The 60,948-nt window shown below is 40.8% G+C and overlaps 3 protein-coding genes across 16 annotated transcripts; 2 read left to right on the forward strand and 1 right to left on the reverse strand.

Annotated features, from left to right (window-relative positions):
• Positions 1-20,411: 20,411 nt before the first annotated feature.
• RMI1 (RecQ mediated genome instability 1) lies at positions 20,412-25,911 on the reverse strand. 2 transcript variants are annotated; one of them, XM_030968078.1, is made up of 2 exons: positions 25,594-25,911; positions 20,412-23,147 (listed from the first exon to the last, which is right to left on the reverse strand). In XM_030968078.1, exon 2 carries the CDS (start codon positions 23,117-23,119, stop codon positions 21,236-21,238), a length of 1,884 nt encoding a protein of 627 aa, XP_030823938.1. In that variant the 5' UTR covers positions 23,120-23,147; positions 25,594-25,911; the 3' UTR covers positions 20,412-21,235. The 2 variants fall into 2 exon arrangements, with proteins under 2 accessions (XP_030823938.1, XP_030823937.1); XM_030968077.1 differs by having other exon boundaries at positions 25,487-25,909.
• Positions 25,626-46,312, forward strand: HNRNPK (heterogeneous nuclear ribonucleoprotein K). 13 transcript variants are annotated; one of them, XM_030968084.1, is made up of 16 exons: positions 25,626-25,776; positions 28,258-28,336; positions 28,433-28,512; positions 29,376-29,485; positions 30,781-30,837; positions 32,347-32,390; positions 33,273-33,345; positions 33,832-33,960; positions 34,924-35,052; positions 35,481-35,788; positions 36,134-36,188; positions 39,811-39,861; positions 43,657-43,678; positions 43,756-43,838; positions 44,296-44,465; positions 45,284-46,312. In XM_030968084.1, the coding sequence occupies exons 3-16, from the start codon at positions 28,464-28,466 to the stop codon at positions 45,312-45,314; spliced, it is 1,311 nt and encodes a 436-aa protein (XP_030823944.1). In that variant the 5' UTR covers positions 25,626-25,776; positions 28,258-28,336; positions 28,433-28,463; the 3' UTR covers positions 45,315-46,312. The 13 variants fall into 13 exon arrangements, with proteins under 13 accessions (XP_030823944.1, XP_030823953.1, XP_030823940.1 ...); XM_030968093.1 differs by having other exon boundaries at positions 29,388-29,485; positions 33,847-33,960; XM_030968080.1 differs by having other exon boundaries at positions 45,223-45,742.
• Positions 46,313-46,428: 116 nt separating this feature from the next.
• On the forward strand, positions 46,429-60,051 carry CZH9orf64 (chromosome Z C9orf64 homolog). The gene is made up of 4 exons (XM_030968094.1): positions 46,429-47,566; positions 48,554-48,813; positions 57,937-58,132; positions 59,345-60,051. The coding sequence occupies exons 1-4, from the start codon at positions 47,230-47,232 to the stop codon at positions 59,575-59,577; spliced, it is 1,026 nt and encodes a 341-aa protein (XP_030823954.1). The 5' UTR covers positions 46,429-47,229; the 3' UTR covers positions 59,578-60,051.
• Positions 60,052-60,948: the final 897 nt, after the last annotated feature.

Raw genomic sequence — 60,948 nt, forward strand, 5'->3', positions numbered from 1 at the left:
TAGGTCCAGAAGACTCCTGAACACCTGAATGATTTTTATGGATTGTGTGAGAGGTTTAGACAAGCCCTGCCTTAGTATCAGCTTTTTGGCAGCAACTCTAAATCCCTCTACCTAAATCGCTCTGTTTTGCAAGTTTTTAAGGATGCCCAATCAGGTCTATTATAAAATAAGTTATTTACTGAATAGAAAGGAGATTAGCAGACAAAAGGCCTAATTTACAGAGTTACTTACTAGACAGGATAAAGCAAAAAGAACTACTAGTGGATTACATAAAACAGCACATGACATAAAGGTACCTATATTATAGCTAGCAAAAAAAATAACAAAGATTAGGAGTCAATGTCACTTACCACTGAATTGACGATAGGATACAATAGTGATGATAGTCCTTTCTCTCAGCCCCCAGGAGAATAATCACGAAGTAGGCATCCTGACTTCGGGAGAAAGCTCCACACATTTCAGGGAATGTGTGGACTTCTGCTTTGTGAAAGTATGGTGTAGCTTTTATAGTTTTTGAAGTGAAGTGTCTGTCAGTCAGAAATTCCAGCTCATCTTTCCACATCTGCTTCCACAGCAAGATGTTTACTGTCAGCTGAAAGCGTCAATCATGTGGCACTGAAATAACTCACTACAAGGCAAACTGTCCTGATTGAGTTGTTTCATCAAGGCTCATCTTAGGCTTATGTGAGAGAAAGATGTCCTGAGTTATTGCACCAGCTAATAAACAACAGATAAGCTCTCCTGTGGCGGAGGGAGAAGCCCTGCTACAATGATTACCTCATGGTACATGTACTAAAGGAGCTGATCAAAGCTCCTTGATGTGTTACTTGTTAACAGAGAAGGTCTCATGAGTGAAGCACTGATTGGTGCTGTCTTGGCTGCAGTGATCATAAAGCAATCAAGTTTAAAATCTCTGTTGTCAATTGTAGCAAAACTTCAGCTCTGGACAGGGGCGGAGCAGACGTCAGGCTGCTTAGAATAATAGTAAGAAAGGTCTTGTGGGGAAAACATTTTTGAAGGTGCAGGGGTCACCTTTTAAGCATCTCCTCTGAAGGGCACAGGAGATGACCAAAGAAAGCCAGTTGTTGTGATGTTTCTGGATGTCAGTAAAGCCTTCAATATTGTCTCTTACAAGATCCTTCTGAAAAAAAATGGGCAGCCCACAGCTGGATAAACACATCATGGGATGTGTGAGCAACTGGGTCACAGGTCACACAGGTCAGGCACAAAGAGTTACAGTGAATGGGGTGACATCAGACTGGGGACCTGTCACTAGTGGGGTTCCACAGGGCCCCATCCTTGGCCCTCTGCTCTTCAACTTCTTCATAAATGACTTGGATGTGGGACTGGAAGAGATACTGAGCAAGTCCACAGACCATACAAAACTGGGAGGAGCTGTTGACTCCCTCCAGGCAGGGAGAGGCCCTGCAGAGAGACCTCCACAAACTGGGGGTCTGGGCAATCACTAGCCACACAAAGTTCAACAGGGGAAAGTGCTGGATTCTGCATCTGGGATGGGGCAACCCGGGATGTATGGACACACTGGGAATGAGATGCTGTAAGCAGTGCCATGGAAAGGGACCTGGGGGTCCTGGCAAGTTGAACATGGGTCAGCAGTGCCCTGGCAGCCAGGAGGGCCAGCCCTGCCCTGGGGGGGTATCAGGCACAGCATCACCAGCTGGGCAAGGGAGGGGATTGTCCTGCTCTGCTCTGAGCTGGGGCAGCCTTACCTTGAGTGCTGGGGAGGGTTTTGAGTGCCATAATACGAGAAGGATCTAAACCTATTAGACTGTGTCCAAAGGAATCTGCAAAGATGGTGGAGGACCTTGAGGGGAAGCTGTATGAGGAGCAGCTGAAGCCACTTGATCTGTTCAGCCCAGAGGAGACTGAGGACAGACCTCACTGCAGTTACGACTTCTTTGAGAGGGAAAGAGGAGGGCCAGGTACTGATCTCTCCTCTGTGGCAATCAGTGGGAGGACCCAAGGGAATGGCCTGAAGTTGTGTCAGGACATTAGGAAAGGTTTTTCACCCCAATAGTAGCTGGGCACTGGAACAGGCTCCCCAGGGAGCCTGCATCAGGATCATAGCATCAGCCTGACAGAGTTCAGAAAGCATTTGGACAATGCTTTCAGGCACATGGTGTGACTCTTGGGAATCGTGCTGTGCAGGGCCAGGAGTTGAATTTAATGAACCTTCTGGGTCCCTTCCAACTCAGGGTGTTTTGTGATTCTATTCTGTGAGTCTATTATTGCCATCAAGAGATGCATCTTTTATTTATTAAATAAGAGACCACTATTACATCTGAAATGTGGACTAATTATTCTAAATGCATTGATCAATTTGTTAAGAGCTTTTAGGTAAAAATGTAGAGTCTCTGTTGCTGCCACAGTAAGATCTACCTCACGTAGCCATATTCTGCTCACTGATACAAATACCACCTCCTTTTGCTTAATTTCAGGAAAACATCTCAGAAGTACTCTAGGCCAAAAAGGGATGATAAACGATTTGAGATAGAAAATTGAAGTGCATTGATTAGAAGCAATTTTTTATGTTTTACACAATAAAAAGATTAACTACATGATTCATGGAGACAATTTGCAGAGCAACTTCTTCTCTCTAATTGCTGCTGGTCTAATGTAGGAGCACACTACTAGAAAGTAGAGAAATCCATTTACCTAATCATATAATTTAAGCAGTAAATAGAAATAGTGGATTTTTCCATTACCTTTTATATTAGCTTTGCTACATTCCACCTGTGACCCTTATTTTGAGAGTGCTATGCTCCTTTAAACAATTCTGTAAGCATAATAAAGTTCCACTTCAAAATTTTTCGAAGTAGACTAAGGACATTTCAAAAAAACCCCATAATTAGGGACATAACCAATCTTACTAATTCCTGATAATCTACTGTAAAACTAAATTATCTGCTAAGAGATCTAATAAATTCTCATCTTCAGGAGCAGGAAAAAACATTTTCTGTATTTCCTTTGGAACAAAAACTAGATGCTATTCTCTTCTGACTACTTACTCTGTGGTTGTCTCAGGATCTGCAAATTTTGTTTTTAGTATTGTTTGAGGCTTTGGGGTTTTGTAACAGGAAATAGAGAATCCTATTTAGATCAAGATAGGATCTCTTTTCTTTTAGTACTGTTCATGGGATAATAGATCGCTTTTTACTGCTGGAGAGATAGAAAGCATATCCTTAACTCCATTGTATCAAGTCACAGTACACAAAATAATTATCTTTGTATTCCAGATGTCTCCACTCAGAACAATTTCTATTAATTGCTGGAACTGCATTAAAACAAATAATATCAGTAAAAACAACCCTGGGAGCAGAAGTTGATTCTGTGCAATGCTTTTAAGTTTTTTTTGTTGAAATAAGAACTTGTTTTGAAAGATATTTCCAAAAATACCCAGAAGGAAAATGCAAACATATTTGAAGTAAGTATTCTTCATTATTTCATATTGAAAACAAACAACATCAGTAACAGTGTCAGGTTCCATAGGAAGCTGAAATATTTTTATACATTGTTTTCTGATTGTCCCAATGAATGTATGCAGTAAATGCAACATGTTGTGACACTTTAAAATATTTTCTGTGTTATAGCAATACCAAATTAAAGAATTTATGCAGGAATAACAGCTTGAATTCTGCATTACACATAGAAAGGCCCCAAAAATGTGAAAAAATGTTGCAGCTTTTATGGTGGGATAATTAAGATCTGTACAGAGAAAATAGAAGAACTGAAAATGCCAGCTTATTTCTTTTCATTACAGCAGCTCTACTTATAAACATTAATATAACTGTTTTAAAACATCAGAGAAACCTGCAACTTCCTGAAATCTGTATTAATGCTAACTGCAGTAATTCAAAACCAGTGTTAAATATCAGCTACTTTTCTAAATACTGATTTGAATGCATTATTTAGCTACTGTAAGAGCACAGCTAGCATAGATACATCAGTGTTATAGTATTTGCTGATATTTCAGCAGTACCTAGGGTTTTAAAACAGGTCTCACAATTACCTGATTGTGATGTTAGGGAAAAAGAAAGGAGTTAGTAAATATAAATATTTCAAAGACACATTTTAATTAATATATTACACATACCTAAACACGGGAAGTAATTTTTTAAAAGTAATAAGTATCTCAAAAAGGGGTCAGTAGTTTTGATCTGCCTGCTGCATATGCTGGTAATCCCACTACATATAAAGGATTTACTGATGATTTAGATAAAATGAGCTAAGTAAATCGCTCTTGAAAGGACTTTTCCAAACCAAACAGAGCTCCTTACCTGCTCCAGGAGAACCAAGGAAAAAGTGAAAAATAGGCTATGATGTCCATTTTGAACAGCAGGAACTGGATTACCAAAAACTGTCAAGCAAGAATGAACTTGAATTTTAATGTCAAAAGACATTTTGATAAGCAATTTTCAGATTTGGACAATGTAGACATATACATAGATAGAGCTAGATATAGATCAATATATACTGATACTTGAAGCAAATTTACTAAAGAAGCGACTTTTGCAAGCTAAGACATACTGTATTTTAAAATTAGATGGTGACTTTGAAAACTGCAAACCCCACATTTTTTTAGTGCTGGAGGTAGTTGTCAGCACTTAATGTCTTTGTGGATTCAGCTGTGGATTTCATAAAGGTTTCCCTTTCTGCTATTGTGATCATATCTTCTTTTCCATTTCTTGCTAAAGAATTGCACAGGTTGCAGACCTAAAATTAGAACCATGCAAAGAAGCCCATTTTTTTAGCAGAGATGCCTTAAGATATGATTGCTAAGGGACGGAAGATGGACCACAAGTTCCCAGCATAAGTAGGACTCCACTGGCAAAAAGTGCTTTGGTGATTCTACATGATAGATACAGAAATTATACAGCTGTGGATAAGCAAAATTGGCACATGTATAGGTCATTATCCACTTTTGTTAAGGTAAAAAAAGCCTTTCAAATAAACCTACTTTTTGTAGGTCTAACTGCATCCACCCTGGGATGGCTTTAGGAATATCTCAAGTGTTGTTATTCTTCAAAAGGAAAACATTCTGTATTTTGACCCTAAAAAAACTTCATAGCTGCTTCTAATTTTACAGTCATGAGAAAATGCATTTGAAGTGATCTACCTTTTTTATCTTTCTTCTCTCTTATCTCTATGCTCATAGGCACTGCAGGTCCAGCCTGGGTGCCTGTCCTTTTCTGCTATACCATCAAACTGCCGTTTATTTTCAGCCCTGCCAGTTTCTAGAGTTCCAACTTCTGGCATCTGCCCATTTATCACCATCTTACAGTTCATGCTCAGACCCTTCCTCATAGCTGTTCAAGTTTCTCACATTTGTTGTTCTTCCCTTTTTCTTCTGCAGGCCTCCACATAACCAAATTTCCTTTGTCTGTCTGGGCCTTGCCCATCTCTTACATCTCCAGCTTTTACTTCCTGGTGTTCTGTCCAGGTACTCAGAAATTCAGGACTGTCCTCTGCATCTGGACAACTCTTTACCAAAAAAAAAAAAATGTTGTAGCATTCATACTTTCTTTTCTCTAGCCTCTGCCTTTTCCTTACTTTTTGTCTTCTGAAGAGTCAGTCTTCTCCACTTCATTTGCCCGTTTCCCTCTTTCAGAAGTTGAGGTCTGCAGTGCAGGAAAAACTCCTCTCCTCTTAACTATGGTGCTAAGCACCAGGGTGCCACTGGTGCCAGTGACAGCGGGTACAGGGAATGTCCTCAGCAGACATTTCAGTTTAGGAGGCAGCACACATCATGCAGTCTACTTAAAGCAGAGTGCCTTTAAGGGAGGGGCTATGTATGTAAAGTGGTTACCAACACAGACCCTGCTTTCAGTAGAGTATCTATAACATAGTGTATACCAGAGTAATATGGTAGTGCTGCCTCTCTTCGAGCTGTTATGTGGTTACCTGAAATCAAATAAAACCCAAAATCCTTGACTTATGTAGCAAAGTGAGCATGGAGAAAAATTTTGAGAGTATGCATCCTCAGGCTTGCACATCAGGAACAAAAACTTAATATTTTTGAGTTGCAGTATAAAAAAGTAGTTACACAAGTAGTTACTTCTGCTTCTTGGGACAGAAATACCTACTCCTGCTATTGTTTTCCTATTGACTTATTCATCACTGAAAATATTAGAACAAGAAGGAAACATAACAGAAAACTGCTGCATTCTGATAATTTTCATCTTGTAAAATAATCACCCAAAATTTTCTTCAGGATTGTGAACCAAAAAGTAGAAAACCAGATTTTTCTGGACAAAGAATTTATTCTACTTGATTTCCTGTATCCTGAAAGGGCAATAAGTTGGAGACAGCAATAAGTTACTGGGGTACCCAGCCCCCTGAGGTGGAAGACAGGGATAGGGAGCAGAATGAACCTCCCACAGTCCAAGGAGATATTTCCCTTGTCAAATGGGGGATCTTAGATGACTGAAGGCTGGCCAATGTGATGTTCATCTACAGAAGGGTCAGAAGAAGGATCCAGACAACTGTAGGCCTGTCAGTCTGACCTGGGTACCAAGGAAAGGCATAGAGCAGATCATCCTGAACGTCATTGCATGGCATTTGCAGGACAATCCAGTCAGGAGGCAGGTCCTGCTTGAGCAACCTGATCTCACCCTATGATCACCCTATGAAGTGGCTGATCCACTTAACAAATGAGGGAAAGGCTCTGAACATTGTCTGCTTTTTCAACATTTTCACAGCATTCTCCTGGAGAATCTGGGTGTTCGTGTCTTGGATGGGTCCACTGCTCACTGGGTTAAAAATTGCCTGGATGACTGGGCTGAGAGCGTTGTTGAATGGAGTTAAATCCAGTTGGTGGCCAGTAACTACAGGTGTTCCCCAGGGATCAGTATTGGGACCATGCTCTTAATATCTTGATCAAGGATCTGGATGAGGAGGTTGGGCACATTTAGTAAGTCTGCAGATGAATTAAGTTGGGTGGGAGTGTTCATCTGCTGTAGTGTAGGAAGGCCCTGCAGAGGGATCTGGACTGAGGCTGAGAACAACAGTATGAGGTTCAACAAGTATGACACTGGTGTGGTCAGCAGGATGAGGAAAGAGATTGTTTCCCTGTATTTTGCCCTGATGAAGCTGCACCTTGTTTTGGGCACCTCACAACAAGAAGAACATTGAGGGGCTGGAGTGTGTCCAGAGAAGGAAAACAGAGCTGGTGAAGGGTCTGGTACATAAGTCTAGAACTTGAGGAGTGGCTGAGAGAGCTGGGGGTGTTTAGCCTGGAGAAAAGGAGACTCAGGGGAAACCTGCTCACTCTCTACAGCTCCCCAACAGGAAGGTGCAGCCAGGTGGGTGTCAGCCTCTTCTCCCAGGCAACCAGTGACAGGACGAAAGGTAATGGCCTCAAATTGCTCCAGGGGAAGTTTAGATTGGATGTCAGTAAAAATTCCTTCACTGAACAGGCTGTCAATTGGAACAAGTTACCCAAAGAAGTGGTTGAGTCATCATCCTTGGATGCATTTAAAGAATGTGTAGGTGTGGAACTTAGGGACATGGTTTAGTGGTAGATTTGGCAATGCTGGATGAATGGTTGAATCCAATGATCTTAAGGATCTTTTCCAACTGGAATGAGTCTATTATATTAAGTAAAGCATTATTTCATATCTTAGGGTTAGAATTAAGGGTTAGGGATTATGGAGTTTGGTTTAGGGTGTTACAGTTTTGTATTGGGGTTTATTAGGTTTGGTTTATGTTTCCTTGAATTATATTTTATGTTTTTACTATTACCTACTTAAAAGTTCCAAGTGAGTGTAGAGAAACAGTATAAGACACTTCAGTTGAAAAAATGCAATTACAAAAATAGTAAAAATGATAATGAATGTACAATACAAGAACAAAAACTGGAAAGAATATGAGAAAAAGTAATATAAGCAGTGCACACAATGGTAAAGTCAGAAACTGGAGGATAGGATTACATTATTGGTAAGGTTTCTGTGTGGTTGAGATACTTGTTCTTAGCAATACAACTACTTCTGTGTATTTATTTCTCTAATCTAATGAAGATTTTCCTTAGACTAGCTCTATCCTCACTGAATTTATCAGTTATCAAAAAGATATTTCAAGCAATACTATAATAGCCACTTCATGAAGCTTTGCTATGAATTCCAAATTATTATTAATTGATATTGTGATGATTAATGTTACTTATAAATGTTCAATTAGTGTTTTAAATCAGTTTTCATACTTTGATTGACTTGTGTAGAGATTTTTGTTTGCTGGGTGTTTGGTGTTGTTTTTACAGTTTAAGTAATACTAATGATATGTGGTTTATGGCATAAACTGTACTTGTATTAGACTGTGCACATACCAGATTTTTTAAAAACAAATTAACCTGACTAAGGTTTGTGTGGTAACAGAAAGAACATGAGAATTTAAGAAAACTAGGAATAGATCTTATATCCAAGAAATAGTTTTTCTTTGCACATAAGTGTTGCAGTACCTGAATCAGAGATGATAGACAAGAAGTACATTTTAACAACATTTTATATTCACTGAAACCTCTGATTATCTGGCTTGGTCTGATTGTCTCATTTTCTTTATTTCCAGCTATTAAGTGCAAAGATACAACCTCTGGTTGAGGATGCCCACAAGCCTAAGATTGCTGAAAGAATCCAGGAGATAATGCTTTCCTCTTGCCATGCTACCCTCCACACCTAGTACTAGACATTTTCAGACAAAATACTGGACTATATGGGTTATTGATATCAATCTTTACAGGGTTTCTTTATTGTTGGTTATTTATTTAAAAAGTGTTAAAAATTTCATGTGGCTGCTCTACTATTCCACCATAAGTTAATATTTGAATTCTTGTGTATGAGTATATGTTGTTTACAAATGGTTTTCTATACACTGGAAGTGTGGAAAATCACATTTTATGTTTACTGTATCATTTATATACTTTAGTAATGTATTCTCAGAACTCATTAGGATACATGGATTGAAAATTCTCATTTAGAGTTGAATAGTTGTTTAGCAACTTTAAAATTTAATTAGAAGTCTTTTCTGCATTTCATTATGAGGTTATTTCATAATTAGTCAGTAAATACGTCCTACCTGTTTACTAATGTAGAAATGACAACTCGTAACACTGCTGAATTACAACTGCAGAGCTGGAGAAGATACTTAGAGAAATAAAGAACAGATAAATGCATTATTTAAAAAAACATCAGGGGAAAAGTCAGCATCAAGAATCCTTCCTCAACCTTCACCCATTTTCCCCTTCACTGTTGTAAATAGTGCTACAAAATTCAGCACGGTTGTCTATATTCTAATTAGAACCAGATCATTATTTACTTATGCAGCTTAGAGGAATTGGGATATTGGTACCTAGAAGAAAGCTATGCTTCTAACCAATGGAAGGATGGGCGAAATGCTGCAACAGACCCTGTACTCACTGCATTGAGTTTAGTCCAGTGAGGGAACAGGATGGTGTAGAATTGGGTTCAAAATATACCAAGACACACCACATTTTGTTTTTCTTTGGGAGTAAAGTCCTAAACATACAGTTTCCTTTGCTTATGTGATACCTGCATTGCATGGCCCTCTGAGTTCTGACAGGAAAAAAGAAGTTAGCACCATGATTCAAGACTGTTTAAAGGTTTATTAAAGGTAATGTTTTATTACATTAACAGTTGGGCTGATGATCTTAGAGGTATTTTTCCAACCTAAACAATTCAATGATTCTGTGTTACCACCTCTCAAAAAGACAAAAACATTATTATTTTATGTAACCTTATTTTTGTACTCATTCACAAAACTACGGTATATACTTTAACACTTCTAAGAAATTAGAGTTCAGTGGAATACTTATGAGAAAATAATGATTCACTGTGCCTTCCTTTCTCTTTCGGTAGGAAAATTTCAACAAGAAGCATACTGTAGATACTAAGCCCCCTCAAATTAAGCAATTTATTCCAATTATTTTCTATACCTTCACTGGAAGCTTTAATCATTGTTACTATGTATGTTTTTCATTCTTACCTGCTTCGCAGTTGAATTGGGCTTTCTACAATTACATATAGATCACATCACAGAAAGCTTTGATTTTCCCTTTTCCCCTTCTTTGTTAGTCTTTTCTGCTCCTAATAAAGACATTCCTTGTTTCATGAAAGAAAGCAAAGGATACAGTAAGCTCTGTTTCATTTTGATATTCGTAGCTCTACCTCTTAGCTTCTTTCCCTTCAGTTCTTGACTTCCTTCTTCATATATTTTCATCCTATTTTCTTCCTGCTGACTCCAAAGGATGCCTGTTGCTATCCTTCAGCAGAACCGTGGCAATGGCTCCACACACAAAAAACTGGCATATGCATTCTCCATGTCCCTCCCCCAGCTTCTTTCCACCCCTGCAGCATTTCCTCCTTTTTACCTCAGGGAACTAATTCAAACTAAAATCCAGCCCGACAACTACAGGGAATTGCAGACATAGAAGATGGCATGCAAGCAAGAAAACTGGGCCAGGAAGGATTTAATACCTTGGTTAGTGGCCAGTATGGTTTATACAGGTCTAAAGCAAGTGCAGAACTAAGCTATGAGGTGATCAGGTCCTTTTTTCAGTCAGCCAAATTCTACCTAAAATTTTAGGTGCAACATGGGCGTTATTTTATTAACTAGGGCTATTACACAACTTTCTCTACAAATGTCACAAATTATATCAGCTTACACATCTTCATACCAATACCACAATGTCCAGCAGTTCTCAATCTGTGTCAATTGTACCACAAATAATTAATTGCACTAAACCTGTTCCCCATAAAACTGAAACAAGTTCACTTCCTGTGCCTGAAAAGCATGAGGTTACCCAAAGCATCTGAGAGGTTCACAGGCTTCTTCTGTAGAATTAATATACAAATTTTTGATTTCAACAACATTCCAAATGGGTTAAAAGACCCATAAAGCAGTGTGAAGGTTTTGGCAGGTAAGTTCTGCCACGAGAGTATCCAATAAAATTTTGGTACTTAATGGTCTGTGCATACCACTAGAGCAGCATCAAGCACACCATATGTGTAAAGCACATTGTTTCCTTGCCTAGGACAGCAACCTTAGTTTATTTAAACGGACTTTTCTACAGAAATCAAATTAAATTAAAACCAGTATATGATGCTTAGGCTTTTTTAAAGTTGTTTTATTTAAGCTTTTGTTTTTCTTCCCTCCAATCAAGTACAGAAGCATCTTGCTAAAATACACTTTCTTTAAGATACCTGACTTTCTTTCCAACCACTCTTTCCTTTTCCAATAAAAAATTCTCCTCCTCTAACAATCTCTTTCACTCCCAAAATGAAGTCAGAAACAGACACACCATTTCCCAATATCAGAATATACTTCTGTAATGATAAAAATTTGTTTTGCTTACTTCATAACAAAACATCTTTCTTAAACATTTAAATGCTTGGTATAATACAATATTAAAGTATTTCTCAGGAAGATGTAAATTACTGACATATGAAGACATACTACTGGATTCTTAGATTCTAAACTATTCACGAAATAATGAGTCTTCATAAATAACATAAGCTGTGGATTTAAATCAGTTTGTTAAGATTATCAGAAGATTAATATTTTTTCTTAGCACATATTTTCATGTATGTGCTATTCAAATTTTCATGTAGATGAGAAAAAAACTTCTATAAAGAAAGCTTCCTGCTACAAAGAAGCAGCAACAGAGGCCTTAATATTTAATTTCTATCTACAAGCTAATGGTTTTGTAAAACTTCCATCAATACAAAGCATATGGTTGAAACATGTCAGATTCTATGTCATATGTCTATGGATAAATTACCAGTAAAAAATATGGAAAATGTATAAATATGTAGACATACTGTGTTTTGTATACTTGTTTCTGACTTTGCAGTGTGATTAACAATCACTACTCATGTATGGACAAATAGCACCGAGCTGTCAATATTCACAATTATGCTACCTCTTTATTTTTGTACATGTACACAGGGCCTAATTTACTGATTATTATAAAGCCCATTGTGAAGATATTATTAGATCAAATGAACTCCCAATTCTATTTTTCAAATAATAGAAATGGAAGAATGGTCACTGAATCAGGAATTTTAAATGCATTTGGGAAAATTACAGTCACCTAACCTTCTATCAAGTGTCACTTGATAGAAGAAAACCAGACTTTTATGGCTTTTTGGTCTCTTGATTAGTCATTGACCATCGAAAGTTGATATTAGACAGTAGATAAAGTACTTGGCTGGAGATTGAGGATTATTTCACACTGTCCTTTCTTATTTTACATTAAAAGATTATAATTCATATTTTACAACACTGGTATTAGAAAATGAAGTCATAGATAAAACATAATGTTGATTTTAAAAATATCATGAGCATTAGCCTCATGTTCTTTCATGAATAGCAACGGGCCCTGTAAGACACCTATTTTTCTCCTATTTTGTCTTTGCCTACCCTACCCAATGTGATCCCATAGCACTGAACGGTTGGTGCTTGTCTTTGTATCTGACCACCACTAAAACAAAAAGTAAAATCTATGTGGAAGTGCTCTTCCATACACTAACATTTATTTTAAAGTAATCTATTATTTATACAGGCCCTTACTGCACATAAGCTTGGCAGAATATTCTCAGCAGCTCAAACAAATTTTTCAGTATTTGCATTTGAGTCACCCATTTGTAAATAAAAGGTTTAAGACAAAAGACGTGTTTTCATAAAAAGGTATCTAATGAAAGATAATTTGAATGTTTTAAGTTGCAAGTAGATCCTTATTTACACCTTCTACTTAATGGCACTTTCTAGTTTGGAGACACTGTATGAGGGAATTACACTAACAGTTGATACAAGGGAGTAAATTACCTAAACATACGCTTAAGCAGTCAGCAGCATTAGAGGCTACTGTATTTCTTTACGATAAGTGATAGATTTTTGTTTAATAGCAATAATACTTGCCCAAATTTTATATCTAGTACACATCTGTTAAATTATGATTGTACTGTAATTATAAATATAACAAGAGATTGTCCTAGGAGCAGGAAAGTCAGTTGTGAATATTTAGGTTGAAATTACATTTATTTCCTAAATCCTGTTAGTGGAGTACAACCACTTTCTTTTAATTATCACAAATCACAATCTTTTCCATCACAGATTCTTTCAATATAGGTATATTTTCACCTTAGTATTTATATGTTTATTTTATTTTGAAAAAATGCTTTGTGGAGGTTGTTATTCTGTCAATACTTTAAAAGTGAGAAAATACTTTAATCCTCTGCAGATAGTGCTACTATTGCATCATTCTTGGACTGTGATTATCAACATAATAAATCCTTGACACTTTAAGCAGAAATAATAATCTGCTTTTCATAGAATAATCACAGAATTGCCAAGGTTGCAAGAAACTTTTAAGATCATCCAGTCCTACCATCCAGCATTACCCCTGCAATAACCCCATAATCACTAAACACTACTCAGCAACAGATCCAGACTCCTCTTGAGCACCTCCAGGGAAACCTATTTCCTGACCACCCTAACAGTGAAAAAGAATTCTTCTAATATCTGATCTGAATCTCTCCTGTCTCATCTTAAGACCATTCCTCTGGTCCTCTCCTTGCTGGCACAGTAGATGAAACCAGCCCCCACCTCACTACACCCTCCTTTCAGGGGATGAGGTTCCCCCTGAGCCTCCTCTCCTCCAGACTAAATGAACCCAGATCCCCCAGCCATTCCTCATAAGACAGGTTTTCTAGTCCTTTCACAAGCCTTGTTGCCCTTCTCTGGACACTCTCCAGCACCTCAAAGTCCTTTTTAAAGTGAGGGCCCCAGAACTGAACACAGGATTCAAGATGTGGCCACACCAGTGCCGAGTGCAGGGGGACAATCACTGCCCTGGTCCTGCAGGTCACACTCTTGATAGAGGCCAGGGTGCCATAGGGCTTCTTGGCCACCTGGGCCTACTGTTGGCTTATATTGAGCTGGCTTCAACCAGCACCCCCAAGCCCCCTGCTGCTGAACAGCTCTCCAGCCACCAGCCACTCCCTCCCCAGCCTGTAACACTACATGGGGTGGTTGTGACCCAAGTGCAGGACACAGCACTTTGGTCGCAAGTGATCTAAAGCAAATGCTTTATTGTCACTTGAGCCTTATTAAGCCTCATGAAGCTGTCCTTAGCCCATTGATTGAGTCTCTCCAGGTCTCTCTGTAGAGCTTTTTTTTCCCCCCTATAGAAAAGACTATGCTCATCCTAGACGAAAATTCCAACCCACCAAGTATGCAAACAAAAAGTTGTTTAACATGTCAAGGTGGACTATACCAGCTAAATTAACTGTATTGGATATCTCTCAAGTTTATACAAGGAATTAAGCTAAATAATCTAAGTCAGTGTGCAGGGAGATGCTCATTCCACTATTAAGAAGCATTAGGTATGGAATGCTCCAATCTCCATCTACCATAAAGGTGCTCAGTGGGACTGAGGACTAGATGCTCTCTCTCAGTCAATTGGTTTGGAATTCCTACTGCTTTTTGAATAGCCACAGAATTGAGGCAAGTTTTCTTTACCACAATGACTCTGTGAGAGCTCCCGTGGTACACAGGGAAATGCTCTTATCCTGAAGGGTCTCTAATCTGTTATTCCTTCTATGAATATCTCTCTCAGTTCACCCAACTCAGCTCATCTCTCTGGTTTATGTTGTATTACCAATTGAGATGATATTTTTGGAGCCTGCATTTTGCCTTTTTTACATTAACTGAACTTTCCTGAAATCAATGTTTGTTTTGTCCATGAAAATAATGTAAAAGATGTTTTGGTATTCACTTGCCACAGAGCAGTAAGTTATCTATTACCATGGCTTTTTAAGTAGTATCATCTAGCCAAAAATATTCTTCCAGCATCTGCAGTGCCACTACAGTAAAACTATTTTAAAGTTACAGTACGAAACCTGTAATACAGCCTAAATAACTTACAGCTTACGGAGGCAACACAGATACTGGAAGAAGTAGGTGATCCATGAGCAGATGACAAGAAGCCTACTAACCTTCCCAAGCCTACTAACAGTATCTGTAGAAAGGTATTACAACCTCCTGTGAGTAATGGGACAGGGAATGTGGTGATGCTGACCAGATGTTGAGGGCTGAGTGACCCAAATCATGTCATGGCTAACCTAAGTAGGCAAGGTCTGCGCTCTGCACAGCCAGTGTGGCCTTCAGGCTGTGTTGGGCTGTGCAAATCTCTTGGTGGTGGGACAGGCTTAGCACAGTGGTGGAGGAGCCAGTAGGCAGCTCTTGTCTTGACAAAGCTCTTGTACCAGAGCTTATGCCACCTGCATGGCCTTGCCTTCATCTGAAAATATTAGTTCTAATAACTAGTTATTGGGATATTAGGACACAAGACAGATGATGGACTTTGGACCTGGTTAGCATAAGAAATTTGATAACAGGATGCCTTGGCAAGAGCAAACAGAACTTTGAGAATTAAATCAAGATTGCAAGAAGATCAAATCAGACAGATTTACTGAAAAAAAGAAAATTACATCAGACTTCTGCAAGCAAGAGATGTTTAAAATGCATAAGTTTGTTTATGTGATTTTTAGCCCCATCATTGTAGTAAAACATTACTTGTCTTCCAAAAATACTATGAGTGGTTGTACTCCACAATAAATTTGGACTCTTTGACCACCTCAGAGTTTTCCCTGTCTGTCCTTATCACTGATAACTTTTGTTTTAAATGGTATTTTAGAGTCAGAGCGTCTTTCTTACTGAAATAATATGTATCAGCACCTCCTTGTAGCAACAGACAACTTTACCCTGCAAACACATACAAGTCCCCATGGGACCAGAGAGGGTGCTGGCCTGTGTCCCACAAGGACATTCTCGATGACACTGGAAAGATTACAGCAGTACCTGATGAGTGGTAAAAGGCAAGTGCCACACCCACGTTCCAGGAGGAGGATCCAGAGAATCACTAACTTGACAGTCTGACCTCAGTCCCAGCAGTTAGAGCAAATCCTCTCTGAATCTGTCGGGATCTCTAGCTGGTCAGAGTCACCCCGAGAAAAGTTCGAAAGTCTCTTTTCCCAGCCCGGCGCTTGAAGAAGGAGTCAGGGCTCTTAATTTCTCGGTCTCAAGGTTGTTTATTTTATATTATCTATAAAAAATTTTCTCCTGCCCTGCCGAGGTCAGCTCAGCAAGACAGTTCCAGGCACTCTCCGCCCGCTCCCAAGGCTGCGTTGTCTTTTATACTACAAATCACGTATATCATATTTACTTTTACTTTCCAATACCTATCACCCATGTTAGACAGTGCACTTCTATTCTAAACCAATCCCCAAGTGCCAACATCACAGCAGAAGATGGAGGCCAAGAAGAAGAAGGAGAAAGGCTGGACACACCCAGATTCCTCCATCTTGCCTCCTGAACCCCCATACCAAAAAACCCAAAATCTTCTTTTCCAGCCCGTGATAATTTCACTATTATTCTACCTAAACTGTTGTGGCTTGCTGATCTTCATATAAGGTTGGTAATTTGCTCCATGGGTCATAATCAAAACCACAGGTGTCTTGGGCTCTGTGACAGGGTCTCTGAGACCCCTAGCAGGGGTCCTGGTGTCCTGGACAGCCAGAGGTGTGTCCTGGGTCCTGACATGAATCCATACCTAGGCACATGAAGGTGATGGTATTTTGAAACAGTCAGCACATGTCAAGCCTACAATGTCAAGTCATGTCTGCCCAAACTAATTCCCTCTAGAAAGAGGTGTCTGACTGTGTAAATAATGGGAAAGTGGTAGAGAAGCTTCCACACATGGCAGGAAGGCAAGAAAAGAAAGCATGAGAGATAGAGAACCAGTACAGCACAGGTTGGACACATGGACTTGTAGGAATATAAGTTCAACAAAAACAAATACAAATTACTTCATTCTTGCAGAAATAACTCCATGCAACAGTATGGGCTGGGAAACAGCCGCTTAGGGAGCTTTAGAGTAAGAGCTGTGTGCACCTGTGTGCAGCTTAACAGAAGTCAGCTGTGTGACCTTGTGGTGGCAATGACCATCAGAGCCAGCAAGCAGGTCCCAGAGACCAAGCTGCCTTCTGCTTTCAGCACTTGTGAGGCTGCATGTGGAGTGTTGTGTCCTATTTAGCATTCCCCAGCGCAAGAACACTGCTGACAGTGAAGCAGGTGACCAGCAGACACTGCCAAGGTGGTCAGGGAGATGGAGGACATGCCATTTCCTGGAAAGGATGAGAGAGCCAAGTTTTTTTAGCCTTAAGAAAAGAATCAGAGGCTGAACAAATTCTAACAGCCACACACTGCAATTTCACCCTGTTAGAAAACCCAGCACAATAACGAAAGAAATCCTTAAGGAAAAGATAAAAGTGAGACTGTACAATTTACATTTAGATGAGCTGCTGATTTGTAAGAAACTTACAAACTCTTCTGTGGAATTCACCAGCTGCAATGTCAGTTTACCTTCATCCTCTCATTTGCTGTTATTACTATTGGTATTCTGTTCCTTCTAGGAGCATAACACCAGAGAATTGGATCTGAAATGAGAGGTGTTACCTACATTTTAAAGTCCTTTCTGCCTTTCCCGCTCAGATAAATACCATTTAATTTCTCTTGCCACCAGATAATTCAGAAACATTGTACTATAAATCATTCTTTCCTCCCTATAGCAAAATCTTAAAGTTATTACCTTTTTATTCAAAACAGGAATGCCTGAGCTTATTACAGCGAGACATCAAGAAGTAGATCTTTATATTAAGAACCAAGTGTTATGTTTACGGTTCCATATAATCATGTTCCATTACCATGAAAATTTCTGCTTTTGATATGACCTGAGATACTGTGAACTTGCATTACTGATCAGTCCAGAATATCTGTTAGGAAACCTCTTAACACTCTTCACTCATACTTTGAAATTACATTATCTCAACTAGCTGTTGCTTCCTGGAGAGCACTGCCTGCGTTCAACAAGGAGGTTGCTGGGTTATAATGACATGCATATTTGTGGCCAAACTAATATCCAGTAGGATTAGACTAGTTCTCAAGCTGTTTTTTCCAGCCTACTCTATTTGAAAACCTGCCATATTTCTTGGGCCAGCCATGGCCTTGTTCTACAGTCTGAACGAATACCTTGAAAAGAACTAGGGCACAGCAAAGTTTCTGAGAGCCTTCTGTGTTCTACTAGCTTCCCTTAGTGACAGAGCTTTTAAAGGACATGCTGATGGAGGTACCTGGCACTGGAATAGCACATCCATTGGTTTCATTTTCTTGAATAACGATAAGGCAAGAACTGACTTTCATTGTTAACAGGTTAACATCCATGTACCTGTGTGAGAATATATATTGACACTGAATTAATTGGAAGTTTTCACTGTGACCTGTGACTGGTGTTTTTCAACAAGAAAAAGAGCTTATTTTCACCATAAAAAGGAAAACATTCTTGAAGAACACAGACCCTGAAAATGCAGTCAGATACGCTGCAAGTGCAGAAGTCTACTTAGCCCCTGAAAAAAAAAATAATAAGGTCGTTGGTGACATACTGTAGACAAGAGATGATGGAAAGTGCAAAGGCTGCCTTCTGCCAGAAAGCTACATGTAACTTGTGAGAGCAGCTGCCATGACAAATGCCTTCAGCAGCTGCTACAGGAGCGCTGTTGCACTCTACAGAAATGTGGTCATACCTCTGCTGGGGTGGCAACCTGCGTTGTGAATTCAGCCTGTAAGAACAGTGGTTACCTGAAGGGCTCTGACACACACCACTGCCAGGTACAGTGAGGCAATATATGCACACCATGCATACACACAGCACCAAATCATTATGAATGTTAAGAGAAAAGTTGATTTTGAGAGCAGACAAAGTCGATAAGGCAAGAACCAATGACTGCTACGCAGAGCCACACAAACCATTTTCTGTTTGACATCAGCTCTTAAATAAGCATGCTCTCTCAATATAACTAATTGAATTCCTTTTCTTGTTGGAAAACCTATGCAATTTTTCTCATTAATTCTAAAAGCTTGAACACAGATCTGGAAACCTTATACATCAGAAAATTGTACTGAAATATCTGCAAAGCAGTCATGCTGTAAACAGCTTTATTGAGATCTTCTTGCTTGCACTGGACCACAGGCATGACAGTGACTTTCCAGAGAGCACATGTTGAAAATGAAGACAAGGACAATGGGGGTGGGGGAGAAGAAAATGTCAGACAAGTAACATTGCCTTTAAGGTGGGAACATAGGGGAGGGAGGAAGAGAACAGAAGGTACATGCAATTATTGTAGTAGAGATGGCTAAATATTAACACAAATGCAAAAAAAGAGGGACAGGTGTGACTTCACCATCTAAACCAAACACAACACTTAATTTGATTTTGCAGTTTGAATAACATGACTCTTGCTTTGCACAACCAGAATAAAATCTGTGGATTATTTGTGCCATTTGAAGTCTGAAGACTCCTATCTCTTACATGCTAAAGCAAACTTCAAAGGAAGTTTCCTAACTCATTATAGGAGAAATATTTCCATAAAACAGCACTGAAGGTTTACAGTCAGCTCTATTAACTTCTGCAAGGTTTACATGAAATGAAACTTGGTCAGTTTCCTACTAACAAGCAATTTTTTCTGAAACTGTAACTCAAGATCCAGTAATGTAGGTTCCAGACAGGCAAAAGCTTTTGCTGTTACAGTTTTAAACAATGTACTGCTCCCAAAATCCTCAGAAAATAAACCCAGAGGTGGCTCACGAGGTGTAATTTCCTCAAGTTCTCTTCCAAGTGCGAGGGGCAAGGAAAGAAAGGGACACAGGGATGGCTGTGTCTATAAAAAAAAAGCCTAAACCCCCTTACACCTCAAATATAAAAACCCCCAAGATGTCCCATGCTCCACCTTACTCCATTGTTACCTTACTTGGCAAATCACCTCTAGTTTTCCTTGGAGTCTTCAAGCATGGTTCTGAATTTGGGATTGAGCAGTAAGGCTATACTGACAACTCGTCACAGCAAATCTCAATGGCCTAACAGATATTGTTCAGAGAAAGAAAAGGCTTTGAAAAAATATAATGACAGGTCAACACAGCCACCAATTTTACATTCTTTGCAAACACTGCCAATGCTGGGCAGACTGCTCCCGTCACTGGTTCCCCTATTCCTGCCAGAATATGAATTCTTCTGAATCTACAGGGAAAGAACCCAACTCAAACCAATCACCCAAAGGAAAAAACAAACAAACAAAAAACCCCAAAACAAACCAAAAAACAAGCAAACGGGAAAGGATGGGAAGAAGCAAATAGAAGAACGAAAAACTTAATAAAATAATTTCTTATACTCTACACACTCAATAAAGTATTTATTGTTCTTTCAAAGTGACTAAGCAGCATCCACCAAAATTTAAATGAAAACTTCAATATATTATTTTAGAAGCAGAAATTTAAAAAAATCAATCAAAATGAAGACCAGCAATAAGTATACTACACAACATGTGTGGAGAAAAAATATTTGACTACAATGTAAAGGTTAGTCAAGTAACTATAAGAGTTAATGAATGAGTTGCCTCTGGTTTCAAAACTACTAGCAATGATTAACATTAACATGACAAAAAATAAAATCTCCATATGTTATGATAATTTTCTGCTAGTAAACACCTTAAAACACTTGGTTTTCTTTTAAGTTATTTGTAAAAATATAGAGGGTTTTTAAATCTCCTTTTTGCATAGGATTGGATTTTTTTCCTTCACACCTGAATATTTAGAAGACAATCTTTAATTTCTCTACACATTAGGTTCTTGCACAGTGAATATAGATTTGAGTCTTCAGATTGGCACAGACAGAAGGGACTGTATTTGATTTAAATCTATTAAACTGATTTTCTCCAAGAAAAAACTGAGAGTCTCCGGCACCTTTCTTTTAAAAATCGGGTAAGTGCCTGAAAAAGTAAAATAATAAGATGGTTTGTTCATTGTTATACATTTATTGACAAATTCGGTTACTCAAGATTACCAGTCTAGAACATGCAGGATTTTGCAGAATGAAAAAGTCAAGGCACAAATATTCGAAATCTTATTCCAATACTGTCACCATAAGAAACAATCTGCCCAGTTTTGCTCCAGTGAGTCATCTCCTTGTCTCACTTATACATTATAATTCCTGATAAAAGACACACCACTTAACTTGAAGTTTAACTTTCAAGAGTTCTTCAAGGGAAATCTGACTTAAACATTTCTTAATCTATAGTCTGGAAGTTTGCATATATTATTTATTCAAACGTTTCTTCAATTGTTCTAGATGCCTAGCATCAGCATCCTGAAGAATTAATACAGTAGCTTTAGACTGAAATGGATTAAACTCAATAGTCATCAAACAACAAAGATCTATCAGCTGTTTTTGACATTTCTCTAAACCATCCTTAAGTTTTAGACGTAAAGTAGGATCCTTTTTCAGCTTATTAATTTCAGGCACTGAAAAGCCAATGAAACTTGTTAGAATATCATCAGCAAAATCTACTTCAAGATAAGCAGAGCCATCAGAAATTTTTGCCTTTATACCCCAGGACCCATTGCTTTTTGTGAGGTTTCCAGTGAGAGTGACAATAAAACATTTAACTTTCAGAATTGTAACAGTTTCTGGTTTTTTTGCAAGGAGAAGGGAAATATATGTGAAAGGTGGAGAATCTAAATCTAAATGTGCCTCTACTGCCTTGCAAGGAAAGATCTGTGAATCATGTCTTTGCTGATCTCCTTCTGGATCCATTTTTAAAGAAAATACAGGATCATCAATTAATACCCTGCTGTCAGAAGTGTGTTGGTGTTTACATCTGCCCTCATCTAGGTCTGTATAATTCTGCCTGTCTTCAGGAGGAGTTTCCAAAGAGAAAGCTGATGAACTGCAGGTCCGATGTAAGCCCTTGTGCGGCAAAAAGTTACTAATGCTATTTCCATCTTCATCAAATATTGTTCTTCTCATGTTGTTTCCATTGCTGATAGCTTCTCTGGGCTTATCTCTTTCATTCACATTGTCTTCTTCACCAGTGCCATTTAAAGATGAATTGCAGGAGCTTCTAGATGTATGTGGAAGTCTGCCAGTAATTAAACCCATGTTTCTGTTCATCTCCACTGGTGGCACTTCTTCCATCTCTCTTTGCATCTCTTCTTCCAGAAGAAAGTCATCTTCTAAAGGAAAGTCATTTAAAAAGTCATCAGCATATTCTGTGGGAGGTGAAACTTGCTCATCTGAGTGAGGCAAACAACTTCCAGATTTTTGCAGCAAAACATTTCCATTGTGTGCAGTCAGTGAACCTGAGGCTGTATTAAAATTGTTGCTTTTACTACAGTATCCACTTTCTAAAGATGTTCTGTTGTTCAAAGTAAATTCATTATTTTCATCAAGGCTGGCTAAAAGCTCTTCATCTGAAGGGCCAAGAGTTTGTTCTAACTCATCCACAGGCCTTGAAAAAATCTGTTCATGTCCAGCTTGTCCAACAGAATTAGGGTTTTCAGCTTCTCCAATTAATCTAGCAAGGACTCCTTCCTGACAATAATCCTCAAGAAGAGCATCCACTTCACCACCCAACAGTTTCACGTTTTCTGGTTTAAGCAGAAGAACTCCAAGACGATATGCAATATTGCCCTGTACAGTGATTTTTGTTCCAGGAGGAAGATTACTGCAGAGAATGGGCACTGGTTGATACTCCATGCCCTGAATTTGATGTACGCCATCTGTTAATTGTAGCATCAGCATTCGAGTCGGCTTTGCTTCCCAGGGCTTCTGAAATGTCTGAGTATTGGCTGTCACTTCTTCATTTACAGTGCTTTTCCCTCTTAGCTTCTGCAACTGAGAATATGCTGGCTGGCTAACATCCACCAGTGAATCAATCTGTATGGAGAAGCAGCCTGATAACTCTCCCTTGGGAGTATCTAAGATGCAGTTAGGCAAAATGGGATATTCCAAGTCTCTCAGATCAGTAAGAAGCCATTGCTCAAATACCTGCTTGTTAATCTGAGCCTGACTTAAATTACTACCACTGTTTTCTTCCTGGATCCAATTAATACATGCTTCCAGCCATGTTAAAGGAACTTTCACATGCCATGTGGATGAAAGCCAGGTTTCCACTCTTGCTACAATGCTAGATGTAGACATTTTCTTTTATGGTCAGATACTGAATTCCCTAAAATTGAATCCAAAAAGACATATTTAATCTTCTGACAAAAACTGAAATTATTACAAGTTTCATGCTTATATTGCATAAAAAATTTAAATTAAAAACACTTCTAGAGACAAGGAAATTCACAGGCATTTGCAACATTTAACATTTCAATCAGCATAAAACGTATGTGCAATTATCAGCATAAAAGTCATGTGCAAAACATAAGAAGAGTATGGAGACTTATACAAGCAACCACACTTCTTTTCTGTTTATTAAACTAGAAACATGTAACTGAAACTCTTTTCTTATAGACTGAAAATGAATGGACAAAAAAAACCCCAAACCATAAGAGCAGTAGGTTTTAAAATAGATTTCCTCTTTTTTATGGTTTTCTTTCTGTTAACACACAGCTTACTTTAGAAATTGACCTGAGATGTTACTGTCCCACTTCACCAGCACTGTTAGGAACAGAAGAGGATCTACAGAACCAAGCTGAGGTCTATCAACACCTATATCAGAGGAGTGACTTTCAGTCCGTGACTGAAAGCTTTGACTTTCAGTCCCACAACAGAAAGCTGGCTTTGAAACATTGTTATCTGGAGACCCAGTGCAGGACTTCGCTGCAACAGCACGAAGTCTTGGCAGCTATCAAGGACATCAGTGGCTAATAAACTCTAACTCCCTGTTAGTTTAGGAAGTAGTTCTGCACAAACAGAGTAGAACAGAAGTATTTCAGTTGGAAGGGACTCTGAATGATCATTTAGTCCAACCACCTGACTAAAAGTAAAAGCACCTTACTAAGGATATTGTCCAGATACATCTTAAAAACTAACAGGTTTAGAGCATCAGCCACCTCTACACGAAGGCTGTTTCAGTTTTTCATCATGCTCTTAGAACTAGAATCATTCAGATTGGAAAAGGCTTCCAAGATCATTGAGTCCAACCTCTGAACACCACCACCATGCCAACTAGATCATGGCACCAAGTGCCATGTCCAATCACTTCTTGAACAATTTCAGGGATGGTGACTCCATCATTGCTTAAACACCCATTCTGTGAAAAATTCCTGATGTCCCACCTGAAATTCCCTTGGTACAACCTGAGGTCTATTTCAGAGACTGACCCTCAGCTTACAACAATTTCCTTTCAAGATTGTGGAGACCAATAACATCTCCCCTGAGCCTCCTTTTCTCCACCCCTGCTCCCTCAACCACTCCTAACACCACTTACTCTCTAGGCCTTTCACCAGCTTTATTGTCCTTGGTAAAGAAATTATTCCTATTGTCAAGACTGAACTTCCCTGATGCAGCTTTGAATCATTCCCACATCTCCTGTTGCTGGATGCCAGGAACACAGCAGCACTCCCTCTCCAGGTCCCCTGCCCAGGGAGCTGTACAGAGCAATGAGGTCACCCCTGAGCCTCCTTCTCTCCAAACCAGACAGACCCAGAGCCCTCAGCCCCTCCTCACAGGATGTGCCTTCCAGTCCTTCCACCGGCTCTGCTGTCCTCCTCTGGACCATTCCAGGACCTTCTTCCCACCCTTCTCAGAGTGTGGGGCCCAGCACTGCACACAGGACTCAGGGTGAGGGGCACCAGGGCTGAATCCAGCAGGATGATCCCAATCCCAGCTGGTGATGCTGTGTCTGCTGCACCCCGGGGTGGGGTTTGCCCTCCTGGCTGCCCGGGCACACACTGCTGGCTCACCCTGAGCTGCTGCCCACCTGCACCCCCAGACCCCTTTTGCAGGGCTGCTCTGCACACACTCTCCCAGCTTTACTGCATCCCAGAGGCAGAATCTGGATCTGTTCTTGTTTCATGCCACTGATAATTACCCAGCGCTCCAATCTGTTTCAGATCCCTTCTCCATCGAGAAAGTCAGCAGCACCTCCCAACCAAGTATCGCTAGCACATCTGCTAATAGAGCATTCAAATCCTGCATCCATGTCACTACTACAAATATTGAAACGATGCCAAGTTGCCTAACTGCGCATGGATCACGTTCAATCCCTTAGAAAGGGCGACCGAGTAGCTCAATCTCTTTACAGAACACAACGAAAACAAAACCTACTGTAAGAATATTTAAGAAACACCAGGTGTGGGTTCTGGTGTGTTTCTTGGGGTATTTTTGGCATTTTGGCCTTCAGAGTGAACAAAAGAACACCCTGCCTCCAAGCTCTCCCCAAAAGATCCACCACTCGGAATATACCGCCTAGTTAGCCCAAGCAAAGCGGCAGCTTTCAACAGAGGAGGTGAAAGGGCTGAGGGAGGAAGGGAAGCAGAGGTGGGGGGAGGAGGAAGACCTGAATGAGGACAGGCCACACCTCGCAGCCCCTCGGAGGGGCCGAGAGCTCCAACTCACCGGGGCGAGCGAGCGGTGGCGGCAGCGGGGCGGCCGCGGCTGCCGCCAGCCTGAGGGACCTGGCTGCGCCCGAGCCCGCGCTCCCCGAAACCGCCGCGAGCACCCACCAGCCAATGGGAGGCGCGCGTTGAATCATCGCGAGACTTTCGCCAAAGTCGGCGCCGGGCTGCACGCACAAGGCGGGGTTTTAGTGGCCGCCATTTTCTCGCCTCCCGGCCGCAGCCGCTCCCGCTTTTCTGGGCCGCCCCCTCGCTGCCCGCGCCGCTCCCAGCGCGGCTCCCGCAGCCCAGGTAGGAAAGGCAGTCAGGCCGGCCGGCCGGCCGCGGCACGGGTCTAGCGGCGCCACCCTTTCCCCGGGCCCGTCTCGTCCTTTTCCTCACGGAGGGCGGTGCGGCTCGCGGCGCCGCCTCCTGTGCTGACGGGCAGCGGCTTCACCCAACGAGGCGGCGGCGGCGCCTCACGGAGGGCGGTGGCGGGGCCAATCGCGGGTGGCGCGGTCAATCGCGGGTGGCGCTGGTGGAGGTGCGCGTCGGAGTCCGAGGCTGCTCCCCTTTCTCTCCCGTACGCGGCGCGGCCGGCGGCGGGCGCAGGTACACGCAGCCCGCGGCGCCGTGCGGCCGGGGCCGGCGAGGAGGGGAGGGGGGTGGGAGAAGGGTACAGGCCGGTTAAGGCCTTGCCTGGGCCGGTAGAGCCGCCGATGGACTCCGCTCGGCGACGCGGCGTGACACAGCGGTGTGAGACGGCCTGTGTCTCCTGTCGTAGGGCCTCAACCGCCGAGGGCTGCCGTGGCCATAGGGCTTTTGTTGGGTTGGCGGTAGAACGAGGAAAACACTGTATGGAGGACAGTGGTGTGTGGCCACCTCGGCTGTTGCTGAGGGGCTTAAGGTGGCCCCTCCGTTGCCCCGCGGGGACAGCGCGCGTTTCGCAGCGCCAGCGGGTGCGCTTCAAGGGCAGGGGCGCGGCGGCCGCTGCCGCCTTCCCGCGCCCGCCCCAGATAACTGTGCCCAGAGAGAGCTTCTGTGGGGGATTATGACGGGCGCAGCGAGGGCGCTCCGGACCGCGGCCTGCGCGGAAGCAGCCGTAGAGGCCGATCGGGGGGCGGAGGCTCCGCATCGTGGCCGCGCCACTTTTGAGTGGGGGGGGGCGGAGTACCCGTGGCGCTAGGGCTGACCCTGCTCCTCCCGCCGCGCTGGGCATGGAGCCGCCGGGCCCTTCCTTTGTGTCCGCTCGGGCCGGGCTGGGTAACGCTCCCCGCGGCCGCGTGGTGGTGGCGGCGGCGGCTCTTCCGCTCCCGGCTCCGCCTCGCAGCGGGTTGGCGGGCGCCATTTCGGAGGGCGCCATTTCCGTTGCTCCTCCTTGGGGTGCCGCAGCAGCGCCGCGCTCGCCCCTGTCCCCGCCGCACTGGGCAGGCGACTGGAGCGGGGGAGGAGAGGGGCAGGCGAGAAGCGCTGCTGTGCCTTGGAGGCGCTCTGACGTTCCTCAGCTCTTAGGTCTGTGGTCGCTGGTTCCGCCTCTCGTGTCTGCTTTAGCCCGTCGGTGTTCATAGAGAACCTGACTTTATTAGTTATGTGAATGTCCTCAATTTACCTAGCTGAGCAAGATTGCTGAGAACACATGACGTATGGGGAAGCTTGACTAGGAAAGACTAAGCCGTGAATGGTAACTGCAACTGATCACACTTAGCTCGCCGCCGCCTCAAAATTCTTGGGATAGTTGGAAGTCGATTAACCGCTGTCTGAAAGGGCTGTTACACTTTCTCCATGTCTTCTTTACCGCCCCTCCACGTAACAGCGCAATTTTGGCAGTGTCTGTCTGAGATCCCGCTATTACTACACTTGTGCGTGCCCGTTAGTCCGCTTCAAGTATGTGGAAATGCCGGCATGTGTTTGGAAGACAGAACCTGCTTTTAGCCCTTACAAGCTGGGCAGCAATTACATAGCTGTCTGAGAGTACGTTTAATAAATTAGAATCAGCTTCTTCCCCACCCCCATTCCATCTTGGCCGATTATGGATACAAGAATGAGTGCCTGCTGTTCGTTGAGGCAATGGAAGTTAATGGAATGTAAAGGGAAATGTGATTCTTTGGCTGTGTTTGTAAATCACATTTTTAATGATAGTAAGTTGAAAAAATTTTTTTTTTTAATTTATGCTTCTCGCTAATGTGATTTAGTTGCTAAAAGCAGGTCACAGTCTGTTTCAGAAAATTGTAGTGAAGTAGAAGTGCTTTTGGAGGTTTTGGGGGAGTGTGCATGTAGTGGGTTGTATGTAACTGCAGAGGGTGATATTTTTAAAAAGTCGTTATTTTAGTGTAGTTGGAAGTTGTAATTTTTATTTTATTTATCAGTTATGGTTGAGAGGAACACATGCTTAAATGCGTGCTAGTAGAGAATTTGTAAAACAAATGCTGATCATTACCGTAACAGGACTTTTTATTAAGTGTAAATAGTGTTAGCCTAAATAGCAGGATCAGATTTTGGTGTAGTGCCCTTTAGAAAGAGAAACCAAGGCACATATCTTGTAATGTTCAGATTATGTGGTTACTTAAAACTTGTATGTGCCCAAGAAGTGTAATTCAGACATTAAGAGTTTATGTAAGTCTACAGATTTCGCCTTCAACTTCTCTTTGTGGTGTGTTTGGCTTGGCTATGGTTTTTCTGTTATAAGGAAAAAATTTGCAGCAGTAGTTTAGGTCAACCCTTTGGTTTCTGACTGTAGCAGAATCAGACTCACAGCATGGGAAGACTCACAACTGATATATGCTGTTTTCATAGGCTCTTGAAGCAATAGGCTGTTGGATTTTGATCCCGCCCAGAATACTTGAGTTTTTGTCAGCAAGGATATATAATAGCGGTAAGTTCTAGCAGCAGGCATTTATTTTTTTCACTTTAGCATAAGGTACAGTTTGTCTTTTGACAAAAAAAATGTACTGTCTTTATTTTTCAACAGGTTTTGCTTGCCTACATAAGAAAAAAAGGCAATGGAGACTGAACAACAGGAGGAGACCTTTACCAACACAGAGACAAATGGTAAGTTTTTTAAAGGACTATTCATTTTTAGAAAGACTCCCTTTAAAATTTTAGTATTTCAAAGAATTTTGTAATGATTTACCTTTACTATATGCTTGCATCAGCAGTAATTTTGTGTTCTGCATTAATTGTCTTCTATTTTAATTAATGTGCATTTACACATGCTTTTGAAGCATAAATATATAATCTTTCTGTTGATATGTTTTAGACACGAGAACTGACAGTTATGACTAAATGTTGTAAAACATTTCATAGGTGTATGAAGAATGTGAATATGTATGAACGGTATAGGGCATATCTGTTAATTGCATTTTGTTCATTGTAACAGTTACATGCAGGAGTATGAATATATGAAATATTGCTAAAGAGCTTAATGGAAAATTTCTTGGGAATTACCAGGGAGGTTTAGGCATTATTGTTGTTGATTCGTGCCATTTTTTCCCAGAACATCTGAAGTGCTACTTTGCTGTTATTTCACCAGTATTTCTGTGTTGGACAAACTACATTTGAGCTTTATGCCTGAAATGTTTTCCCCAAGTGGAGTTATAAATAAATACGAAGTGGGTGATGCTGCATTCCTTCGGACATGTCTAAAATGTCGTGATTTCTTACTTAGTGTGTGCAGCATTCTCATTTAAGCCATAGTTCATAGATTTTTAAATGCATTTTCAGTTGTTAATTAGTAAGAAAACTGTTGACATGAAGACTGGTTTCTGTGCTGTGGATGCTCAAAATAGATGTCTGTAATTAGTTTTGTGCTAATAGGAATGAATGTATTAATAGTACAGAACATAAATTTGGCATGTGTTCCACTTCATTAAGATTTAGAAAGTTAAATAAATGTTTGTGTTTCCCCCCTATGGACCTCTCTACAGGCAAACGTCCTGCAGAAGATATGGAGGAAGAGCAGGCCTTCAAAAGATCTCGGAACACTGATGAGATGGTTGAACTGCGCATCTTGCTTCAGAGCAAAGTACGCTTTTTTACTTTCTTCGTGTGTGGCATTGTTCAAGATGGTGGTGACAAAGTGTACGGTGAGATAGAAGTGTAGAGAGATTGTGTGCTTTTTTTGAAATGAGGTAACTTATTAGATTAATTTTCAGTATATAGGAATGGTAGTTGTAGGTGTATTGCAATGGAATTGTCCTCCTGGTTCTCTTGAAAGGGTAAGTCCCTAAGGATCAATACAGGGTTTATTAAAAGTATATACTTGCTAAGAAGTAGAGCAGTAGAGTCTAAAATTATGTTTACATTTGAGTGGAGGGTAGCTATTTTGGGGGGAATGACTGCATATGAGTCTTCGAAAAAGGTGTTTAGAGGATTATAAATAAGTGCTTTTAGATTAAATATGTGAGATGAGAACTTACTATTTTAGTAATTCTCCCGAATAGATCTACTAAACTTGTTCAACTATATCAGTAGGAAGAAATGTGGGAGTAGTTCTTCAGGGATTGCAGTGATTTTGTTGAGAAGTGTAAATAGTTCAAGTTGCTGTATATGAATTTGCTCTGGTGTTTCCAGTTACTACAGATGATTTATACATTCTGAAGTATCTCAGTCTTTGGTGTTGGTGTGAAAGAATGTTGCCTGAACTCTGTGTGGCATTTCTGACCAATAGCCAAGTTACACGGAGTACCATTAAATATTTTGCATGCCTTTAGCATAATAAAAGCAATATTTTTTTGTAGAATCCTTGAAAGAACCTGGTAAAAATGTGGTTTTGCAATTCCTACTTTTTACTATTTGTCAGTTTGTTCCTGTTAATGTTGGTGGCTTTAATGAAGTTCGTGGCTGTTAGTGTTTATTTCAGCCTTTTTCAGTTTATATTGCTCTGAGAAATTAGTTACTTTACTGATGTGCAAAACAATATTAGCACTTGAAATCAAATGCTTTGAGCTTAAAAGTGGAATTTGTGAACATACTCCATAAGGGGATAAAAAAAGCTGATCAAATAATGGAGGAAATAGTTTACCTGCATTACACTCATTTAGTTTGTTTTTTTAATAGATCTATGAGAAGTTCAACATGGGCAGAATTGCCTAAAACTTCTCTTTAGAATTGAAATATTAATGGCAAAGCTGAGTTATCTTTCTGTGTGTGCTGTGTTCTGTGGTTGTAAGAGCTTTTGGTAATTTTTTTTAATGCCAAAGTGATGCCTTCCCCCACCTCTTGGGCCAGCCAAGATAGATCTTCTGTTTTTAGTGTTGAGTTCATAAACTTAGTCTGTACTGAGTTGTCATAATGTAACTTCTGAAAACTGTTTTCCAGAATGCTGGAGCAGTGATTGGAAAAGGTGGCAAAAATATTAAAGCACTTCGTACAGACGTGAGTATATATGAGTTTGAATTAATTTAACACTGCTTCTTTCAGAGCTCTACATCGAAAACTTGATTGCGTGCATTTCTAGAAATGGGAGCAATTCAACTCTATAGACATCCAAGTTACAATCCATTTGTATTGATTGTCAGAGTAGATAACAGTTCCTCAATTTCTGTTTCAATTAAAACCCAGCCTGACGCATGGGAGGAGAGGTTTATGTTAAATCTCTTCACTTTTTAATAGGATTCTGCGAAATTACACACTTGAACTTGAAGTGAGTTACCATCCTAATTAAAAATATTGACAAAACCTAAACTCTTAATAGTACCATTCCCTGTATGTGTGCATCAGTTATAGTACTGCTGAAACCCTTGCAGTGGGTGGCTGGCTTAACCCAGTGATAAGAGGAATTCTTTAACTTCCTTCAGAAGAGTAAAATGCAGTCATCCATCTGTTCCTTAACAGCTTGCACATGAAGCACAAAACCAGTAATATTAAGGTTTCTTGCTTTAAATATGAGTATAAAACACTAAAGAATAATTGTATTCTGTTACTTGGAAGTATTTTTAAATGATCATGACTTAATGCCTGTTCACATTTTACAGGGGGTTGACTCTGGTGATTAGACACATGCTCAGCATTAATGTTGTGTCTTTATAAAACTTGGCAACACTTCTTAAATTCCATTCGTTTACACTCCTGTACTTAACATCAGCTACAATTTCAATGGTTTTTCCAATCAAGACTCTGTTCAGCACAAGATTTGGCAGTATATCATTACAAATCAGTTCCAACTAAGTTCATAAACTACTGCAGCTAGAGTTGAGATTTTAGTTGAAATGGTCAGGAATCATACATATGCTCACTAACTTTGGCAACTAGTTGTTCCTCTTTTTTTAGGGTTTTTTTAGTCGGGTTTTTTTTGTTTTGATTTTTTTTTTTGTTTGATTTTTTGAGTAAATCAGTATGTCACCTATGTCCAGATAATTTAGATTGGTCTGGATCACAAACTCCCGATTTGCCCAAGGTTCTAGTACTATCAGTCTTGACAGTTTTTGCGTCTACCCTCATGAGCCAGCCTGCTACTGAAACGTCATTTATTGAAAGTAAATAGTAGTTTAGTCAGATCAAGTGACTCATTTTTAAAGTCCATACTGTTAGGCCACAGTCGGTGTAGCAATCCGTTATTGTGTTAGCCTTCAGAACAACTTAAGCTTGTTTCGTTAATTGAGAGTAATGAGTATAGTTTGTATTAAATTAAAATTTATTGCTTTTCCCCCTTTTCCCTCTCCTTGTTTTTTTGGCCATATATCTCCGTTGCCCATGTACTGGATCGACTTGCCCCTGCGTTGCCCACCATGACGTTGGCCCATCCGCCCCTGAACGCCCATGTGAAAACCCTGGTTGGCTATGCCCAAAAATGTGCTCGTTGCCAAACGGGTACCATACTTGACAACTTCCGATTGAATACCCATGCCCAATGCCAACATCCACGAACGCCAATGACCAATGCAGTACAATGCCAGTGTTTCAGTCCCAGACAGCAGTGGCCCCGAGCGGTATGTCCCAACAGTTTATGCCTCACTGCCTGAATAGAAAGAGAGAAATGTATTTTATTACCTGCCTTTGATATAATTAAATAGTATCCCCTTATAGACGGTGTATTGTTTTTTTTCAAGTTTTCTGTCTTATTTTCCCCATTAAGTCTTTTTGTCACTGAACTTTTACGTGAGTTGCCCACCCAAACAATCCACTAATTTTATTTCAATGGAAGGAGCACAGCTTCAAGTGTTGCATATTTGCTGCATTGTAAATCAGATTGGTTCAAAATAGTCTCTCGCTCTGTCTTTGTGGCCCACCTTGCTCCCCTCAACATTGCCTGTTCATAATTATTTCTGATGAAGTGCTAATTCCGGTTCGCTTTCCCTCACTTCTCATTTGTTTCGTCTTTTTTTTGTCTCGCATTTGTATTTGTTTTCTTGGAGGCCCATTAGTAATCTGAGTTCCATAACCTTATTCCAGATACAACGTTCACCACTTGTATATCCTCACATTTAAAATGAGAAGGTGTGCCAGTTCTACGAATGTAATAGCGAGGGTATCCTAATTAGTGGTGGCGGGGAACATGAATATTCACTTCTACTTTTCAGTTCTGCGTCAGTTTCTTGCCCACTTAATTTGAGCCCTTCCAAAAGCCCATTCTGTCTTTCTCTTTCTGCAAGACCTACCTAATCTTAAATTTCTCATGCATATATACTGGGCATAAACAAAGATGCATGTGTTGTAAATTGAGCAAACAGGTTTACTTTAAATGGGGAATACTTGTAAACTCTTCTTTGTAGTAAATCTTGTTAAAATTTTGTGCGTGATGATAAAAAGAATTTACTTCTATTTTTCTTTTCTACCTTCTCCATATTGTCTGTCATTGTGGCTTCCAACAGCATCTTGAGTATAAGTGCAGATATAGAGACAATTGGAGAAATCTTGAAGAAGATTATCCCTACTTTAGAAGAGGTATTTATCTTGAAATTTTCTTCTGTTTAGAATGAAAATATTAGCTTTTGAATGAGATTGTTCTAGAGTATTTGCTACTTTTTAAACACAGGAAATTAGAAAAGTGAAAAATGCCAAAAGCCTTTTAAAGAAGGATTATGGCTGTCATGTTGGCATTTTTTGGGTAGAGGACAAAGTCTGTCATTGCTTATTAAACTAACATTTTGAGCAGCCTTTCTGTTTTCCAGAAAATAAGTGTTGCACTGTTTGATGCCTTAAGTCCTTATAGCAAGCAGTGCAGTGTAATTTAATAAATAATGTTAAAAATAGGGAAAACTGATACTTCACATTGAGGTGAGGTGTTTAAATTGTTGTGGTTGTATCAAAAGTAATACGCAACTACAATTCAGCAATAAATTAAATCGCCCCATTCTGTTTATAAAGAAGAAGCTTAAAACCCCAAATATTGAATTTTTGTGAATCATCTTTATTTGCTTCTCCCTATATGCATCGTATTTACAGTATCAACACTACAAAGGCAGTGACTTCGACTGCGAACTTCGACTTCTTATTCACCAGAGTTTGGCAGGAGGCATTATTGGCGTCAAGGGTGCTAAAATTAAAGAACTCAGAGAGGTACTTCCTTTCTGTTCTTCTGAGATTTCATTTTGTTCAATAGGCAATGTTTTCTGTTCGTAAGGGGTACATCTAGTTATCTGCTGTGCGGTAATTCCTTCTCAACATGTTGCATACATGCTTTTAATGTTGTGGGGCAGGGCTGGAAGTTGCAATTTTCTTGAAGACACTCAGAAGTAATGTCAATGGTAGAGCAAGGACTTGGCTAAACATATTTTTGGTAGAGTACTGTTTTTAAAGAAAGTGTTTTTACTTTGTTATATTAAAATTGTATTCATTTCTGCTTTTAGACCAAACTGCTGCATAGTGTAGAATTATTTGTGTGGTTGAACACACAAAACTGCTGAGAGTGAAACCATCTCCACAGTAGATGTACTGTGGAAAGACTTCATGCTTGCTTTTGTATTTTTTAATTATAACTCCTGGAAGACCGTATTTTTTTTTTAAGTGAAAGAATAAGATTCTAAAAACTTAATGGTCTCTATGAACTGGAAACACATGGCTGAGTTTCTTGGCATTGTGTCAGGCAGTTTCAGGTCAGTTCAGGTATAAGCCAATACTTGTTTGGATTAAGAAAGATAAGACAACTAGACATAATCCTAGCAACATTGCTGTCTTAGCATCCCCAGAGCATGTTTAATTTGGAAGCTAATACAGCCTATAAGCTCAAAATGGTTATGTGGTCCTTTTTCTAATACTTAATTAAATGATGCATCATAGCTGCATCATAATTAAAATAGGAGAAAATTGATTTTTTTTATCTTAATACAAAACTTTAGAGCAGCAAGATCTTTAAAATATGTAATCTTGAAATTTTGTGTGATAACTCGAAAGCGAGCATGCAGATTTAAGTGGGTGGGAACTTAATTGTCTTTTGAATCTATTTTTAAAATATTGTAATGGTTTTATAAAGTTTTAAAAAATATATTTGATAATCTTGTTGTTTTTTTTTTTCTTCTGCAGAACACTCAGACCACCATTAAGCTCTTCCAGGAGTGCTGTCCTCATTCGACTGACAGAGTGGTGCTTATTGGTGGAAAACCTGATAGAGTTGTTGAGTGCATCAAGATTATCTTGGATCTGATCTCTGAGGTAATGTGGCATTCATGAATGTTTTAGCCATTAATGGGATGAAAAGTGGTGTCTTTCAGTTTCTAGTTTAAATTTAGTACCTCGTACTTTCCTAGCAGCAAATGATGGACAGTTATGAATCTTGGGATCGGTTCCTGTTGTTTAGAAATGGGGTACACCTTATGAGCAATTTTTGGTACTACTGGGCCATTTATGCTTTGCATGTCATCAGAATGAAAAATTGGAAGAGGAAGGAAAACAAAATGTGTCTGCCACATCTAAGTAGTTTTACTGTCATCGTTAAATTCACAGGAAGCATGTCAACACCTCCTTTCTTGGCAGCATTGTGAAATCAACAATGTGTTCCAAATGCATTGTGTTAGTAATTAAATATGCCAGTTGTAATATAACTATCTGATTTGGGAAATTGTTTTGTTTGTTTGTATTAGTCTCCAATTAAAGGACGGGCCCAGCCTTATGATCCCAATTTCTATGATGAAACGTATGACTATGGTGGCTTCACAATGATGTTTGATGATAGAAGGGGACGGCCAGTGGGCTTTCCAATGCGTGGAAGAGGAGGTTTTGATCGAATGCCCCCTGGTCGCGGTGGACGACCTATGCCTCCTTCAAGAAGAGATTATGATGATATGAGCCCTCGCAGAGGACCTCCACCACCTCCACCAGGTCGTGGTGTTAGAGGTGGCAGCAGAGCTCGTAATCTTCCTCTTCCTCCTCCACCACCTCCTCGTGGCGGGTGAGTTGTTGGATAATTGCATTATACAAAAACTCATGTTGTATATCTGAGTAATTTTCATGTTTTCAGTGATTTTTCCATACTTCCATGTTGGTAGTGATTATGCAGGATTGAGCCTGTATTAGACAAGAGTATTTGAAATATACTGAAATTTAATTACCTGCTGTGATGTAGTAAGTTGCCAGGACTATAGTCAGTAGTTCTGGAACTTCTCTTACTCAGTACTTGGTTAGAGTAGTTTGATATTAAGTGTTATGTGAACCCTGAATGGGAGAATTCAGATAAGAATAAACAAGCGAGCTTATAACGTGTGTAACACAATTAACATGCTGCTGTCTTTTTCAGAGATCTGATGTCCTATGACCGAAGGGGCAGACCGGGAGACCGTTACGATGGCATGGTACGAGTTTAAAATTTGCTCTGTTGTGTCCCTAAGCACAGTTAGCATGCTGAACTACATGCACTTTCATGTGGGACATACATGGTTCTTACAGTGAAACCGTACGTTTTGTCCATACAAATGGTCCTCCTGTGGATGAATATTTGAGGTGTAAATGGTACTCTTTTGTTTTCTTTCTTTCTCCCTATCATCAAAAAGATTCGGTGATTTTGATTGTGCTCAGGTCTGTAGGTTTTCTTGCACTGGTCGTCTTTCAGATTTTTTAAATCAGCATGACAAAATAGCAATTGGGAGATTTTTCAGATAGAGAAAGCATGTCAGAACAATGTTCTGTGGTGAGTTACACAAGCATTCTTAACAAAGGTTGGCAAACATGAGCATTGATACAGTAATACACATTATGGAAGAATATCTGAGAAGAGCCCTAATTAATGGAAGGCAATGGCTGTTTTGAATCAATTCTTCTATATTGACTAGTTTCTCTGCACAAAATCCACTCTAAATTCCAAGTGTTTTGCAGGTAGAACCACTACTTAGTTGAATTCTGTATCAGTTCTTTCTGCGGGGAGAAAGGAATAGAGTGTCTGGAAGCTTAAAACAAAGGATACAGATAGTCTTCTGTGTTGTATTCTGAACTGCCGCACCCCAGCAGCCACCTGCTGTTCTGAGACAAGATTCCTCTTTTCTCAGTAAGAAATCCAGGAGGTTCTCCTGGTTTCAGCTGGGATAGCTACTTTCTTAGTAGCTGGTGCAGTGCTGTGTTTTGAATTCGGTATGAGAATAATGTTGATAATATGCTCTTATTTATACCAGGTCAAGCACTTAATCAGTGTCTCATGCCCTGACTATGAATAGGTACACCAAAGAAGTTCTGAAGTACTATAATCAGTACAAGTGACCCAAACTGGCCAAAGAGATACTCCACACCATAGAACATCATCCCCAGTATATAAACTGGGGCAGTTACCCAGATGGGGGGTCCATAGGGGTTTGAGAATGGGGCCTGGCAGTGGTCAGCAGTTGTATCATGTAGCCTTGATTTTATTCTTGTTTTTTTTATTGTTTTGGTGGTGGTTTTATTTTTTTTGTTAGTTTTCCTTGTTTTGTTTTTTAACTTCTTCTCAGTTACTAAACTGTTCTTATCTCAAGCTGTAAGTTTTACTTTTGATTCGTGTCCTAGTTCTGCTGGGGGATGGGTGGGGTTGTGTGAGCAAGCAGCTCTGTAGTGCTTAGTTGCCAGCTGCTCTTAAATGACAACAGAGGTGGATCTCTATAGTAGCAATATTCTTTTTTCCTCTGGCTTTGTTTGGCACCTTCTTTAAGATCACAGGTGACACATTTTTTACTTCAAAATTTAAGTAGAAGATGAAAATGAAAAAGAGCGGTGAAATGGGCTACCTAAATGGGCTTCATGTGAACTCCTTGGGAGTAAGAGTTACTGGAACTCCAGGTTGCAAGAATGCCATATGCTTATTAGTAATAATAAAAGAAAAGATTTGCAGTTACAAATATTTGCAGTAACAAAAAAACCGCTATTTCCTATGCTAATCTACGTGCTAAGAAACTGGAAGAATGGATAAGTACACCTCCAAGATTCCTTATGTGTAATTACATGTTTTCAGGGCTTAGGTTTTGTGTTCTTCTGTTTGCAGCTTATAAAGCCTGTGCTAGAGTACATAAACTTAACAACCTGCCCTTCTTTGGGTATTTGGTTGAGCACAGTCTTACTTAGCTTGACTCTTGGGCAGTAGTGTGTTCTAATTTTGTTCTGTTTTTATTCCAGTTCAGCTAGAAAATCCATTTTAACTTAGGCTTAGCTTGTCAGGTTGACCTTTACTTTATTGTCATGAGTTTCTACACACATTCATTTCATTTATTTTTCATAGTGAAGCTGCTTATAACTTTGGCTCTTTTGTGACTAAGTGTTATAGCCATTAAAGTGAGGACTACTTCCCAGTAAAGATAGAATCTAATTTCTAGTTTTGCTTAATCACGGTACTAATATCCTAAATTGTGTAAGCAGAAATTTCCACACTGAGCATGACATCACAGTTTCAAGTATTATGCCAAAAGGGAAAGTCCTCATGTGCTACAAGCATCAAATAGAAACTGTTGTGTAGCTAAAAGTTTAAGTTAAACCAATATTACTGTGGTTTGTGATGGAAAAAGCTGCTCTTTAAGAGTAGAAATGCTCTTTTCACATGAATTCTATCCTACAAAGGTGTAGTGAAAGGCAACAGCTGATGAACATCTCAAAAATACTGGAAAAGTTTATTGTACAAAACCAAAATTTTTTGCCAGTTCTCTTTTTCACTAAAAGCAAAAAGATTGAACAGTTGACAGTCTATAAGACTGGATGCTGAACTGTGGTTTTTCCTGTTCCAGAGATACGACAGAGCATTGACAGCTTTGTAAATGCTTAGATGAGAAGAACCCATTTTGATTTTAAAAGATGTGTAAATTCCTCTTGACCATACAGATTTAATCACTTAAGATGATACTTGTCTGTTAGCCTGGCTTAAAGTTGTAGTATAAGTACGTACTGCTGTTTAAATGCTCATTTGATTTACAGTCTGTTCTGAAGCTTTTTGTCCGAAGTACAGACTTGTTTATCAGCATATAGAAATGTAACTGCTCCAGATCAAGTCCTGTGTACCATAAGGGCTAGGGTGATCTGAAAAATCCTGAGTTTTATGTATATATTAATACCCTCATTATCAGGGGCATGTAAAAATTAGTAAAGGAAGAATGTATGACAACTCTTCTATTTATTTGTGCAGATGCTGGAAGGAAATAACAAAATTTCATTTTCCTAGGTCACTCTTAAAAACTAGAAAAATTTACTATAAAAGAATTTGACATCAGTTAGGACTGCATGAAGGGTTTTTTATTATATGTAAAAGTTAAGCTCTTTGCCTTATCCAGCCCATCTGTCATCTGGTTTCTGTTGCAGTTGTGAGTAGTAACTAGCACAAATTAGTCTGCAACGTAAAATGTTATGTATGCCAAGACGCCCTGTTTCAGAAACTAATTTTGCGCAAATAAACATCACTTGTTGAAACGTAAAATTCTGAAAGAAAGAAATGCCATATATCATATGTTTTAGAAACATAGTTAAGTTTCTAATGTAGTTAGGCAGTGGTAGATTGTTAGTCTACTTGCTAACAAGATGAGGTTTGTGATAGTAAAACATAAGAAGCAGTGTCCTTGCTGCTTAACCTGCAGTTGGCATAATCACTTGCAGTTACTTTTTTCAATCTTACTAAAACCTTTTTCTAGTAGATAGCAGAATTAATACATGTAAAAATGTAAAAAGAATTTCTGGAAGAAAAAAGAAGGCTTAAATTTTGCCTTGCCATTAGTTTCTGAGCTTCTTAGTGAGAGGAAAAATCTGCTAATACCATAGAAAGAGAAGGAAAACAGAAGTTGCCCATTTAGAGTTGCCCCAAAGTAAAATTAAAAGCCAGTGAGTCTTGAAAGTGGTCTAAATCACATAATTTCAAGTCTTTATTAATGGTATAAGGGTTTCTTTATACCGCTTTGCATTCTGTTTGGCTGCAACATTCTCTAAAAGTCTGTATGACCTGGATTTCCTTTTTTCCTCCTATGTTGCGTCTGGAAGATGATGCAGTGTCATGTGGATGCCTGTGATGACATGCAGCCACCAGAGTTGGTGAGTGTTTTCAGCCTGTTTTTGAAAACTGCTTTATTGAATGAGTTCAGTGATTAAGCAAATTTAAGAGATCTTGAGTGTAGTCCGTGGCAACTTGCGCCTATTAAAATTTATAAAGCCATTCTTCTGACTTTGAATTTAGGGGTAGACTTAATGGTGTGTCCTTTGAAGGCAGTAATGTTAATAGAAATGTGGAATTATGCAGCAGCCTGGTGAGAACAGAGGAGCTTTTCTGTACCTCTTTTGCCTCCTTCACACAGTATTTTCATTTGGGTAAATGGTAACTTTCTCCATAACTGATGCACTGTAGATGCATCAATTTACGATTTATGTTTTGTTTTACTTCCGTAATGTTGTGGGATTTTATTTCAAGCAGCAAATATTTAAAATAGCTTCTCACTTATTTGTGAATCAACTATGTTTACCTATCAGTCTGTTTGAAAATGTGTCATTTGGCCAGATAGGTTTTGGGATGTTATGGCAGAATTACAGAATGATTTTGATTGGAAGTAACCTTAAAGATCATCTAATTTCAGCCTGCCATGGGTAGAGAACCTTGAACTAGACTGAGATGCTCAGGGTTCCATTGAACCTGGCTTTGAACACTTCCAGTAATTAGGAGTCCGTGGCTTTTCTGGGCAACCTGTTCCAGTGCCTCATCACCCTCACAGTGAAGAATTTCTTTCCAATACTTAAACAAAACTAACGCTCTTTCAATTTAAAGTTGTTGCCCCTTGTCCTTCCTCTACATGCCTGTGTGAAAACTCCTTTCCAGCCTTCTAGTAGGCTGCCTTTTGGAGCTGGAAGGCCACAATAAGGTCACCCTGGAGCCTTCTCCTCTCCAAGGTGTACAATTCCAGCTCTCAGGCTCTCTTACAGGAGAGGTGCTGCATCCCTCTAATAATCTTTGTGGTCCTCCTCCAGACTTAATCCAGTTGATCCATGCCCTTAATGTTGGGGGCCCCAGAGCTGGATGCACTACTCATATTGGGATCTCAAGGCTTGACCTTTCGATGCTGCCCAGGGCATGGTTGCTACTCTGGGCTGCAAGTGCTCATTGCTGGGTCATGTCCCGCCTTTCACTTGCCAGCATCCCCAAGTTCTTTTGGGCAGGGCTGCTCTCCATCTGTTCCTCCCTCAGCCTGTGTTGGTACTGGAGGTTATACCAGCTCAGGTGAAGCACCTTGCTCTTAGTCATGTTAAATTGAATGAGATTTCCTATGCGCTCACTTTTGGAGCTTGTCCAGGTTCCTCTGGACGGCATTCAGCCTTTCAGGTCTGTCAACAGCACCACTCAGTTTGCATACTTGTTGCAGGTGTACCTAATCTGTTTGTGTCATTGATGAAGACACTGAATAGCTCTGGTCCCAGTGGAGGCCAATGTCTGAGGGACACCACTTAATGTCTGTTGAAACTCTGAGCGATTGACAGCGCCCCCTGGATGTAACGATCCTCTTCAATAAGCAATCTACTCGTGGAATCCATCCCTCTCCAGTTTGGAGGGAAGGATGTGGAGACTATGTCAAAGCCTTTACAGAAGTCCAAGTACATGGTACCTGTAGCCCTTCTCTTGTTCACCGATGTAGTCACTCCATTGTAGAAATTAGAGAGTACATCAGTTGTTGCCAGTGTCTTGAAGATGGCAAAATGCTGCCAAATTAATACTTTTTATTAATTCATGTGAGAAGTCAGTTCTTAGCTTATGTACACAGCGACTGCTATAAAATTCTATTATTTTGTAGTGTAGAGAGGCAGATGCGATCAAGGGAAAGGTATTTTCTTTAAAAGAAGTTAGTCCAAAAAGGTATCCCATGCCAAATACCAGCAGCAATATGTGTGTGTATGCAGTATGCTATGTGATCAGCCTCTCAGCTTAACCTTTAGCAGAGTCCTTCATTATCTCGTATTTTGGACCTCACTGTGAGCTCTGTTATGTTGTCTTACAATATGTATTGCTTAGTAACATGATTAGACAATACAGGTTGCTTAGAGACAGAGGATAAGCTCAACACTTTGATCTGAATAGCTTCCTTTTCGATGTAAAAAGAAATATGGTAAGGAATATTTTTTGGGAAAGTTGTTACATTATAGCTTCTATGGGCCCCTCATTGTGAGTGGGTGAACTTGACTGACTACCTGGGGCCTACCCAGTTGCTCTCATGCCCCTTCCTTAATAGAGTGAGGGGAGAAAGTAAGACAGAAAAGTCTGGCTCACGATGGAGACAGGCAGATCACTTACTAATTAACATCATAGGCAAAACACAGTTGGCTTGAGTAGGTTTACTACCACTTTGAGTAGCGTGGTGAGAAACAGAAAAACCCCTTTATCCATCTTCCACTTCTTCACAGACTCAGCTTTCACTCATTCATTCCTTACTCTGTTTCTCTCCTGTGAATGGTGCAGGGGTGACAGGGAGTGGCAAGTTCCCAGTCAGTTCATCATGCCTGTCACTGTCCTTCCTCTCTGCACTGTTCCCCTGCTGCAGTGTAGGGTTCCTTCCATGGAATGATACAGCTGGAGCTGCTCAAATGATCTGTTTCCAGTGGACTGCAGTTCTTAGGGAACTGTTCCAGTGTCGGTCCCCTTTGTGTGGTACAGCTCTTCAGGAACAGACTAATTTGGTGTTGATCCTCTCACAGGGCACAGGTATCTGCCTGTGTGGCTTTCTTCTGGGCATTTCTACTTGCTCTCAGCATAGCATCCCTCAATGGGGGGGATGTACAGTGTAGTGATCTCCTCCACTGTGGTTTTCTCCATGAGCTGCAGGATAGTCTCCATGCCAGTTCTTGGAGCACTTTTTTTCATCCTTGCTCACTCTTGCAGTCAGTGCACACTGGGTATTTTTTACTCTTTTCTTAAATATTATCACTGAGATGTCATCAGCTTGGCTGACAGTTTCAGCTTTAGGTAGCCCCAGCCTCCTTTCACAGATCCCAGGAGTTCCTTCAGAAGTTGAATTTGAGAGAACCACATATGTTTATTCTCTGCTTCTGTAGCACAGTATACATACATGGTTTTGCGCACTTAGAACACATTAGGTGAAGTGAGAACTTGATGTCAAATGCAAGTTTATGAATCCTAAAAATAACAGAGCCAGGAGTGCTCATTGCAGTCATTTGCATTTAGTGTATGGTGGTTCAAATGTAACAGAAGTAATTATTGTCGCAATTGTTTATTCTAAGATGTAAAGGGTTTGTAGCATAGTCAGAATCAAAGGTGTAGATGTAATAAGACAATTTGCTGGGCAGACTTCTAGCCCCAGAACTGGAGACTGGAATGTCTTTTGAGTTGTATTTGTAGTATTAATAAGGCTCTACTGTGATGTTGTATTCTAATGTTTAGTACAGAGGTCACAAGTAGATCAGCATCAGCAGCTGTCTGCAAGAAACTGAGATGGTGAGACGCCTTGGTAAACTGGCATGGCGGAATTCTTTCTTGTTTTATGTGTTATTCTTAGAGGTTTTGATAGGGCAGGATAAGAATCACAGAGTATCTGGAGTTGGATGGGACCTACGAGAATCATTCATTCCAGCTTGTGGTCCTGCACAAGATGGCCTTTAGTCCAGATTGGACAGAGGTTAATGAAATCTCTCCCGCCCACCCCTTTTGTTTGTGGTCTTCCATTTTTGCCTCAGGATGCCCTTGATGGCATAACACTGTTGTGTTTATATCAGATTGAGGGTTGTGATGTTTGATTAAATGGGCTCAAAGTTAACAATATAATGCTTAAGGTAAAAATGTGTTAATGAAATGTGGCTATTCGCATTAATGTTTTTTTCTCTTTTCTCTTACAGTTTGAGGGTGGCTCTGGTTATGGTAAGTGTTCATATAGAACCTTTGCATGTAGTTCATTATATAGTTACTAAAGGGCTTGATGCATACACTTAAATCAGATTATTCTTATGCAGGGGGGCGTGGTTCATATGGAGATCTTGGTGGACCCATCATCACAACACAAGTAACGATTCCCAAAGATGTAAGTAAAGTTGATTTGCTTTCAACTCAGGCTTTCTCTTGAAAAAAAAGTCACAGCCATTTTTCAGACTGATTAAGTAAATCAGAAATACTTAAAATGCTTGATTAAGTACTTCTAATACATAACAGGTGTTTCTAAATTGCCAGCATTGCATTGCTTGACTATTTGGTTTCAGTCTCCAGAGACACGTTAAAGAATTCTACTTGTGGTTAATACTCAGTAATAGATACTGTCCTTGTAACCCATGTTTTGCAAATGAGAGCTGGTTCTCCCACTTTTATCTCACCTGTGTTTGTACAATTAATACCACAGGGGATATTTTTAGACTATAAAGAAATAAGCTCCCATTGCAACACTTAAAACTGAATTTGTGGAAACTACTCAAATGCTGTTGTAATTTTCTAACTTTTGGAAAGGCAGTTGTATCGGGAAATTAATGTTTTTGCTTTCTTCCTAGTTGGCAGGATCTATTATTGGAAAGGGAGGCCAGAGAATCAAACAAATACGTCATGAGTCAGGAGCTTCGATCAAAATCGATGAACCACTAGAAGGCTCAGAAGATCGGATAATAACTATTACAGGAACACAGGACCAGATACAAAATGCACAGTATTTGCTGCAGAACAGGCAAGTTAAAGTTTAATGTTGTCCCTACTGTCAAATTAACATGTATATTATAAAACTGCTCTCCTCTGTGAATCATTTTTTTAAGAAGGCAGGTTTTAAGTAACTATTTGAACCTAACTTCTCTAGTGGTAGTTCTGCCTTGATTCTCTTCTGCTCTCCATTCTAATTAAAATGAAGACACCCTCAAAACTAATCTTGCTGGAAGACATCTTAACCAAGCAGTCCTCTCATTTCTCTGGTGAAAACTGCTGCAAAAAAACTACTTGTAATAAATTACATAGAGCCTGTAGAAAATATAGAAGATTTCAGTGGATGTTGGCCTAGTTCTGTGTGGAAGACTAGTGATTTTGTTGTTTTTAGATAACTAAATTGACAACAAATCACAGTCTGCCATATGGCACAGACCATGCCTCTACAGGACAAGTTGAAATCGATTTGGGGCTGTTATGCAGCATTTCACACCTTGCTGACAGTACTTTGCCTTTTCTGCCAAATATTAACAGCTACAGATAGCATTTGCTGTATTAACATTCTGGCTGCTATAGCAGTTTTAATATCTTAACTGGAATGTTTGGCTTTAGATTACTAATATTTAACTATGCCTGAAATACACTAATATAATTTTTAGCTGTTGACATTTTAAAATTATGTATTTTTAAATGTGTTAGTAATTTGTAATTTAATATGCTTTATGAATGTTGATGCAAGATGTATGGTCCATCATTCTAATACATGCTTTTTTCTTTTTCTTTTATAGTGTGAAGCAGTATGCAGATGTTGAAGGATTCTAATGCAAGATTATTTTTTCTTTTTTATAGTGTGAAGCAGTATTCTGGAAAGTTTTTCTAAGACTAGTGAAGAACTGAAGGAGTCCTGCACCCCTTTTTTTTTTATCTGCTTCTGTTTAAAAAGCCAACATTCCTCTGCTTCATAGGTGTTCTGCATTTGAGGTGTAGTGGAATCTTTGCTGTACACCAGATGTTATGTTTTACTTCCTTACAGATACATGGGGGGGGGAAGGGCGCACGAGACTAACATTGAAATTTTGAAGTGGCAGAGAGAATGAATTCTATTTTTGTTCATTGTTGGTGGTAAATTGTACTGTTTTTCTGTAATTGTTGTGAACACCCTGCTTTATTATGTACACTGTATCTTACTTCGAAGGGGGAGAATATGGTAGGTCCCATGTCCCTGGCATTTGTTGAGAGCAGTGTGCAGAATGAAAAGCATTTTTGTAAGAAACATTTTAGGATTTTTCAATAAATTTAGTCAACCTATTCTTGGTGTTCATTTTTCTTCAGGTCTACACAAGATCATAACTAAAATGGATACACCTAGTTTGTTTATAAATTAAAGTTCCTGTTAAGCTTGCTCTTCAGTTTCTTTTATATATAGATGGAGTTATGTGGGGGTTTTTTGACAAATTAAAGAGATCGTGTGAAAACAATGACTGCTTTGCTGTTTGGGGGGCAGAAAGGTGAAAATACGCAAATGTGTAAAACTTGAAATTTTTGCAAGTGTTTGGCCCTCTTTGCAATACCTATATATATTGGTGACAGTATATAAATAAAATACTTTAAAACTTTGTGATGTCACTGAGTAAACAGTTGTAAAGTACACCTGGTTTTAGACAGCTTGCTTCATGCAGAGTTGCTCTACCATTACTGAAAAAATTATACCTGTTTCCTGAGCTTTTGTTTGTATGAGGTAGGAATTGCAAATTGGCAAGATGAGATATAACTATGTAACTTGTTTTCCATTGTATGCAAAACTTCAACTTGTTTCCCAGATGTTTGTAGAGTTCCGTAAGAATTATTTGTGAGAAATTAAAAAAAAATTTTAACGCCTCTGGATATCTCATGTAATACCTTGGCCTTTGTATTTATAGTTTAAAGTTTTAATTTCACTTCCTGAATAAAAACAGATTAAAAAGTTTAAAGGTGTGTGGCACATAGAGATATGATGGGTCCAGACTAAGTAAAGATTCTTTTATTGTCTTTGGTTGGTTGGTTTGTGGTGTCTCCCCCTCCTCTCCCAATTTGTGATGCATGAACTTGGCCTTTTTAATACAGCTGCTCTTTAAAATGGCATGGTAAAGGCGAGGAGCCTGAAATATGCATAAGGCTGGCTCCCTTGGCAGAGTAAATTCTGTAGAAGGAAATGGCATCACTCTCCTTAAGTCAGTGGGAAGTCAGCCGGCTTGGTACACAGTTTGGTACCTAAATTCTAGAGCCTGCAATCAAGGCTTAAGATTTTGGGCAAAATGCAAGTTAACTAAAACAGGCTGAATTTCTCTGGGTGCTTCCAACTTGTGTATGTATACAAAAGGGGTTTTGAACCGTCTTTCGTTTGGTTATTTTCTGTTTTGATCGAGGAAAAGAGCTCAACAACTCAACACGCACATTTTTTGTTCATTCCTCAGTCAGGTTTTTTTTTATCCGTCTCTTTTTCAGCAATTGGAATCTTCTGGAAAACTTCGCTGCCATGAAGCTGAGTCTGCCCACCGCTCGAGCCTGGCAGGATTTCAGGGGGCGACTCTCAGCATGAACGTGCCCGCCCAAGCGCTCCCGGGCCTGGGGTCCACGCTCGACCCCATCCCCAAGCACCGTCCGGGCCCCGCCTCCGCCCGCGCCTGCGCGCAGCGGCAGCACCGTGGGGCGGGCAGCGGGGCGGGGCCGGGCGGTCAGAACGGCTGCCCGTGCGCGCCCCGCGGGAAGCGCGGCGTGGAGGCTGGCCTCGGCAGCGTGCGTGTTTCCTGCCAAGCATGGAGGTGTTCCCGTCTCCCCTGGAGTCCGCCAAGTTCATAGCCGAGCACAGCAAAGATGTCTCCGTGGACGAGGATGGAGCGCGACGGGTGGCGGAGAGCCTGTTCGACAAAGCCTCGGCAGCGGAGTTCGGGCTGGCGGGGTGGAAAAGCCTACACGAGCTGAACCCCCGGGCCGCCGACAAGGAGGCTGTAGACTGGGTGTTCCTGGTGGACACCCTCAACTTCTCCTTCTGGTCCGAGCAGGAGGAGCGCAAGTACCTTGTGAAGTACAAGGATAAAACCTACAGCGGCTACTGGTCGCTGTGCGCCGCCGTCAACAGGGCCCTGGACGACGGTCAGTGAGCGCCGGGGAAGCGGGGCCGGGCTGGGGCTGCGGGCGGCGGGCGTCGGAAGCCGAGCGTCGTTTATTAAATGAAGGCGGCGCCTCGGAACTGGGACACGCTCTTGGGAACTGCTGCTCGCCGTGTCAGTAGCTGTATATGTGCAGGCGTCCCGTTGAGCTTGGGGAAGGGAACTGGAAGTGCTTTCAAAATACCCTTGTACTGAAACTACCGAACTGTTGGCTGTGTCTGGGCTGTTTCTTCTAATTAAGAGACTTTAAGGATTGCTAGCTGTGCGTGACTTGGGTTATTTCACATGTATTCTTAAGTTGCATATTTCCATGGCAAATGAAAAAATGTGGCTTAAAGTGAGAATTCTCTGGACTAATCAAATGCCAGTGTTTAAAGTAAATCTGAAAACACATATGCCCCTCAAACCACTATTTTAAAGCCAGTATTTTAAAGTTTTGTATTTAAACCCAGTACTTTAGCACTCACTCCTTTTGCTGTTCTCAGAAAAAAACCCCAACTGTTAGTAGATATAGGTGAAGGTTTTAATTATTTTCTGCATAGTTATTTAGTAAATTAAGGGGGTATTAGCATTAAGACACTTTTTGTAAACGCACAGCATGATTAGGATCCATGGGAAAACAGGCCTATTCTGACTAAACTAGCTATATACTGACTGTATGTGCTAGTGTGCTATGTAAACATCACATTTAAAATATGAAAACTAAGCAGTTGGGGAAATTACATACAAAAAGTAACAATTCTATGGTTGTATATTGAAAGTTTGCTGTAGAAGAAAACATTGTATGCACTCATAAATTTAATTGTGAGCAGTTCTGTGGATGCGGTTATTGCTGAAAGCAAAGGTGGGTTTAAGATTTGATGGACTTCTTAGATCTTCCTATAGAAGTGCTTTCCTTTAGCAGACCACTGCACTAGGTCTATATGTTATGTTATGTGATAGCCTAAATATCTTATTTTCACTTCTGAAGGAATACCTATCACCAGTGCGTCCTATTTTGCCACCATGACGCTTGACCAAGTTAGGCACGTATTTCGCTCTGACACAGAAGTGCCTTTGCCCTTGATTGAAGAAAGACACCGTGTGCTGAACGAAAGTGGGATAGTTCTGTTAGAGAAGTTTGGAGGGTCCTTCCTCACCTGTGTTAAAATGAGTGAGAAGAGTGCTCAGAAACTGCTACATCTCATACTGGAAAATTTTCCTTCTTACAGAGATGAAGCTGTATTTGAGGTAAGCTAATTCTAAAGCTCTAGAAAAAGATCCTACTATTTAGTAACAGTAAAAGATACTTGATAGTCCACAACTAGTCAGGACAAGAGTCACTTTCTTTTTCCCACCAGAGGAGTACCTTTTTTCTCGTGTGCTCTTTATCACTTCACTCTAATTTATTTTGGTATACTCTGAGTTCCCAGTTAGATCACACCTCCTTTGTACTCCTTAAAAATGCATAGTATTTGAGAAAATTCTTGCCTGAAAAATGGGAATCCTTTTTTCTTTTTTTTTCTTGTTTCACTTCCCTTGAATTGCTGGCAACCCTCCTTCCACCATTTTCTATTTCTTTTACCCTAAGGCTCTCTGCAGCTAATGAAGGAAGTGAAACTCTGGTAGAATTAAATGCACAGCTACTGAGACTCCACCCTCTAACGGCTGTTGATTCAAGAGGCATTACTCAAATCACTACAGAATAGAAGTAACCCACATTTTTAAAAATGTTCATAGTATACTGATGCATTTACTGAAAAAAACTGATGGTTATTAAGCAGGGATCATCTGATATTTTTTGTGTCCCAGTTTTCACCTATACAGGCATGGTTTTCATTTAGCACCTGTGACTTATGTAGCAGCTCGTGTGCTCAGTTGCATGTGAAGTAGTACTCTGCTGTTACATCATTAAATCTAGAAGACTTTTTTAGTGACAGTACAGCCTATACTACTGGTCTGTGCAGTCTTTTCAGCTTCTTGGAATACTGAAGCTTTGAACCTATTGCATTTATTGCCCTTCAGTGGGAGGTGTCATTTTATTTTCTTCTGTCTCCAGCTGTAAAGCAAAATATATTTACATAAAAAATCAGAGGTTCTTTTGAATTAATCTTTAAAGCTATTGGTTTTGTTTATTTTGGTTTATTAGGGTTTTTTAACATAAAAAGTTTTTTTTTTACAATTTTTATGATCAAAAAGGGAATATTTTCTAAGTAAAGTGATATTTTCTTATCTTTATAGTGACTGTATTCATTGATGTTATATCTTTCATGAGATGATGATGAGTGCTTTATAAAGCAAGCCTCCTTAAAAGCAGCAGCAGACTACAGAATGAAAAGCTGTTCCAAAAATGATCCCAGACCGTAAGCACTGACTTAGTAATAAAGCCTGTTGCATGAATATGGAAGCTTTTTTTCTGCTTTCACTAAGCAAGATGTGTATTTTGAAGGTGGCGACATGGATCATATACACAGAATCACAGAATCACAGAATTTCTAGGTTGGAAGAGACCTTTAAGATCATCGAGTCCAACCCATCTTCTAACACCTCAACTAGATCCTGGCACCAAGTGCCAGATCCAGTCTTTTTTTAAACACATCGAGGGATGGTGACTCCACCACCTCCCTGGGTAGATGATTCCAGTATTTGATCACTCTTTCTGTGAAAAACTTCCTCCTTAATTCTAGTCTGTATCTCCCTTGGCGCAGTTTGAGACTGTGTCCTCTTGTTCTGTCTATTGTTGCCCGGAGAAAGAGACCAACGCCCAGCTCACCACAGCCACCCTTCAGGAAGTTGAAGAGAGTGGTAAGGTCACCTCTGAGTCTCCTTTTCTCCAGGCTGAACAACCCCAGCTCCCTCAGTCGTTCTTCATACGGCTTGTGTTCCAAGCCCCTCACCAGCCTCGTTGCTCTTCTTTGGACACGCTCAAGCATCTCAACGTCCTTCCTAAACTGAGGGGCCCAGAATTGGACACAATACTCAAGGTGTGGCCTCACCAGTGCCAGTGCAGGGGAAGAATGACCTCCCTGCTCCTGCTGGCCGCACCATTCCTGATACTGGCCAGGATGCCTTTGGCCTTCTTGGCCACCAGGGCACACTGCTGGCTCCTGTTCAGCCGAATGTCAACCAGCACCCCCAGGTCCCTTTCCACCTGAACACTGTCCAGCCACACCGTCCCCAGCCTATAACGTTGCAGGGGGTTATTGTGGCCAAAGTGCAGGACTCGGCACTTGGACTTATTGAACTTCATCCCATTAGATTCTGCCCATCCATCCAACCGTTCCAAGTCCCTCTGCAAAGCCCTCTGTCCCCCTAATAGATCGACACATGCTCCCAGCTTAGTGTCATCTGCAAATTTGCTAATGAAAGACTCTAAACCCTCATCCATGTCATCGATAAAAATATTAAACAGAACTGGCCCCAGCACAGAACCCTGAGGGACACCACTGGTGCCTGGCCGCCAGCTGGATGCAGCACCATTCACCAGCACTCTCTGGGCCCGGGCATGCAGCCAGTTCCTAATCCAGCAAAGAGTGCTCCTGTCCAAGCCACGGGCTGCCAGCTTGTCTAGGAGTGTGCTGTGGGAGACAGTGTCAAAGGCCTTGCTGAAATCCAAATAAACAACATCTACAACCTTTCCTGCATTCACTAGGCGGGTTACCTGGTCATAAAAGGGGACCAAGTTGGTTAAACATGACCTACCTCTCCTAAATCCATGCTGACTGGGTCTGATACCCTGGCCATCCTGTAAATTCTTTGTGATGGCACTTAATATAAACTGTTCCATTATTTTGCCAGGTACTGAGGTCAGGCTGACTGGTCTGTAATTACCAGGATCTTCCTTTGCACCCTTTTTGTGAATGGGTATCACATTTGGCCAGTTTCCAGTCATCTGGAACCTCACCAGTGAACCAGGACTGTTGGTAAATGATGGAGAGTGGCTTTGCAAGCTCATTTGCCAGCTCTCTCATTACCCTGGGGTGGATCTCGTCTGGTCCCATAGATTTATGAACATCCAAGCATTTCAGTAGTTCTTTGACTGCCTGCTCTTGGATAATGGGGGGACCATTCTGCTCCCTGACATCATCAACCATCAGGCAGGCAGGTGTCTTGAGGGCACGTCATCTTCTCACTAAAAACTGAGGCAAAGTAGGCATGAAGCACTTCTGCCTTCTTGTGTCCAGACACTAAGTTCCCTCCCTTGTCCAATAAGGAACAAAGGCTGGTCTTACCCTTCCTTCTAGCATTAATGTATTTGTAAAAACATTTTTTATTATCCTTTACAGAAGTCGCCATTCTAAATTCAAACTGAGCTTTGGCCTCCTGGCACAATGCCAGTGCCCCATGAAAATATACTTCCCTGGTGTTTGCTGTGAGATGTGACCAGGAAATAAGCAAAGCAGGCCTCTACCTTAGGGAAAAAAAAGTTTATTAACTAAACTACAAAAGGAAAACAAACCACACACACACACACACACCTGGAAAATGAAAACTCCACAAAAAGCATTTCCTCCTCCCCCCCACCACATTTCCAATACATCTTCCAAATTTCAACTCTCCATCCATCACCCTGTAAATACTCAATTCCAGTCCATCAAGAGGAGAGGAGTCCTTCTTGGGGCCATGGTGACCTCTTCCTTGCATGCCCAGCGCTCTCACCACTGGACAAGGAACAGAGCTGCTTCGAGGGTTGTCCTTTTAAGGGTGCTTTGACCAGTTCCAAAAAAAGCACAGTTTTCTCTCATCTCGGGACCTCTTGTCCCCCCCATACTTATCTACCCCCTGGGGCCGGGGGGGTCTCCAAAACTGAACCCTCTCAGTTCTGAGCCATCGCCTCCCCCCTGCATGCAGCCTCTGTGTTGCGAGGAAGCATGGTTGTGTCCATGGCTGTACCAAAAAGAGTCCAGCAACCAGCTACTCCATCATCTCTTTCCGGCCTCTTCTTTACTCTCCCAGCCTCACTCACCGCTCCAACTGTCATTCTCTTGCCCATTTCCTCTTTATCATCCACTCCATCTCCCCTCCAGGAAAGGTCCAAATGCTCTGTGAGGTCTTCATTGTCCAGAAAGGGGTTAACAAACTTCTGCACGCGGCCAGGCTCCTTCCCTGCTGCACTCCCCCCTTCCCCCTCCTTCTTCACAGGCCGATATCACTTCAAGGCCACAGGCCCGTACCAGCTTTCTCTCTCTCATCTTCTAGCTGGGGGGATGCTGCCCAAATCTTCTCGGGGCCTCTCTCCCTCTGTCTCTCCTTGGGGGGGGCTGCCCAACGCCTCCTGGTGCCCCCACCACCCTTCCATCCTGAGGGGTCAGGCCTACCTCTGCTGGGCTGCAGGTTTTCCCCTCCCCCGCCCAGCTCGAAGCCGGGCAGGGGAGGCCTTGCCTCTTTGCTGGCCGGAAATCAAAGAGAGAGCCCAAGGGAGTGCTCTGCTTCTAACCCCTGTGTTCTCAGAGGCGCATCCACCCTCAGTGGCCAAGCCTGGTGTCAATTTAAAATCTGAACACCTATTGGCCTCTGGCCACTCCATTCCCAGAAAACCTGCTTCCTGTAAACCCACGACATTCCACCCTTCGCCTCTGAGAACACACTTTTTAAAATTATTAACAAAATTACATACAATACACTTCTACAACTATCAAACCTCTATCCCTAAATTCTACTATCCATCTACTTTCACTCAGTACATGCTTTGTTCTTATTCCTTTTTGATCCCATCTCACAGCTTTAGCTTCTCACTCTCCCCAGATTCGATTCCCGGTCAAGGGGAACCAAAAATGTCATGGTTCCATGTCGTGGGTTTACAGGAAGCAGGTTTTCTGGGAATGGAGTGGCCAGAGGCCAATAGGTGTTCAGATTTTAAATTGACACCAGGCTTGGCCACTGAGGGTGGATGCGCCTCTGAGAACACAGGGGTTAGAAGCAGAGCACTCCCTTGGGCTCTCTCTTTGATTTCCGGCCAGCAAAGAGGCAAGGCCTCCCCTGCCCGGCTTCGAGCTGGGCGGGGGAGGGGAAAACCTGCAGCCTGGCAGAGGTAGGCCTGACCCCTCAGGATGGAAGGGTGGTGGGGGGCACCAGGAGGCGTTGGGCAGCCCCCGGACCCCCCCAGGAGAGACAGAGGGAGAGAGGCCCCGAGAAGATTTGGGCAGCACCCCCCAGCTAGAAGATGAGAGAGAGAAAGCTGGTACGGGCCTGTGGCCTTGAAGTGATATCGGCCTGTGAAGAAGGAGGGGGAAGGGGGGAGTGCAGCAGGGAAGGAGCCTGGCCGCGTGCAGAAGTTTGTTAACCCCTTTCTGGACAATGAAGACCTCACAGAGCATTTGGACCTTTCCTGGAGGGGAGATGGAGTGGATGATAAAGAGGAAATGGGCAAGAGAATGACAGTTGGAGCGGTGAGTGAGGCTGGGAGAGTAAAGAAGAGGCCGGAAAGAGATGATGGAGTAGCTGGTTGCTGGACTCTTTTTGGTACAGCCATGGACACAACCATGCTTCCTCGCAACACAGAGGCTGCATGCAGGGGGGAGGCGATGGCTCAGAACTGAGAGGGTTCAGTTTTGGAGACCCCCCCGGCCCCAGGGGGTAGATAAGTATGGGGGGGACAAGAGGTCCCGAGATGAGAGAAAACTGTGCTTTTTTTGGAACTGGTCAAAGCACCCTTAAAAGGACAACCCTCGAAGCAGCTCTGTTCCTTGTCCAGTGGTGAGAGCGCTGGGCATGCAAGGAAGAGGTCACCATGGCCCCAAGAAGGACTCCTCTCCTCTTGATGGACTGGAATTGAGTATTTACAGGGTGATGGATGGAGAGTTGAAATTTGGAAGATGTATTGGAAATGTGGTGGGGGGGAGGAGGAAATGCTTTTTGTGGAGTTTTCATTTTCCAGGTGTGTGTGTGTGTGTGTATGTTTGTGTGTGGTTTGTTTTCCTTTTGTAGTTTAGTTAATAAACTTTTTTCTCCCTAAGGTAGAGGCCTGCTTTGCTTATTTCCTGGTCACATCTCACAGCAAACACCAGGGAAGTATATTTTCATGGGGCACTGGCATTGTGCCAGTGTCAAACCATGACACCTCCCTAATTTTTTTTCTGCATACTCTAGCAGCCTTCTTGAATACTTCCTTAGAGACCTGACCCTCCTTCCAATGCTGATACATCCTCTTTTTATTCCTAAGTTCCTCCAAAACCTCCTTGCCCAGCCAGGCTGAACGTTTACCCCGTTGGCTGATCTTCCGGCACACAGGGACAGTCTGTTCCTGTGCCCTCAAGATCTCTGTTTTGAGGCATGCCCAGCTTTCCTTAACTCCTTTGTTTTTAAGAGCTGCTTCCCAAGGGACTCTCTGAATAAGTCTCCTAAACAGGCCAAAGTCTGCCCTCCGGAAGTCTAATGCAAGGGTCTTACTGGTGCTCCTCCTGACTTCACCAAATATTGAGAACTCTATCATTTCATGATCACTCTGCCCCAAGCGACCTCCAACCACCACATCTCCCACCAGCCCATCTCTATTTGCAAACAGCAGACCTAACATAGTCCCTTCCCTGGTGGGTTCACCCACCAGCTGCAACAAAAAGCTGTCCTCCATACATTCTAGGAATTTCCTGGACTGACTCTTTACTGCTGTATTACGTTCCCAGCAGATGTCTGGTAGGTTGAAGTCACCCACAAGAACAAGGGCTGATGATCTTGAAACATGATCTAGCTGCTTATAGAATAAGTCATCTATCTCTTCTTCCTGGTTGGGTGGACGATAACAGACTCCCAGTAGGGTGTCAGCCTTGTTGGCCTTCCCCTTAATTCTTACCCATAGACATTTAACTCCATCTTCCTTAGTTCCAATTTCTACAGCATTGAAAGTCTGCTTAATATAAAGGGCCACCCCTCCACCTCTTCTTCCTTTCCTGTCTCTTCTGAAGAGCTTGTATCCATCCAGTGCAGTACTCCAGCTATGTGAGTCATTCCACCATGTTTCCGTGATGGCAACTACATCATAGCTCTGCAGTTGCACCATGGCCTCCAGCTCTTCTTGTTTGTTGCCCAAGCTGTGTGCATTGGTATACATGCACCTCAGCTGGGCTACTGACTTCACCCCTAACTTAGCCTTGCAACCCTTGGGTCTGCTTACAGATGGGTCAGCTGCTTCCCCTTCCCCCTTCAAACCTAGTTTAAAGCCCTCTCAATGAGGTCTGCCAGTTCATGAGCTAAAAAACTTTTGCCCTTATTATTTTTATGGCAGCAGGTTGAGCTCTCACAAGTAAGACTTCTAAAGGGTTAGGAGGAAACTGGAAAGATGGTGAAATATCCAACAGCAAACCAGTGCTTTTCAGTAACTCTCCAAAGGAGAAATATATATAAGTCATATATTAGAATCATTCTATCACAGACTGCTACAGCTGACCTTCAAGGGAAGCTTCTAAAATTAGCACAATTATTTGACTGTATGTTTTTCCAAATACATATACAAAATACTTTTAATAATTACATATGTAATCCCAGAAGTTGCCAGTGTTAGTTTTTCTGAAAAGGAAAATGCAAACCAAGACCAAAATCTCCAAAACATTTTTTTCTCCTTGGTGGATAATTAATATTTAGATGCTGTGCTGCATTTGAGTCCCAACAGTAGTTTAAGTTTTAGACTATATTGTACTCATATATCAGGGGTTTTGTGTTCTGACAGAGACTTGATGGAGTCCTTTTTGATCTTCCCCTATATTGCATGTTTTCATCTTTTACTTACCATCCATCACCTGGGACTGAGGTTGTAAAATTCTCATGATCCTATTCTTTGCTTTTTTTTTTAATGGCTGTGCTATCACATTCTTCTCTTTGCCAACACAATACTCCTCCTTTCTTTTAATGTCAGTGGGTCATAATTAGGTATATTCCTTAATATTAGCACATTGTATTGCAGAAAAGATGCAAATGTTCCTGTACATGGTACTATTTCCTAAAAGGCAAAGTGTTGCAGAAAAAAAGATAAAAGAGGTATAGTTGTATTGCCATGTTGAAAAAAGTTCCATTTTTGATAAATAGAACTATCTTTGCTGTCTCTCACAGACAGAATCAGAGACTAGGTAAGGGTTTAAAGGACCATAAGTCCAACCTCCCTGCTCAAGCAGGGTCATCCCAGAGCGCATGGCACAGGATTGTGTCCAGACAGTTCTTGGCATTTCCCAGGAGGGAGGCTCCACAATCTCTCTAAACAATCTGTGCCAGTGCAGTCACTTCCACAGTAAAGAAGTTTTTAAGTTCTTCCAATTTGACATGTAGTGTCATCCACCTAGTGTTTTTCCTGCTTTCTGATAAATAGTGGGAAAATTTACTCAAAATGCTTCATAGTCATTTTCACATTGAGATTTTTATATAAACTTAATATATTCTGTACAACAAAAAAGTTAGCAATGAAACAATGCAATTATAAATTTATCTGCTCAGCTATGCGTCCCAGACAATATTTTTTTCCTAATTAAGCTACAGCATGAAATGAAAAGTCTGTTCTAATTCAGCCTTCCTCTACTCGTGAAATGGTGTGATGCTAGAGACACTCAGTACTTTACTACTGGAAAATTCCTAATGCTATGAAAGAATGACACCCTTGCTTTGGGACAGCAGGAGCTATGATAAAATTTGTTCTGTTAATTATTTACTTCTTGTTACCACTTCTCGTGTGATGTTTGAGGTGGTGTTTTGTTGTTTAAGGTACAAAATCACATATGTTCTCTAGAAGAAAGTTTGTGCATCTGTGTCAAGTATAGAATGAGGCATAGGGAAGGCAGGAGTTTTGAGGATATTTTGGAAATTGTTCTATGAAATGTAGTTGAGCTTCCTGGTGTTTTTGGAGAATATCATTCAAGGACAAAAAATGTGATTTGCTGTCAGGAATAGTTACAGCATCTTGGCAGTAAACAAAGAGGAACATTAAGGTTTTCACCAGAGTTCTGTTTCTTTAAGAGTACAGATAAATGGATTAACAAAATGTTTTAATTGTCTAGTACAATACATGCCTATTATGCCTCTCTTTTCAAACTAAAATGTTGGATGTATTGTAGAGTTTCTGAAAATTAATGTTGCTGTTGTTCAACTACAGTGTTTACCAAGTGGCAGTAAACAACTGTGAATGTGTTCTGAGATCCAGGCATATTCTAAACAATTTTTATTTGCTGCAGTAACTTTTATTATGTTACTTTTTTATTTCAGTTTGTTTATGAGCATTCCATATAATCCATGTTTGCAGTTTGATATTGTTTAGATCTCAAGATATTTAAGAGTGTTGCAGTTTTATTCTGTTCTAGTTAACTAATGTTTGCTTAACCATATGATATGGTTAGTGTGTTATTTACTATATTTATTGATCAGGCACTTAAACAATCCATAAATTTCTTTCTTTAGAAAAAGAAGGTGTCTTTCTACAAACGGGCACAAATACTTGTGGCTGACACATGGAGTGTTTTAGAAGGCAAAGGAGATGGCTCTTTTGATGATATATCCCGTCTGACAATATTTGCTGACTACAGAATTCCACAGGTTCTTGTTCACTTAAAAGCAATGAAGTATTCTGAAAAATTAATGAAGAAACTACGTGAAGGTTTGTTCTGTTCTTGCTAATATCAAGTGATCTTACTGCCCAATATTGTGGACTAGGGCTAGTTCTAAAATGTAATATGTTGTCCATGTAAGGGTTATGTGTCACTTTTTTCCCTCCAGGGATTTCTTAGGTACTGGAAGGAACTTTTTCTCTAACCATGATCTTGAGTGAGATCTCAAGGTTACTTTTTTTATAAAGAGCTAACTATTTTGTGGATTAAACATTGATAAGGGAGGGATTAAAGAGACTCAAAGATAATTTGAGTTTCTGAATGAATTTCTGAAAAGCTGCTGTTGCAAAACCACTTTTCAGAATGAGAATAGTTACAATTTTTGAAGTTTACATAAAAGAAACAATGATTTTTGTCATTAATTCAAATTTGTAAAAGGATGGGAATTCCTCGGAACTGCTAGTTACTAAGCAAAGTAGCAATAATAATAATATATAATTATATAAGTATTATTATAATCATAACATATATATAGGATTAATTTTTAAGCATGATTTCATCTTCCCAATACTTACTAACCATGAATTTTAGTGAATAAAAATAAGCCAATCTCTTTTGCGCTGTAAAATGACTGTATTTAGATGTAGAAGCTATTACGCAATTTCAGAAATACGCAGGAAGATAAACAGATTAATGCAATCGCCCATGAACTTTAAAAGAATGGCCGTACATGTATTTATGTCTTTATGCATGTCTATATCACTAAATAGACCTCATAGACATTCTACCCTTCCATGAATCCTAATGAGAACATTCCTGTTTAAACAATGCCACTGTTTCTCTTTATATTCAGTTCCTTTGGGGGGTTGTTTGTTTTCGATTTTAAAATCTTAGACTTCAGTCATCCTGATAGAAAATATACTATGAAGTATAATAATTATATATTAAAAAGTATACTATAATAAAAGACTATCTTTTTTGTCTCTGTAAGCAAAGAAATGATCATATGATTTGCCGTATACACTGCTCCTAAAGCAGTTCCTTAGAATGCAGGCTGTTGCTTGAATTGAATGGGAAGGAAGCTTCTAAGTGCAATATGGTAAAATTAAAGTAACCATTGGAAAACTGTTAACAGTTGCTGGGTAAGTCATGAGAACTAGAACCCTAGAACAGAATAAATGTGAAGGGGGGAAAAATTCACAAACTTAGTCAGTCCTCCTGTCTGTTCCATATAAATGGGTTGCTGTCTCTTGTGTCTGCAGGAACACTTTTCCAATCTGGAGACAAAGAAGAGGTAGAGATCCGTGGCTGTTCTATTTGGTGTTGTGCATTGATTTGTAAGCACCTTCAGGAGCTCTATCAGAAGAAGGGTCAGGACATGCATGAAAAAATCAATGCAGTTTTACTCGATTATTATCTTTGGGATTATGCCAGAGATCACAGGGCAGAGATGAAAGATATCCCATTCCACCGAGTACGGTGTATATATTACTAAGTCCAGTCGGATGGCTCTTGTATTGCTGCCTTATCTTTTGAACTTGCTTTTCATATGGTGATTTGTCATGCACTAATTTGGAACTGTTAAATCAAATGCTTGTTTTCTAGTGATGTAGTAACAGCGTGCCTTTTTTTCCCCATTGTTTTGTTACATTTTTATTACCTTTCTTTTAATCTTTTGCTTGCCCTGACTGGAATTAACAGTGTAAACTTTGCAGGCAACCCATGTTAAGGTAGCGTTTATTACTCCTGCTTTGACCTTTGTGTTGGTGTACATGGCTACCTGTGCACACAGCCAGATGTGTGTGCAGATCCTGTGGTGTACCTTGGTGTACCTTGGCCCCTCCCTGTTCCTGCCTGTCCCCTGTCATACCTGCACAGAGGTAGCAGGTGCTTGGCAGATGCTTTACTGCTCAGAGATGGAAGTGTAACCTGTCCCGTCATCCAATAAACAGTGCACTGACAGACGTGCCATGGGGAGTGTCTGTGTTTTTACTGCTCGGGGTGAGATGGGGGGGTCTCAGTCCATTCAGTGAGGGAGGTAGGAAGGGAGGGGAGGAATCACAGAATCACTTAGGTTGGAAAAGATCTCTAGGATCATCAAGTCGAACCTGTGACCGAACACGAGTTTGTCTGCTAGACCATGGCACTGAGTGCCATGTCCAGTCTTTCCTTAAACACCTCCAGGGACTGTGATTACATCACCTGACTAGGCAGCCTGTTCCAATATTTAATCACCCTTTTTGTGAAGAAATTTTTCCTGATGTCCAACCTGAACCTTCCCTATCACAGCTTGAAGCTATTTCCTTTTGTACTGCACCTGTTGCCTGTGAGGAGAGGCCGAACGCCATCTTGCTACTCCTACTTTCCAGGCAGTTGTAGAGAGCAGTAAGGTCCCCCCGACCGTCCTCCAGGCTGAACAGCCCCAGCTCCCTCAGCCGCTCTGTGAAATACAGAGCTGTGTTTCGTGTCAGGTACGAACAGGCGACGTGTGTATTTGTGAGTGCGAAATGTGTGGACACTGACAGTGGGAGAACTGTGAATTCTAATAATAACTGAGGAAAATAAAGCATAGAAAAAGGCCTTTGAACCTATCTTTTGTTTGCAATTAACCCTGATTGATTTAGGAGCATTGGAATTAAAGCGTTAAGGATGTTGCTTTTTCTTGTAGTTAATCCATAAAGAGCTCTGCAATAATAACCTTTTGAAGTATAATTTTCGAGTATTAGTTGTATCCTTGAAACTATAGCTTTGCAAAATATATAAAGGAAATATGCTTATCTCACGCCCTATTGAAGCAGAGAAAAACAGCTTGAGAAAGGAAGATGAACATCATCTCAAGGATATATGGTTTTGACCAAGGGAAGCT

Source organism: Camarhynchus parvulus, chromosome Z (assembly GCF_901933205.1).
Source record: "Camarhynchus parvulus chromosome Z, STF_HiC, whole genome shotgun sequence".
Classification (NCBI taxonomy): domain Eukaryota; kingdom Metazoa; phylum Chordata; class Aves; order Passeriformes; family Thraupidae; genus Camarhynchus; species Camarhynchus parvulus.

Coding starts and splice junctions, on each gene's coding strand:
- RMI1 (XM_030968078.1), bottom strand. CDS start 23,119: ATGTCTACATCTAGCATTGTAGCAAGAGTGGAAACCTGGCTTTCATCC.
- HNRNPK (XM_030968080.1), top strand. CDS start 28,464: ATGGAGACTGAACAACAGGAGGAGACCTTTACCAACACAGAGACAAAT. Junction 29,486..30,780: donor GCATCTTGCTTCAGAGCAAA/GTACGCTTTTTT, acceptor ACTGTTTTCCAG/AATGCTGGAGCAGTGATTGG. Junction 33,346..33,831: donor TTATCCCTACTTTAGAAGAG/GTATTTATCTTG, acceptor TTCTCCCTATAT/GCATCGTATTTACAGTATCA.
- CZH9orf64 (XM_030968094.1), top strand. CDS start 47,230: ATGGAGGTGTTCCCGTCTCCCCTGGAGTCCGCCAAGTTCATAGCCGAG. Junction 48,814..57,936: donor GAGATGAAGCTGTATTTGAG/GTAAGCTAATTC, acceptor TTCTTTCTTTAG/AAAAAGAAGGTGTCTTTCTA. Junction 58,133..59,344: donor AATGAAGAAACTACGTGAAG/GTTTGTTCTGTT, acceptor TTGTGTCTGCAG/GAACACTTTTCCAATCTGGA.